Source organism: Ahaetulla prasina, chromosome 1 (assembly GCF_028640845.1).
Source record: "Ahaetulla prasina isolate Xishuangbanna chromosome 1, ASM2864084v1, whole genome shotgun sequence".
Lineage (NCBI taxonomy): Eukaryota > Metazoa > Chordata > Lepidosauria > Squamata > Colubridae > Ahaetulla > Ahaetulla prasina.
The window spans coordinates 11,742,293-11,814,381 of record NC_080539.1 but is presented as its reverse complement, the minus strand read 5'-3'; the positions used below and the strand labels follow the sequence as shown (position 1 = coordinate 11,814,381).

General features: G+C 44.6%; 1 protein-coding gene across 1 annotated transcript; it reads left to right on the top strand.

Moving 5' to 3' along the window:
• The first annotated feature begins 43,515 nt into the window (after nucleotides 1-43,515).
• On the top strand, nucleotides 43,516-66,580 carry DYNLL2 (dynein light chain LC8-type 2). The gene is made up of 3 exons (XM_058164201.1): nucleotides 43,516-43,941; nucleotides 55,526-55,664; nucleotides 64,776-66,580. Exons 2-3 carry the CDS (start codon nucleotides 55,533-55,535, stop codon nucleotides 64,911-64,913), a joined length of 270 nt encoding a protein of 89 aa, XP_058020184.1. The 5' UTR covers nucleotides 43,516-43,941; nucleotides 55,526-55,532; the 3' UTR covers nucleotides 64,914-66,580.
• The last annotated feature ends 5,509 nt before the right edge of the window (nucleotides 66,581-72,089 follow it).

The following is a 72,089-nucleotide window of genomic DNA, read 5'->3' as shown; positions in this document are numbered from 1 at the left end:
AACATACCTAATTGTACTTCATCCTTCTATTGTCCTCACAACAGCTGTGAAAGGAGTTGGGCTGAGAGAGAACGACTGGCCCAAAGTCCACCAGCTGGCTTTCATGCCTGAAGTAGGACTAGAACTCACAGTCTCCTGATAATTGGCCCAAAGTTATCCAGCTGCTCAAGGCAGGACTAGAATTCATGGTCTCCTGTTGGTTGACCAAAAGTCATGCCGCCTTTCCGTACCTAAGGCAGAACTAGAACACAGTCTCCTGGTTTCTAGGCCGGCATCGTAATCAGGGGTGGTATTCACATACTTTCCGTACCGGTTTGCAAATGTGAGCACACCATCCATGCATGTGCTCAGCCTCTCGCGCATGTGTTTTGCTGGTATGCACCCCTTCCGCGCATGTGCCCGGCCTCAAAAATGTGCCTAAATAGGATGGCATAGAGCTGGGGAGGGTGGGCATAGAGCTGGGGAGGCTCACACCACCCCACACCACAATTTCTGCTATCAGTTCAGCTGAACCGGTCCAAATTTGGCTGAATGCCACCTCTGACTGTAACCACTATACCAAATTGCCTCTCTTATCCAATTGGAAGGTCATAATAACTGAAAGGGGGGGGGGTGTCAGCATAAGAGCAAGCCAACTCATATTGTGAATTTTGTAGTCAAAAGGGGGTCTTGAAACCAGATTAGACTTCTCCACCTTAAGAGTGCTCTTCCATCCTCAGTCATGCTTCACAGCCTCTCATCAGCTAAGTAGCAGAAACGTATCTGGGGAATCGATTTCCTGAGAGTTCAAGAGACTGACTCCCAATAGCCTTGCCAATGTCCCTGTTCTTTGTTTATACCGGTGTTTCTCCACCTGGGCAGCTTGAAGGTGCGTGGACTTCAAGTCCCCAGAATTCCCCAGCCAGTATATTACTTGAGATAGAGTAGCTAGTTTTACAGCTGCCCGGCGTTATCTTGCTCTGTTTTCCTGATGTAGAGTTATCCCATCTCAATGTTTCTCAACCTTGGCAACTCTAAATGATGTGGACTTCAACTCCCAGAATTCCCCAGCCACCATTTTAGGGTTGCTGAAGATGAGAAACACTGTCCTGATAGAAAACCCCATCTCCACAATCATATTTGCAGCCCAGATATGGCAATGAAGGGACGTGATGGCTTAGTGGGTAAGATGCTGAGCTTGTCAATTGAAAGGTCAACAGTTCAGCGGTTCGAATCCCTAGTGCTGCATAACTGGGTGAGCTCCCGTTACTTGTCCCAGCTTCTGCCAACCTAGCAGTTCGAAAGCAGGTAAAAAATGCAAGTTGAAAAATAGGGACCACTTTTGGTGGGAAGGTAACAGAGTTCCGTGCACCTTTGGCATTGAGTCATGCCGGCCACATGACCGCGGAGACGTCTTCAGACAGTGGTGGCTTTTCAGCTTTGAAATGGAGATGAGCACAGCCCCCTAGAGTCGGGAATGACTAGCACATACATGCGAGGGGAACCTTTACCTTTTATGGCAATGCAGCAGGGATGAAATGCTCCCGGTTCGGACCGGATCGGTCAATCCAGTAGCAATGGCGGCATGTGGTTTGGAGAACCAGTAGCAAAAATCCCTTCCCCTACACCCACGCCCACCCACTCGCCCTGTCACCCGCTTACCAGTTCTTTTAGAAAATGCTTTTAAAAGCTAAAAAAAAAGAGGCTCTGATGATCACAGCTGAGCTGCACGATCGTTAGAGCCTTTTTTTTAACTTTTAAAAGCATTTTTTTTACAACCTATTCGGCCGAAAAAATGTTTTTTAAAGTAAAAAAAAAAGATCGTGTGCCACAGCTGATCAACTCCCACCCCCACCCCCCGGCACGCTATTCTACTTACCCCATGCCTCCTTTTGGCTTGCATTGCGTGTGCACACACACCTCCCATTTGGTGTGTGGTGCGCACTGCGTGTGCTCATGTGCAGCGTGCATGCGCAGCCAACGAACCGGTAGTAAACCGTGTTTTTTTTAATTATTATTTGAATTTATATCCCGCCCTTCTCCGAAGACTCAGGGCGGCTTACAATGTGTTAAGCAATAGTCTTCATCCATTTGTATATTATATACAAAGTCAACTTATTGCCCCCAACAATCTGGGTCCTCATTTTACCTACCTTATAAAGGATGGAAGGCTGAGTCAACCTTGGGCCTGGTGGGATTGAACTTGCAGTAATTGCAAGCAGCTGTGTTAATAACAGACAGACTTAGTCTGCTGAGCCACCAGAGGTTCAGATTTCACCACTGCAATGCAGTCTTTCTTTTTTTTATTATTATTTGCATTTATATCCCGCCCTTCTCTGAAGACTCAGGGCGGCTTACACTATGTTAAGCAATAGTCTTCATCCATTTGTATATTATACAAAGTCAACTTATTGCCCCCAACAATCTGGGTCCTCGTTTTACCTACCTTATAAAGGATGGAAGGCTGAGTCAACCTTGGGCCTAGTGGGACTTGAACCTGCAGTAATTGCAAGCAGCTGTGATTAATAACAGACTGTCTTACCAGCCTGAGCCACCAGAGGCCCAGGGGACTAATAGCTGTTTATCTATACAATAAACCATGAATTTGGGTTTGGCCAGTTCCAGGCAAGCCTCAAGTCCAAATTGTGCTCTTCACCTTACTGTAAATGCACGCTGTGATCACAAATGAACACAATACATATATATAATATGTATTATATATATCACAATATGTATCATAAAACATCACAATACAATACATATATCACAATACACAATACAATATCACAATACATATCACAAATACATATCCCCCATATGTATCTTGAGACAAACTTGAAGGACTCATATTTTTAGAGACATGCAATTAAGATACGTTCCCAGTAGGCCTTAATTATTAATTTGTTTGGCTGTTTTAACCATTGTTATTTTTGTATCCCTGCTAGAACAGCATAGGACAGGGGTGTCCAAACTACGGCCCGCGGGCCAACTGCGGCCCGCGGGTCAGTTTTTATTGGCCCGCAGCAAATTCTGGAAGTATAATTTAATATGGCCCTTTTCGCGCTGCGAGGCTCACGGCTCCTCCCCATGGGCGGGGAATAATGAAGGGAGGGGGCAGAGGAGACGGCGAGCGGGAAAGAGGCTGCTGGCCGTGCCTGCCCCCAGCAGTTCTACCCTCGCCTTCCTCGGGCCGCCTGGCGAGGCTCCTCGCGCCTCCCTATGTCGGACACGCGTGGCGGCAGTGACAGCCATCGAGAAACAGGCGAGGAGGCGGCAAGCGCGAAAGAGGCTGCTGGCCGTGCCCGGCCCAGCAGTTCTATCCTCGCCTTCCTCGGGCAGGGAATAACAAAGGGAGGGGGGGAGGAGGCGGCGGCAAGCGTGAAAGAGGCTGCTGGCCGTGCCCGGCCCAGCAGTTCTATCCTCGCCTTCCTCGGGCAGGGAATAACGAAGGAGGGGAGGAGGCGGCGCAAGCGCGAAGAGGCTGCTGGCCGTGCCCGGCCCAGCAGTTCTATCCTCGCCTTCCTCGGGCAGGGAATAACGAAGGAGGGGAGGAGGCGCGGCAAGCGCGAAGAGGCTGCTGGCGTGCCCGGCCCAGCAGTTCTATCCTCGCCTTCCTCGGGCAGGGAATAACGAAGGAGGGGAGGAGGCGGTGGCAAGCGTGAAAGAGGCTGCTGGCCGTACCCGGCCCAGCAGTTCTATCCTCGCCTTCCTCGGGCAGGAATAACGGCGAGGGGAGGAGGCGGCAAGCGCGAAACAGGCTGCTGGCGTGCCCGGCCCAGCAGTTCTATCCTCGCCTTCCTCGGGCAGGGAATAACGAAGGGAGGGGAGGCGGCGGCAAGCGCGAAAGAGGCTGCTGGCCGTGCCCGGCCCAGCAGTTCTATCCTCGCCTTCCTCGGGCAGGGAATAACGAAGGGAGGGGGGGAGGAGGCGGCGGCAAGCGTGAAAGAGGCTGCTGGCCATGCCCGGCCCAGCAGTTCTATCCTCGCCTTCCTCGGGCCACCTGGTGAGGCTCCTCGCGCCTCCACCCCTTGGGCAGGGAATAACGAAGGGAGTTTCAAGTTCATACCAAATACAAAACAAAAGCCAAGATCAGGGGTGTCCAAACTTGGTCTCTTTAAGACTTGTGGACTTCAGTTCCCAGAGTTCCTCAGCCAGCTTTGCTGGCTGAGGGACTCTGGGAGTTGAAGTCCACAAGTCTTAAGGGACCAAGTTTGGACACCCCTGGCCAAGATGAATGAATATGAAACATTTTCCCCCCTTAAATGAAGATGATATCCACATATTGTTGCTTTTTAGTAGACTGACTGTATCCATCTGTATTGTAATGTCCCAGGTTTTCAGGCCTCTAATATAGTCCTAAATATTTACCACGAGTCATCAGAAATGGCAGCACCGAAGAAACGCAAGATAGCAAGTGAGTGTAGAAGATTTCAAACACGGTGGGAAAATGAATATTTCTTTAAAGAAATCAACGGAAAGTGTGTCTGTTTGATTTGCAATGAAGATGTTGCCGTGATGAAAGAGTATAATGTCCGTCGGCACTATGAGACCAAGCATCAGAGCTACGATCGTACACAGGTGCCAAACGAGCACAGAAATTCAAGCAAATGGCAGCTAGCCTGCAAGCTCAACAACAGTTTTATTTCGTGCTAACAAAATACAGGAAAACGCCACAGCAGCAAGCTATGAAGTCGCAAAACTTATTGCCCAGCATGGCAAACCGTTCTCAGACGGTGATTTCATAAAGCAGTGCCTCATCAAAGTCACAGAAGTAATGTGCCCGGAAAAAGTGCAGGATTTCAACAATGTGACCTTATCCAGAAATACAGTGGTGCGGAGAATCGAGGACTTGTCAGCTAACCTGAAACTTCAGCTGAGAGAGAAAGCTTGTGCTTTTGATTTTTACTCGATAGCATGCGATGAGAGCACAGACGCCACAGACACCGCACAGCTTTTAATTTTTTGCGGGGAGTCGATGATAATTTTTGCTGTACGGAGGAGCTGCTTGATATGATGAGCCTAAAAGGCACAACGACAGGTGGAAATATTTTTGACGCTGTGTCAGAGGCAGTTGAAAAGATGGGGCTTAAATGGGACAAGCTCTGTGGAGTAACAACGGATGGAGCTCCGCCATGACGGGTGAGCGCAAAGGAATGGCATCCATGGTGTGCGTCAAGGTAAAAGAGAGCGGAGGTGAGGCTGTTAGGATGCACTGTATAATCCACCAAGAAGCACTGTGTGCCAAGACTGTGCAGCTGGGCAATGTGATGAACACTGTTGTAAAAACTGTCAACATAATTCGAGCTAGAGGACTGTACCACAGGGAATTTCAAGCTTTCTTATCTGACGTGGATGCTGAATACGGGGATGTACTCTACCACTCTGATGTGCGCTGGCTCAGCCGTGGCTCTGTGCTGCAGCGGTTTTATTCGCTGAGATCAGAAATCGACAATTTTTTGAAAGAGAAGGACCGACCTCTTCATGAACTGAATGACCCTCTGTGGCTGGCAGACCTGGCATTTTTAGTTGATCTTACTCATCAACTGAATACACTGAACAAGAACCTACAAGGCAAAGAACAGCTGGTATCACACCTGTATGCGCAGATGAAAGCCTTCTGTGTAAAGCTCCGCCTGTTTGAGACACAACTACGAAGCTTTAATGCTGTACACTTCCCTGCGCTGTCTGAAATCAAGTCTGCTTTTCCAAAGGCAGACCTTTCTGCTAAAAAGGAGAAATATGTTTCTGTAATTACATCTCTCGTGACAGAATTCAACCAGCGTTTTCAAGATTTTTCTGTCATTGAAAAACAAATCAAGCTGTTCTCGACCCCCTTCCTGGTGGATGCAGAAGAAGTGGAGGAGAGTCTGCAGTTAGAACTGATTGAAATGCAATGTGATGATTCTCTGAAGAGTCAACATCAGCTTCTCTCCTTCCCTGACTTCTATCAGAATTTGGATCATGCCAAGTTTCCTCTGATGAGACGCCATGCAAAGAATGATGAGCCTGTTCGGCTCAACATACATATGTGAACAAACATTTTCTCTGTTAAATCAGAACAAAAGCAGACTGAGATCCAGAATGACTGATAGCCATCTCTGTGAAGTCCTTCGTGTCTCAACCACCAAACTTTCTCCTGACATCCCAGCCATCCTTCAATCCAAAGGACAGCATCATTGCTCCCACTGAGAGCAATGTTCTTCACATTATAGGCGAGTTAGAAATACACACAGTAATCATGTGTCAATATGTCACCTCTTGTGTGTGGCCCGGGCCACACATGAATTTACTAGGCTTATATACTGTTTGTTGTCCAGCCGCATGCCTTTCTGAATAATTATATTTAAAAATATTACATTAAAAATCAACATAACACAAACACACACGTACACAAACATAGAGATACACATGCACATATATAACTCACACACATATAGTATACTTAAGCCTAAACTGTGCATAGGGACTACCCAGACGGCTGAAAAAAGTGATTTCTGACAGGTTCTCACACTTTTGACTGGTCCTCACACGTACAACTATCTTTACATTTTGCACCCTATCTTGTAACCGTGGTGAAGAGAAGCAGTTGTGAAATGAGTGATATGGTTGTTAAAAATGCTGCAATGGGCATAAATGTGAGGATGGTCATAAGTGTGAGGACTGGTCAAAAATTACTTTTTTTAGCCCTCTGAGTAGTTTCTTTCTTTTTTTTTTTTTATGTAAAAAGTTTTATTTTCATTTTCCAACAACCTATTCAATATACAGACTCTTATTCAACATTAATCATTAACTTTCATTTGTTACTTATTCGGACCTGCCCAGCTACCACTTCCTTCCTTAACAAACCTTCCTCCTCCCTTCTCTACTTTCTTCTACTTTCTTCATCCTTCCTCTCCTTCGCTTTTCTACGTCCTCTCCTCTTTCCCTACTCTTCTCTTCCACCCTTTCTAACCCTCTCTCTTTCCCCTTTCTTCTTCCTCTCCTTTCCCTTTTCTACCTCTCTCTTTCCTACCTGCTTTCTTCCTTCACTCCCTCCTCTCCCTTTCCATTCCCTTCTGAAATGGCAGCTGAGCAGCCCCGCTTTCATTTCAAATTATTTCTATTTCTTAATTACATATCTTCAATCATTCCTTTACATTGATCCTTCATCTCCCCTCCCCTCCCCTCCCACCCCGAGACTTCCCAGAACAAAGTACAGGGTATAAAATTAACAATCATAAATTAAAATACAACATAAGTCAAGACCTTAACTCCCTTCCAAAACAAAAAACATTCTTCTTCCAGTCCATTATATATCAGTCCATTCCACTCCTAAAATCTTCAGAATCTTCCAATTAAGTTAGTATTTTCAGTTCATCAATAAAATATCTTCATCAATTAAGACCAAATATATATCCAATTTTCATCGATCAAGACCAAAACGATATTCCATCTTCCAGTATTCATCAAAAATTCTTCTATAATATACCTTTCTTCCTTAACAGTGTCCCAAACATAATTCATATTTCCAGCTTAAATTCTTAAATTTTTATCCAATCTGAGTAGTTTCTATGCCCATAGCCACATCCACTCAGTCACATGAGCAGTTAGCCACACCCACCAGTCACATGACCACCAAGCCACACCCCAAAATAAGCCACGCCCATCCCCCCATCCCCCCCCCCCCGTGGCCCGGGCCTTTGTTTATTTTTCTGTATTTGGCCCTCACTCAAAAAAGTTTGGACACCCCTGGCATAGGACGAATAGCGCAATAAAAATTCTGTCAGAGATAAAAAGGATACATATTTTTTTTTCCTATGGTTAATTAATTAAAGAGTTCAGGATTTGCAATTCCCTGCCTGAGCTGCTTGTATCCTGGGGTTAATGTTCCCAATCAAATTCTGGTGGTCTTTTAAACGTGTTTGTGAAAAATCTTTTCACCATTTCCCAGCTCAGAGGGTATGTATAAAGATGTCTTAAGCAATACACATTTTGAGGGAAAAGTATGTTTAGAAACTGGAGTTAAAATTGGTTGAGAAACATGTGCTTCTCTTCTTTGAAAATATTGTTATTTCAGAGAGCTTTAGCACATTTTAAAATGAATAATACAGTCTCTCTAATGTGGGATGCACTTCAAAATAGCACAGTTGTGAAATTAAAGGATCAGCATGAAGAAAACAAAGCAGAATAAACAGCCGTAGGAAAAAGACATAATAGAGACTTGGTTGGTTGCATCAAGAAACTTGATTATAGGCATTGAAGAAATATGCTCATCCCAATCAGTAAATTAAAGAACCTGGTTTCTGAATCTGGTTTCTTCTCTTTCTGAATAGAACCAGAGTTTCTTTAAATTGGCTGTGGTTGGATCTGGTCTGATATGGATATGTCCAATAGAACAGGGGTCTCCAACCTTGGTCCCTTTAAGACTTGTGGACTTCAACTCCCAGAGTCCCTCAGCCAGCAAAGCTGGTTGAGGAACTCTGGGAGTTGAAGTCCACAAGTCTTAAAGGGATCAAGATTGGAGACCCCTGCAATAGAAGATAATATTTGAAGCTCAGGGTTGAAGTGTGGTGCTCTCTGAGCTTGGTTGCATTCTTGCCCAACCCTTGGTTGCATTTCATGACCCAACTAGGTAACATCATCAATGCTAGAAGGAGGTGGGGTATGCAGGCTGCTGATGGTAGTAGAGGAGGAGGAGGAGCAGGACTAGGACTGTGGGGTCCTTGGTGTTTTCTGCGCTTGCTTGTTTTCTTGCAGACATTTCATGACCCAACTAGGTAACATCATCAATGCTAGAAGGAGGTGGGGTGTGCAGGCTGCTGGTGATGGTAGAGGAGGAGGAGCAGGAAGAGGAGCAGGACCAGGACTGTGGAGTCCTTGGTGTTTTCTGAGTTGCTTGTTTTCTTGCAGACATTTCATGACCCAACTAGGTAACATCAGCAGTGCTACAGGGGAGGGAGGTTTGCATGTCGATTTTGATGGGAGTGTTCTTGATGGTTTGCGGATTGGGCTGCTATTTACTGTTAGCTTGTTTGTCTCAGTTAGTAGTTTCACCTCTCGGTGGTCGTTCCTTGTCTGTTCTGATGTAGACATTTCATTACCAAACTGGATAACATCATCAGTGCTAGTAAGGGAGTAAAATTTGTTCTCATTTTCCGTACAAATGGCTCATCCTGTCAGTTGTGGTGTGGGAGTGAACTTGATGATTCCTTGAGTGGGCTGCGGTTTACTTTAGCTTGTTTCTCTCATTCGGTAGTTTCATGACAAGTCTGGTTACCTAATTACGCAGGAGGCCTATCTCATACCTGGCCAAAACACCTGTGAAATGAAATGACAGGAGAGGGAGTCGAAAGACACCTGTGCGATCCTTTCACTCCCTTAATTTATTCAGGGGATTAAATGAAAAGTGAAACAACAAATCCCCGATGACTGAGTAATGCCAAGCAAAGACGCTACACCTCTCTGAAGACTTAACGCTTCCAAACTTGCTAAAAGAAAATACATCCATCATACGCAAAAGGTTTCTAGCCAGCTTTTGCTCAGATGCCTCTGGCTCTTTACTCTCACTTCAGATGTTCAACACCAGCCATGGGTGTGAATGCTTTCCCTGGAAGGCAACTCTATCACGCTGTAACTTGAACCTGGTGAACTGCAGGAATTCTGGGAGGAGAAGCATGATTGAGAATGCAGTTGCGTTAAAATAAAATAAAAAGTATATGTATGTATTTGACAGACGGACAGATGGATGGATTGATTTCTATAGCCACCTATCTCAGCAAACCACTTTATAATGCCTTGGTGCCACTTTATAATGCCTTGGTAAGGCCACACTTGGAATATTGCATCCAGTTTTGGTCGCCACGATGTAAAAAAGATGTTGAGACTCTAGAAAGAGTGCAGAGAAGAACAACAAAGATGATTAAGGGACTGGAGACTAAAACATATGAAGAACGGTTGCAGGAACTGGGTAGGTCTAGATCAGGGGTGTCCAAACTACGGCCCGCGGGCCAACTGCGGCCCGCGGGTCAGCTTTTATTGGCCCGCAGCAAATTCTGAAAATATAATTGAATATGGCCCTTTTCGGCCGCCTCCCGGTGCTTGCCCGGTGGTTCGCTGCGAGGCTCGCGGCTCCTCCCCATGGGCGGGGAATAATGAAGGGAGGGGGCGGAGGAAGCGGCGAGCGGGAAAGAGGCTGCTGGCCGTGCCTGACCCCAGCAGTTCTACCCTCGCCTTCCTCGGGCTGCCTGGCGAGGCTCCTCGCGCCTCCACCCCATGGGCAGGGAATAATGAAGGGAGGGGGCGGAGGAAGCGGCGAGCGGGAAAGAGGCTGCTGGCTGTGCCTGACCCCAGCAGTTCTACCCTCGCCTTCCTCGGGCCGCCTGGCGAGGCTCCTCGTGCCTCCACCCCATGGGCAGGGAATAATGAAGGGAGGGGGCGGACACGCGTGTCGGCAGTGACAGCCATCGAGAAACAGGTGAGGGCGGCGAGGGGCCGAACAGCGTTGGTGGGGGCAAGTGTGCAGAATGTCTCCAGACAAAAACTATATCGCAAACATAGTTTCAAGTTCATACCAAATACAAAACAAAAGCCAAGATCAGGGGTGTCCAAACTTGGTCTCTTTAAGACTTGTGGACTTCAACTCCCAGAGTTCCTCATCCAGCTTTGCTGACTGAGGGACTCTGGGAGTTGAAGTCCACAAGTCTTAAAGGGACCAAGTTTGGACACCCCTGGCCAAGATGAATGAATATGAAACATTTCCCCCCCTTAAATGAAGATGATATCCACATATTGTTGCTTTTTAGTAGACTGACTGTATCCATCTGTATTGTAATGTCCCAGCAGTTAGCCACGCCCACCAGTCACATGACCACCAAGCCACACCCCAAAATAAGCCATGCCCACAGAACTGGTACGAAAAAAATTTAGCGCCCCCCCCCCATTCAATGGTATGGCCCGGGCCTTTGCTTATTTTTCTGTATTTGGCCCTCACCAAAAAAACTTTGGACACCCCTGGTCTAGATTAATGAAAAGAAGGACTAGGGGAGACATGATAGCAGTGTTCCAATATCTCAGGGGTTGCCACAAAGAAGAGGGAGTCGGGCTGTTCTCCAAAGCACCTGAAGGCAGGACAAGAAGCAATGGGTGGAAACTGATCAAAGAAAGAAGCAACTTAGAACTAAGGAGAAATTTCCTGACAGTTAGAACGATTAATAAGTGGAACGACTTGCCTGCAGAAGTTGCTCCAACACTGGAAATTTTTAAGAAAATGTTGGATAACCATCTGACTGAGATGGTGTAGGGTTTCCTGCCTGGGCAGGTGGTTGGACTAGAAGGCCTCCAAGGTCCCTTCCAACTCTGTTGTTATGTTATGTTATGTTATACACCAGCCCAGGTGGCTGCAAATGGGTGGCTACCATTTATAGGTAGTTCTTGCTTCATCATCATAATCTTTTAATGGCCCCATAATCCCTTGCCGGGGTGGTTGAGTCTGGGCAACTGAATGGAGCAAGCAGAATGTTTTAATGGCCGGATGCCCTTCCTATGGCCAGTGTGGAGTTTTGTTCAGCAGATATATTCTCATCGCGCCCAGAGAGAGAAATATCTGCCTCTATTTGGCTCAAATTCGCAGCCTCCTGATTGTGAGGCAAGAGCTCCAAATTCTGTGATTAGCAAAGCAGTTGTTAAAAGAGTTGCACACAACGTTACAACCGTTTTTGCCATGGTTGTTAACGGAATCACACCATTCATGTGACCGCATTTTACGAAGGTTTTGCAGGAAAACGACATTTAATTCTGGTTTTTAGCAAAAGGGGCTCATAGCAAACCATTGGTTTATTTTTTTTTAAATGACTGTGACATTTGCTTAACAACCACTGCAAAAATGGTCATAAAACTGGATGACCTGTTTTATAACTCACGAATTATGATCATAATGGGCAAGCTCCATTACGGTCATAATTCAAGCACTACCTCTAAGTGTGAAGACTGGGTTATAAAGTGGCTTTTTCAATGTTGTTGTAATTTGGAATGGTTTCTAAACAGGGCAGTTGTTAAGTGAGGATTTATCTGTGGAAGAAAGCAACCACATGAGTCTGAAAGGATGAGATACACAGGTATCAGACAGAAGTAGTCAGTAACAGGACTTGAATTCAAAGCAGGGGTGAAATCCAGCTGGTTCTGACAGTTTCTAGAGAACTGGTAGCGGAAAATTTGAGTAGTTTGGAGAACCGGCAAATACCACCTCTGGCTGGCACCAGAGTGGGGTGGGAATGGAGATTTTGCAATATCCTTCCCCAAGGAATAGGGAGGGAATGGGGATTTTCCAGTATCCTTCCCCTGCCACTCCCACCAAGCCACGCCCACCAAGCCACACCACGCCCACCAAGCCACACCCACAGAACCGGTAGTAAAAAAATTTGAATTTCACCATTGATTCAAAGCGCTTCAAGGTTATTATATGCTACCTATAACATATAATATGGACTCCAAGATCACTGCAGATGGGTACCGCAGCCAAGAAATTAAAAGACGCTTGCTCTTGGGGAGGAAAGCTATGCCAAATCTAGACAGCATACTAAAAAGCAGAGACATCACCCTGCCAACAAAAGTGTGTATAGTCAAAGCTATGGTTTTCCCAGTTGTAATGTATGGCTGTGAAAACTGGACCGTAAGAAAGGCTGAGCGCCAAAGAATTGAGGCCTTTGAACTATGGTGCTGGACTGCAAGGCGAACAAACAAGTCAGTCCTAGAGAAGATCAACCCTGACTGCTCTTTAGAAGGCCAGATCCTGAAGATGAAACTGAAATACTTTGGCCACCTAATGAGAAGGAAGGACTCCCTGGAGAAGAGCCTAATGCTGGGAAAGATTGAGGGCAAAAGAAGAAGGGAACAGCAGAGAACGAGGTGGCTGGATAGAATCACTGAAGCAGTAGGCATGAGCTTAAATGGACTCCAGAGGATGGTAGAGGACAGCGAGGCCTGGAGGAACATTGTCCATGGGGTCGCGATGGGTTGGACACAATTTCGCAACTAACAACAACAAATAGACAAGAATCTGATCTACTAACAGTAAAGCCAAATTGGCACTAGATAAAAACCAATGGAATTCGTGTGTGTGTGTGTGTGTGTGTGTGTGCGCGCGCACGCTGGACTTAGGTCTCTAATGGAAGCATAGCAACTCTAAACTGATAACACATTTCACCCAGCCCTTGGTCTGGTTATCTCCTACACAGGAGGATGAGATTGAATGAAATACAGATAAACTTCAACATATGGCCACAATTGAGACCAAAATGTCTGCTGCTAAGCAAGATAGCTGTTAAATAAGTTTTGCCCCATTTTACAACCTTTCTTGACACTGTTGTTAAGTGAATCACTGCAGTTGTCAAGCTAGTAAAATGGCTGTTAAATGAACCATGATTCCACTTTGACTTTGTTTGTCGGAAGGTTGCAAAAGGTGAATCTATGACTCCATGACACTGCAACCGTCACATATGTGAGCCAAATATGAATGGTTATCCAACATCTTCTTAAAAACTTCCAGTGTTGGAGCATTCACAACTTCTAGAGGCAAGTTGTTCCACTGATTAATTGTTCTAACTGTCAGGAAATTTCTCCTTAGTTCTAAGTTGCTTCTTTCCTGGATCAGTTTCCACCCGTTGCTTCTTGTTCTACCCTCAGGTGCTTTGGAGAACAGCCTGACTCCCTCTTCTTTGGGGCAACCCCTGAGATATTGGAACACTGCTATCATGTCTCCCTAGTCCTTCTTTTCATTAAACTAGACATACCCAGTTCCTGCAACCGTTCTTCATATGTTTTAGCCTCCAGTCCCCTCATCATCTTTGTTGCTCTGCATTCTTTCTAAATCTTTTCTCCACATCTTTTTTTCCATCGTGGTGACCAAAATGGATGCAGTATTCGAAGTGTGGCCTTAGTACCAAGGCATTATAAAATGGTATTAACCCTTCACGAGATCTTGATTCTATCCCTCTACCTGCATTCAGGGCACATTTTCGTATGACATTAAGGATGTAGCATCCTTAACTAAGGCAACTCCCCCTTCCCTTTTAAAACTTTTTAATGAAATTCCAAGGTTGGGGGAGACGACAGGCTTAAAACACAGCCAGAGGTCTTCCAAGTTTTAGCTGTGTCAGCCTCCCTTGTTCCTTCGGAGCGGTTATGACACAGCTTCTAAGACTCCCAACCGTTCCGTTCCCTGATCAAGGTCTCCATCCTGCTTTAAAAGAAAGCTTTGCTTGGAGCTGAGGAGAATCCTAATGACAAATCGCCTCATCAGCCTCAGTCATGTAATTCCCTCACCGACAGCAGCACTTTGACCCAGGATGCCACTGCTTCTATTTTAGACTTTTGGCTGCTTATTTTGGAAAAAAGGCTTCAATCGGAAATTCAGGACATCACCTGTATACAGGTAGTCCTTGACTTACGACCACAACTGAGCCCAAAATTTCTATGGCTAAGCGAAACATTTAAGTGAATTTTGCCCCACTGTACGACCTACCTTGCCACAGTTGTTTAAGTGAAGCAGTTATTAAATTAGTAAAACGGTTGTTAAATAATAATAATAATAACAACAGAGTTGGAAGGGACCTTGGAGGCCTTCTAGTCCAACCCCCTGCCCAGGCAAGAAACCCTACACCATCTCAGACAGATGGTTATCCAACATCTTCTTAAAAACGTCCAGTGTTGGAGCTTTCACAACTTCTGCAGGCAAGTCGTTCCACTTATTAATTGTTCTAACTGTCAGGAAATTTCTCCTTAGTTCTAAGTTGCTTCTTTCCTGGATCAGTTTCCACCCATTGCTTCTTGTTTTACCCTCAGATGCTTTGGAGAATAGCTTGACTCCCTCTTCTTTGTGGCAGCTGCAGAGATATCGGAACACTGCTATCATGTCCCCTAGTCCTTCTTTTTATTAAACTAGACATACCCAGTTCCTGCAATTGTTCTTCATATGTTTTAGCCTCCAGTCCCGTAATCATCTTTGTTGCTCTTCTCTGCATTCTTTCTAGAGTCCCAGCATCTTTTTTACATCGCGGCAACCAAAACTGAATGCACTATGAATCTGATTTTCCCATTGACTTTCCTTCTTAGAAGGTTGCAAAAAGGTGATCACAACCATTATAAATATGAACCAGTTGCCAAGCATCTGGATTTTGATCAGGTGACCACAGGGGATGCTGTAACGGTCATAAATGTGAAAATGTCACATTTTACAGTGCCGTTGTAACTTTGAAGCAACAATCACTAGAATGGAATGGAATAGAATAGAATAGAATAGAATAGAATAGAATAGAATAGAATAGAATAGAATAGAATAGAATAGAATTTTTTATTGGCCAAGTGACACACAAAGAATTTGTCTTGGTGCATATGCTCTCAGTGTACATAAAAGAAAAGATATGTTTGAAGCAACAATCACTAAACTAATTGTTGTAAGTTGAGGACTACCTGTATTTGAAAAAGAGAAGATAGAACTTCCCAAATTGGAACACATAAAACCATCTGCCAAAAAAAAAAGGGTGGGGGGGAAAGGAAGTTAAAACAACAGAGAAGGGGATGGAAAAGAACATGGGACAGATAGTCCTTGACTTACAATTGGGACCAGAAGTTTTGTTTGCTGGGCAAGACCACAGTTGCCATATCAGGGAAACGGGCAGCATCAACATTTTTTAAAAAATAAACAAGATAGTTGTTAACCTATTGGAGAATAGGTTGAAACTCCCCCCACCCTCTTCTTTGTGGCAGCCCCTCAAATATTTGAACACTGCTGTCGTGTCACCCCTGGTCTTTCTTTTCAGTACAGTAGACATACCCAATTCCTGCAACCCACCATATTTCTACAATACAGCTGATCTGGCCGGCTCCAGTCAACTGATTCACCTCTGTGCATCGTCAGCACATGGGATGAAATGACCGATCGGCCATGCGTCAGCCATTTCTCTCAATCCCCTCGGAAGCTTTTTCCCAGAACCTCTTAAGACAAAGGAGAGCTGAGCCACGCAAGGCTGCCGAAGGGAAAACGAAGGTCTCACACTCCATCCCCAGTCACTGCCTTCCCTTGTTAATCATGCCATTTGTGCTCGCGCTGTATTCAAGAATTAAAGAGCTGTTTCTGCCCTGAATGCATTCTTGGGAAATGTGAAGACTGAAATGACAGCTAAAGAGCTACTTCTGTCTTACCCTCGCCGCCTTTTATTTTTTATTTTTTTTATTTTTATTCAATTTTTATACCGCCCTTCTCCCGAAGGACTCAGGGCGGTGTACAGCCATGTAAAAGTCACAATATAAACATTAAAAGAAATTAAAACAAGCATATTATAAGGTGGCCGAATTTAAAACATTTAAAACATTAAAATATAAATAACCCCACTAAAATTTTAAGCCAGTCCCGCTTGAACAAATAGGTGCGTTTTCAGCTCACGGCGAAAGGTCCGAAGATCAGGCACTTGACGTAACCCAGGGGGAAGCTCGTTCCAGAGCGTAGGAGCTCCCACAGAGAAGGCCCTACCTCTGGGGGCCGCCAGCCGACATTGTTTGGCGGACGGCACCCTGAGAAGGCCCTCTCTGTGAGAGCGTACGGGTCGGTGGGAGGCAAAAGGTAACAGCAGGCGGTCCCGTAAGTACCCGGGTCCTAAGCCATGGAGCGCTTTAAAGGTGGTAACCAGAATCTTAAAGCGCACCCGGAAAACCACAGGAAGCCAGTGCAGACTGCGCAGGATTGGTGTTACATGGGAGCAACGAGTTGCTCCCACTATTACCCGCGCAGCTGCATTCTGGACTAACTGCAGCCTCCGGGTGCACTTCAAGGGCAGCCCCATGTAGAGAGCATTGCAATAATCCAAGCGGGAAGTGACGAGGGCATGAGTGACCGTGCATAAGGCATCCCGGTCAAGGAAGGGGCGCAACTGGCGCACCAAGCGTACTTGGTGGAAGGCCCTCTTGGAGACGGCCGCCAAATGATCGTCAAACGACAGCCGCCCATCCAAGAGGACACCCAGGTTGCGCACCCTCTCCGTCGGGGCTAATAACTCACCCCCCACAGCCAGCTGCGGCTGCAGCTGACTGAACCGGGGTGCCGGCATCCACAGCCACTCCGTCTTGGAGGGATTGAGCTTGAGTCTGTTTCTCCCCATCCAGACCCATATGGCTTCCAGACACCGGGACAGCACTTCGACAGCTTCGTTGGGGTGGTCCGGGGTGGAAAAGTACAGCTGCGTATCATCAGCGTACAGATGATAACTCACCCCGAAACCACTGATGACCTCACCCAGCGGCTTCATGTAGATGTTGAACAGGAGGGACGATAGAATCGACCCGTGAGGTACCCCACAAGTGAGGCGCCTCGCGGTCGACCTATGCCCCCCTGTCAACACCGTCTGCGACCGGTCGGAGAGATAGGAGGAGAACCACCGATACACGGTGCCTCCCACTCCCAGTCCCTCCAACCGGTGCAGCAGGATACCATGGTCGATGGTATCAAACGCCGCTGAGAGATCTAATAGGACCAGGGCAGAGGAACAGCCCCTGTCCCTGGCCCTCCAGAGGTCATCCACCAACGCGACCAAAGCTGTCTCCGTACTGTGACCGGACCGGAAGCCGGACTGGAACGGGTCTAGATAGACAGCTTCATCCATGTACTGGGGAAGCTGCCATGCCACCACACTCTCTACAACCTTCGCCACAAAGCGAAGGTTGGAGACTGGACGATAATTACCCAAAATAGCTGGGTCCAGGGAAGGCTTCTTGAGGAGGGGTCTCACCACCGCCTCTTTCAAGGCGGCGGGGAAAACCCCTTCCAACAACGAAGCATTTATAATTCCCTGGAGCCAGCCTCGTGTCACTTCCTGAGTAGCCAGCACCAGCCAGGAAGGACACGGGTCCAGTAAACATGTGGTTGCATGTAACCTTCCCAGCAACCTGTCTACGTCCTCGAGAGTCACAGACTCAAACTCATCCCAAACAACCTCAACAAGACTTATGTCCTCTTTAGGGGACTGGAGGCTAAAACATATGAAGAACAATTGCAGGAATTCGGTATGTCTAGTCTGATGAAAAGAAGGACCAGGGGAGACATGATAGCAGTCTTCCAGTATCTCAGGGGCTGCCACAAAAAAGAGGGAGTCAAGCTATTCTCCAAAGCACCTGAGGGTAGAACAAGAAGCAATGGGTGGAAACTGATCAAGGAAAGAAGCAATTTAGAACTAAGGAGAAATTTCCTGACAGTTAGAACGATTAATCAGTGAAACGACTTGCCTGCAGAAGTTATGAATGCTCCAACACTGGAAATTTTTAAGAAGATGTTGGATAACCATTTGTCTGAAGTGGTGTAGGGTTTCCTGCCTAAGCAAGAGGTTGGGCTAGAAGGTCCCTTCCAACTCTGTTTATTCTGTTCTGTTCTGTTCTGTTCTGTTCTGTTCTGTTCTGTTCTGTTCTGTTCTGTTCTGTTCTGTTCTGTTCTGTTCTGTTCTACTCTACTCTACTCTACTCTACTCTACTCTACTCCAGTGGTGGGTTTCAACATTTTTTACTACTGGTTTTGTGGGTGTGGCTTGGTGGCCGTGACATGGCTTGGTGGGCGTGGCAGGGGAAAGATACTGTAAAATCTCAATTCCCTCCCCACTCCAGGGGAAGGATACTGTACAATCTCCATTTCCTCCTGATCAACTGGGATTTAGGAGGCAGAGAATAGATGGGGGTGGAGCCAGTCAGAATTTTTACTACCGATTCTCCAAACTAATCAAAATTTCGGCTACCAGTTCTCCAAAACTGGTCAGAACCTGCTGAAACCCACCTCTGCTCTGCTGTACTCTACTCTCTCCCTCCAACTTGGGAATTTGCTGCCACATCTGTCAGGACTAGCAAAAGAAAGGAGAAAGGGGAGGTTTGGGGCTCAGAGAGCCGGCTCTGATTCTCCCACAGCCTTAATAAGGGACCAAAGGGGAGAGCATGCCCCAAACAGGCTCAAGTGACCAATTGGGTAAGACAGGCCTTTGGATCCTTGCCTTATGTTAATACTAGGTGCCATAGATGGGCTACACAGGTATGGCTTGTACCAGAAGCAGCAGGTAAATACCACATTAAAAGAGCCAGTTTGGTTTATAGTGGCTTCCAGGCTACAAACTGGGAGACGGTGAATTCGAGTATAACGTTGTCTGGATGACTTTGGGCCAATCATCAAAAAACTGTGAGTTCTAGTTCTACTTTAGGTGTAAAAGCTCTCTGGGTGGCCTTTAGGCAGTCACCAGGAGACTGTGAGTTCTAGTCCCAACAAGCAACAAAGCCAGCTAGGTGACTTTGGCACAATCACCAGGAGACCCTGAGTTCTAGTTCCTTCTTAGCCATAAAAGTTGGCTGCGTGACCTTTGGCCAGTCACCAGGAGACTGTGACTTCTAGTCCCACCTTAAGCATGAAAGCCAGCTGGGTGATTTTCAGCCAATCCCTCCCTTTCAGTCCAACCCACCTAACACACACACCCCTTTTGGGGGGGGAAAAGAAGATGGCAGGAGTAATATTAGCTATGTTTACCGCCTTGAATTATTCATATGAGTTATAAATAAATACAAGAAACAAATAAAATGATAGGGATTTATAAAGACACATTGAATTGATGAGGTCGCTCCTATTTACTCCCGTCTATCCCAATTTAATTTGCCTTCCCTTTTTCAGGCAGATAGGCACCCTTCCAACCAGGCCTGGACTTCAGATACCTTCATTCCGTCTGTCCCCCGGAAATATATATATATATATATATATATATATATGTATGTATGTATGTATGTATACACACACACACACACACACACACACACACACACACATATATATATATTTGTTTTCTGAGGTTTTCACGGGTGTTTGTATGTAGGTCTTTGGTTGTTCGGGTTTTCTCCCGTGTAAAATTGGAAGTGTCTTGGCGACGTTTCAACGAAGTCTCATTCGTCATCTTCAGGCTTCGGCTTCGTGCTTCTGAGAAGCATGAAGCTGAAGCCTGCAGATGACGAATGAGACTTCATTTGCTCCTAGAAGCACGAAGCTGATAACACCGGCCTGAAGATGACGAATGAGACTTCGTCGAAACGTCGCCAAGACACTTCCAATTTTACACGGGAGAAAACCCGAACAACCAAAGACCTACATACAAACACCCGCAAAAACCTCAGAAAACAAATATATATCTATATATATACACCAGGGTTGTCCCTGTGAATTCCAGAGGCATTCTTGGAAATAAAGACCATGTTTGATCCTAGTGCTTTTTTTTTGCCTTCTGACCTGCCAGCTTCCCTCTTGGTAAAATTAAAATAATCTAATAAAAAAGGTCAGGTGGGCAGAGAGCCTGACAGGAGGTATCTGTAGGAGCCATTTCATCTATTTCTATTTTAGATTGTGGGTGAGCTTGGCCCCAAAATGAGGTGAGCACTGCAGGCAGAGGAAATATCACTTTGGAAAGCTGCCTTTTGCATAATCAAGTCAAAGAAACACCAATCTTTCTGCAAGTAAGCATAAAACACTGGAAAATCCAGGAGGAAATGTTCTCTCGATCTGCCCAGCTGATCTTTTTATTTTATTTTATTTTTTTACTTTTCCTTGCAGGTAGCTTCTCCATTAGGAGAACATTTCCAAATAGCGTTTGAGGTCCACCATGAGAACCATTCTCTGACCTCAGACGTTCATTGCTGCGTTTTGAATCAGATGCAGATCCTGGCGTAGGAATCTGCGAAGATCAGAATCTGCAAGGTGGTAGATTGCCCTGTGTGGATGTTGCATAAGTCTGTGTTTCTCAGCCTTGGCAACCTGATGAGGGGTGGACTTCAACTCCCAGAATTCCCTAGTCAGTCATGCTGGCTGGGGAATTCTGGGAGTTGAAAGTCCATCCCTCTTCGTGTGGCCACAGTTGAGAAACCCTGGCATAAATACAGGGATCGGATTAAATTTTTTTAGCAACCGGTTCTCTACCAGGTTGCTGGATGGGCGTGACCATGGTGGGTGTGGCCTACTCAGCCTCCTCCACCACGGTGTGGAGGGGGCATTTTCACCCTCCCCAGGCTCCGGAGGCTTTCCTCAAGCCGTTTCTGGATTTCTGGAACTTCCGGGAGACCCATTTTTTGCCCTCCCCAGGCTCCGTATTCTTTCCTCAAGCCGTTTCCGGACTTCTAGAACTTCCGGGAAACCTGTTTTTTGCCCTCCTCAGGCTCCGGAGGCTTTCCTCGAGCCTCTGGGAGGGCAAAAATGGCCTCCCCTGGGCTCCAGAGGCCCTCCAGAGGCAGGAAACGGGCCTGTTTCCAGACTTCTGGGGGGCCCGTTTTTCACTCTCCCAGAGCCTCTGCGCAGGCCCTGCACTTACCTGGCATCCAAAATGGGCTGCGTGGAGACTCTGGGGAGGGGAGGGGCAGGGTGGGCGGGGCCAGCCAGTCCTTGCAACTATCAGTTCGGCAAACCAGATGTAAAATTAGCATCCGATTCCCCCGAACTGGTCCGAACCAGTCGAATCCCACCCCTGCATAGATATTTCAAAAGGGGCTTTCGTTTTCACGCTTTCTCTGCCATCTTGCCAGTTTTGACCCTCTTGGGGACATCTATGCCAAGATTGTCCGGAAGGTTAAAAAGCTTAAAAGGTCATGAGCCTGTAATTCAAGGCAAGATATTTTGCCCAGACAAGGCATATATTTAAAAAGGAGAGCTTTAATCACATGGTTGTGGCTGCCATTTTGAATTTTTACTCCCCAGAAGAGAAAGTCAGGGGAAGGCCCGGACGAGGGCTCTGCATCGGATGCAGAGATGGGGCCAGGGCCATCTGGGAGCGATGCGTGGACTCTAGAGCCTCCAGAGGCTGACAGCAGAGAGGCAGAGGAACAGGAGGATCCTGTTCCTAGTGCACCCATGCGAAGAACTGCCAGAAGGCAAGAGCAGCTGAAGCAAAAAGGACAACTCGGGAGTAAAGCCAGAAGATGATTGGCCACTCCCGTAAGGCTTAAAAGAGCAGCAACGAGCCGTTGTGTTCTTTGTAGGAAAGCAACGTTGATTTCCGTGCTTCTTGTCAGCGTCTCTTGAACTTTGTGGGGTTTTTGCCAAGAAAAGCCTTTGGCAGGTGGCCAAAGAGATCAAAGGTTGGTGATAAGGCCAAAGGACAGGTTATTAAGAATTTTGTTTTGGACGAAGCTGAGAATGAATTAATTCTCAGATGTTTTAATAAAATAAGTTTGTTGAGGACTGAATTGTGTTTAGCAATCACTACTTGGGCCTTGATCACAACATCACGTCTCCTCCGGTCATTTTCTCTTTGTTCGACTAGACATACCCAACATCGGCAGTAAATTAAATGGAGGAATTACCCATTTCCAGCTGAATCGTAGGCTTTCCAGAGAACCAATTAACTGATGGGCAGTCTGGATCTGGGGATTGCCATAGCCCTGATTTACTGCGGAAAACTCAGGAATGCCATCCAAATGAGGCTTCCCCACTTGGGCCATTTGGACCCAAAAAGGCAACATCTCTGTGAGGTAATCCATTGCAGAAAAGCTGGATTTTCTTCTTCTTCTTCTTTTTCTTTCTTTTCTAAATAAAAGGATGAGTGTGCAATTTCATCGTCCAACACGTGCCAGATGAATTCAAGAAAAAAACCCAACCTATTCTCTACAACAGGGGTCTCCAACCTTGGCAACTTGTGGACTTCACTTCCCAGAACTCTGGGAGTTGAAGTCCACAAGTCTTAAAGTTGTTAAGTTTGGAGACCCCTGCTCTACAGAGAATGTGGTAGAACCCAAAAATCCGGCTTTGGAAAAGTCAGCTTTTGAACCCAAGCAGCGTCTTTTTGGTCTGGCCCAGGGACTGAGAAACCTTTGAGAAGTTCAGCACAGAAGAGACCCTGATTAATAATCCTTATTAGCAATATGGTGGAAACGGAATTACTGCAAGCTGAACTTGGTAACAATTATAAATAAAAGCAACCTCTATCGCATTCTACTCAGAGGTGAGTTTTAGCAGGTTCTGACCAGTTCTGGAGAACCGGTAGTGGAAATTGTGAGTAGTTCGGAGAACCGGTAGTAAAAATTCTGACTGGCTCCGCCCCCATCTATTCTCTGCCTCCCGAGACTCAGCTGATCGGGAAGAAATGGGGATTTTGCAGTATCCTTTCCCTGGAGTGGGGTGGGAATGGAGATTTTATGGTATCCTTCCCCTGCCACTCTCACCAAGCCATGCCACACCCACCAAGCCACACCCACAGAACCAATAGTAAAAAAATCTGAAACCCACCACTGATTCCACTGTAGAAAGTTAGCACCTCCTACCTATAAGACTCTGTCTTATATTTTTTTGAACCCTGAAATAAGTGCTTGACCTTATTGCCATGCGCTCAAAAGCCCGATTGGGCTTATTATCAGGGGATGTCTTATTTTACGGGAAACAGGGTAGAAGAATGAAATATTTTGAGAAATACTAAAAAAGGCAGGCTAAAATATTTCCCCTTAAAAGAGAAATAATAATCTTAAGGGAGACTGAAACTCGGAGCCCTAGCTCCCTGCCCACAGCAGATATTTCGTGCCCATTAAAAAAGACTGGGCCATCCTATCTACCAAACAAAAGACCGTCAGCTCCAGGATGATGGGATTAAGACATGACCCTTCAGGACATAATAGGATTAGCCCACTACCACCAGCAGCAGAGCTCGCTACATTGTACAACCTCCTAAGGACATTGCATCACCCTCTAAACTTCAACCAAACTTAGCTCAGACAACCTATAGAGCAGTGATGGCTAGCCTTTTTTTTCTCATGTGCCGAAAGCACATGTGCACACGAGACAGCATGCATGCACCTGCCCACACCCATAATGCAATGCCTCCATGGACCCCACCCCCTGCAAATGCAAGCGTGATAGCCCGCACACCTCCCGCCCTTCCGCACATGTGCATGTGCCCCCCCGTGCCCCGTTTTGGGCCTAGCAGGCCTCCCTGAAGCCTCCTAGGGGGATGGGACATGGGGAGGATGCGCCACTCCCCCTGTGCTTCCGCGCATAACCCCCCCATGCATGCGCACATGTCTCCCGCATGCGTGGTACAGACCCGAAAATCAGCTGGCCAGCGGGAGGCACACGCGCATGTGCGGTGGAGCTGACGTAGGGCAACGGCTCACGTGCCGACAGAGATGGCTCCGCGTGCCATCTGTGGCACACATGCCATAGGGTTCACCATCACAGCTATAGAGCCAGCTATGAGCCCTACAACAGCGAATAGAATACATGCTTTTGCACAGGAACAGGAAGTTGAAATGCAAAGCCCAAGAGAAGGTATAAAAAAACCCCACTTCATCATTAAACCATCATTCTAATCAGCCTCCAGCCTCCATTTTGTCTTCAGTGCCTTTCTCCCAGCTTGGAACTGGACCTGGATATTTCTTCCAACACCACAGAAGAACTCTTTTAATAGAGATGTGAGGGAAGAAAAAGCCGGTCTGGTTCCAAGCCAGGAGATAGGCGCTGGAAATAAAATGGAGGCTGATTGGAAAGGAGGACTCTGTTTAGATCCAACAACAGCATGTAGTTCTGGGACAGCTGACAAATTAGCCTGATGAATGCAAGGCTTTTTATACAGTTTACAGTATGTTGTAATTCTGAGGTTTGCTTTGTGTGCTTTTATTATTTGATTGGTGGTGGGTTAATCCTATTATGTCCTAAAAGTCCTGTCCTTAATCCCATCAACTGGAGCTGAAGGTGTTTTGTTTGTGAATAGATTGGCCCAGATTTCTTAATAAATATCTGCCTCTAAAGGCTTCAGGTATTTGCTGGATGCTGTTGGGGCTGCTTTCTGCCTTCGTTAAGATTATTCTCCATTTCTCCTTTGGGGAAATATAATATTCTGTCTCTTTTAATATTCCCCAAAACATTTCATTCTTCTAGGAAGGGTGAGGGGCTTCCCACAGATGTGTAATACTGTGCTCCCTCCAGCTCAAGGCTTTTAAAAACTTTGCTTGTGGATTCAACGTTTGCAGAAATGATGTACAGGTAGTTCTCGCCTTATAACCATTTGGTCAGTGACTGTTCAAAGGTATAATGGCACTGAAAAAAATTAAGCTCCATCCATGACGACACACACACACGAAAGCACAAGCTTTGGTTGCACTGCACAATTGGCTGGCATTTTCGACTCTTGAACTATGCCCTACAGACATCCCCAGTGCCTACAAAGAATCTGAACTACAAATCCCATCAATCCTAGCTGAAACAAGCAATGGTGAAGGATGTGGGGAATTATAGTTCTGCAATATCTGGTTCTCAAACGAAAGCCCTCCTCCAGGGTAATTGACAAAGACATCTAATTTTCAGACTGGACCTTGAGGTAGAAACCACATTTTAAGAAGGCCAAGTTAACGGCAGGTGATCTTTAACTGACGACCATAATTGAGCCCAAAATTTCTGTTGCTAAGGCGGTTGTTAAGCGAATCGTGCCCCATTTTACAACCATTTTGCATTGGTTGTTAAGCGAATCGGTGAAGCTGTGAAGCTGAATCATTAAGCGAATCTGGCTTCCCTCATTGACTTTGCTTGCCAGAAACTCACTCTTTCTTTCTTTCTTTCTTTCTTTCTTTCTTTCTTTCTTTCTTTCTTTCTTTCTTTCTTTCTTTCTTTCTTCTCTTTCTTTCTTTCCTTCTTTCTTTTTCTTTCTTTCCTTCCTTCTTTCTTTCTTTCTTTTAGTTTCTTTGTTACTTTCTTTCCTTCCTTCTTTCCTTTCTCATCAATTTATTTATGAGCGAAAGGAAGGAAGGAAGGAAGGAAGGAAGGAAGGAATTTGTTTGCTGGTTACCCGGCACCTGGTGCTGCAATGGTCATAAGTGTGAAAATTGATCATAAATCAATTTGTTCAGTGCTGTTCTTAACTTTGAACAGTCTTTAAACAAATGACTGCTGGTCAAGGACTATCTGTACTGGTGGTCCTTGACGTACCACTGCAATTGAGCCCAAAATTGATGCTGTTAAGTGAGACATTTGTTAAGTGAATTTCCTCCCATTTTACAAAATTGCCATATTTGTTAAGTGAATCACTGCAGTTGTTAAATTAGTAACATGGTTGTTAATTGAATCTAACCTCCCCATTGACTTTGCTTGTCGGAAGGTTGCAAAAGGCAATTTACAAGACCCCAGCAACCGTCATAAATATGAACCAGTTGCCAAGCATCTGAATTTTGATCACCTGACCGTGGGGCTGCTGCAACGGTCGTAGGTGTGAAAAATGGTCACGAGTCACATTTTTTCAATGCTTTAATGACTGCGAACAGTCACTGAATGAAACTGCTGTAAGTCGAGGAGTAGGTCTTAATAAGAGATTGGCGAGAAGCAAATTTAGCCTCCTGATTTTCCATCACAGGCAGAGAACAGAAAACAGGAATTGCTGTAATAATTAACATTTGAATCAGCCAAAGAGAAATTGCTGTGACAGCAGAGTTTATGACACATAGTGACAAGCCAGCCATTCACCAACAGCCCTCGATGTTGGCTGACAGAACCCTGAAAGATTCCTTGTTTTAACAGCCTGCCAATGACTGTCAAAGGAAAAATGTTACAAGACTGCGAGTTTTTCCCAATCTACCAGGCTATTGATGAACTGGGACTTCAATTCCCAGAATTCCCAAAAGACCTAGTGATCCGTCAAGTCTGACCTTTGAGGTTTTTTGTTTTTAATTTGGATAATGATGGGCATGGGTTTATTATCATCCCAGGCATGTTTAAATTCAGTTTCTGATAATTGACCCACTACCTCTGCTGGAAGTTGATTCCAAGCTCCCGCTACTCTTTCTGTGAAGTCGTTTTTTCTAACATGACTTTTGAACTTCCCACCCGTCGCTTTGAGGTTATGCTCCCGTGTTCTTGATTTTTGCTTAATATTGAAAATACTGCCTTCTAGAACAGCGGTCACCAACTGGTGGTCCATGGACCACTGGTGGTCCGCGAGAAAATTTTGGTGGTCCGCAGAAAAAATATTTGCATTTTTTATCTTGCACTAAATCAGGGGTCCTCAAACTAAGGCCCCTGGGCTGGATACGTGCAATGAACATTTGTGTTGCTGCAGAGAGTCTCCCCCTTCTGGGTCTTTTTGTGTGGGTTGGAGGGGGGCAGAAATTCCAACTTGGGATCTGCTTCAGCCTCCTGGTGCAAGGCTTTGGGCGAAGGCTAGAGGCTGGAGGGAAGTGCTGCTGGTGGCGAAGAGCTGGAGGGCCTTGTTCCAGTGGGACTGCATCATGGCCTGGAACTGGCTGATCATTTCAGCCCTCTGAGCCTCCAGATACCTGACCTTGCACTCCCGCAGGTCTTCCCTCTGCTTGGAAAGCCTATGCTCGTAGTCCTCAGTGAAGTGCTTCTGCTGAGCCTCCATCTCGGTCAGATCCAATTTGAACTGAGCTGTTTTGCCAACTCTTTCTCATGGTCAGCTGCTTAGCTCGAACAACCGCTTCCTTTTGGGGCCCTAAGGAGCCCGGGTGGGGAAGCATGGAGTGGCTGGCAAGGCGCCCCTCAATGTGAGTGACATCGAGTTGGCCACACCCACCCAGTCACATGACCACCTAGCCATGCCCACCCAGCTGGTCATTACGCAGATCTTATTAGTGGTCCATGGGATTTAAAATTATTAATTTAGTGGTCCCTGAGGTCTGAAAGGTTGGTGACCCCTGTTCTAGAACTTATAGGTAACAATAAAGGTATCCCCTGCCCAGTTGTGTCCGACTCTAGGGTGTGCTGCACATCTCTGTTTCTTAGCCAATGGAGCCAGCACTGTCCAAAGACATTTTCGTGGTCATGTGTCCAGCATGATTATAAGCCAAAGGCGCATGGAGCACTGTTACCTTCCCATCAAAGTGGTACCTATTCATCTACTCACATTTGCATGCTTTCCAACTGCTAGGTGATCAAGAGCTGCAACAAATGACAGGAGCTCACCCCATTGCGCAGTCTCAAACCTGAGCTCTCAGATTTCCAACTGACAAGCTCAGCATCTTTAATACATTTAAAGGTTCCACTCATGTCACCCCTTTTCCTTCTGCCCTCCAGGTTGTACATATTCTGTTCCTCCAATCCCTCCTGATATGTTTTGTCCATCAAACTTTGAACTATTTTTTGTTGACCGTCTCTGGACTCACTCAGTCTTATCCATACCTTTGTTTTAAGTGACCATTCCAAAACCTTTTTTCTAAGTGAGGTCACATCAGGATTTGTGCTAGTGAATGCCACGGATTCACTTAACAGCTGCAGTGATTCACTTAACAACATGGCAAACAAGATCATAAAATTGGGCAGGACTCATCTAACAACCACTAGCCATGGAAATTTTGGGCCCAGTTCTGGTCATAAATTGAGGAATACCTGTAGATATAAACCCAGGATGTGCCCTAAAATACCCTTGTGGTTGGTAGCACAAGAAACATTTTACAGATGAGAAATAATAAGTACACCCAAATGGCTAGCCGATCGTGATAGATGAGCATTTTGCCAAGGAAAATACAAAATAATTTTGTCAAGGGCAATGTAAAATAAAAGAAGAGAAGATCTGGTGACAGAAAGATAAGTTTGCCAATGGTTTATATATAACTAATAGAAAGCTTTAAAGTAGACCAAAGAATCTTTGGCTTTGAACAGAACAGAACAGAACAGAACAGAACAGAACAGAACAGAACAGAACAGAATAGAATAGAATTTTTTTATTGGCCAAGTGTGATTGGACACACAAGGAATTTGTCTTGGTGCATATGCTCAGTGTTAAGACTGACATTGAAACAGAGCTGTGTAATAGATAGCCCTTGACTTACACCATTATTGAGGCCAAAATTTCTGTTGCTAAGCGAGACAGTTGTTAAATGAACTTTGCCCCTGTTATGTTCGGGAAGTAACGAGGCTGGAGACCAGGGTAGTGACAACAGCTCTTTAATATAGGGTGAACCCAGCAACAGGCTGGGCGAAAACCCTCTCCTTTTATATAGTTCTGTTGGAGGTTTTGACCAATCAGCAACGTGCTGATTTCCCGCTCAAATATTTAAAGGTACAGCATTAATACATAACACTCCTCCCCTCCCAGAAAACACTTTGCCTCTATTTACATAAATATTTACATGTTATTTTTCGACGTAGTCACGCAAATAACCTGGGCGTCTCCTAGTCCTTTCTGACCTGCGCGGTTCAGTTCTGGGTGGTGTTTTGAGCTGGTCGGAGGGGCTGTTTTCTCCTCCCAGCACTTTCTCTGGGCCAACGGGCTCCGGATTATTGGCCGACTCTTTTTCTTGGCCATCGGGCCTTGGATTACTTTTTTCAATTTCCCTGCCGCTTCCCTCGGGAACCTGATGGCGTCGCTGGAACTCAGGGACCTCAGCTAAGTCTTGCGCCTCCCCCGGGTCATTGTTGGCTGTGGAATCAAATTGGTATTGATCATGATATGTTTCATTTGGCTCAGTTTGGTCGGTTACTCGTTTCCTTAACTGATCTATGTGGCGCCTCCACACTCTGTTGTCGGGTAGTTCTACCACGTATGATTTTGGGCCAGTTACTTTAATTATTTGTCCTGTGAGCCAACTAGGGCCGTCCCCATAGTTTCGGGCCCACACCTGGTCGCCTATGCTCATTTCCCTGGTCTTTTCTAATTTTCCTTTATAACCCTCTGGTGTGTAATGGGGATTCAAACGGTCCAGTGGGCACCGGAGTTTCCGTCCCATTAGCAATTCGGCTGGGCTTTTCCCGGTGGCCGTGCTTGGGGTTCTGTGCTGGATTGCTAGGAAAAAGTCTATTTTTGTTTGCCAGTCACCTGGCTTTAGCCTGGACAATGCCTCCTTAGCGCTCCGGACGGAACGCTCTGCAAGGCCATTCGGCGCAGGGTGGAAAGGCGCAGAGGGCATGTCGGATGCCTTCCTCTGCCAGGTATTCTTCAAACTGGGCTGCCGTGAATTGAGGCCCATTGTCGGACACCAGAGTGTCCGGCAATCCGTGAGTTGCGAATAGGTGGCGCAGGGTTGCGATTACTGCTTCGGCCGTAGTGGATTTCATGAGTATGACCTCCAACCATTTTGAAAATGCATCCACAACTATTAGGAATGTTTGGCCGTGAAAAGGGCCGGCAAAATCAATGTGGATTCTTGACCAGGGCCCTTGGGGCTTTTCCCATTCTCTGACTGGGGCCGTTGGGGGTAGAGGTCTGGATTCTTGGCAAGCCTGACATTTCCCTACCCTTTCAGCAATCTCTGCGTCCATGAGTGGCCACCATACATAGCTTCTGGCTAACCCCTTCATCCTTACGATCCCTGGGTGACCCTCGTGGAGGAGGTCCAATACCTTTCCCCTTAACTTTTCAGGAATTATTACACGATCACCCCATAACAGACACCCCCCTTGAGCTGAGAGCTCATCTCGTTTTTTGACAAATTCTTTGAACCTTTCGCCCGGCGCAGCGGGCCACCCTCTCTGTACCCAACCGAGTACAGTCCTTAACACAATGTCCCGGTATGATGCCCGAGCCACTTCCTTAGATGTGACTGGGCCAGAGTCCAAGGAGTCAATAAGTAGGATGGGTGTCCCTGGAGTGGGGTCTTCGGTTGCCCCAGGTAATGGGCATCGGCTTAACGCGTCTGCATGCCCCACTTCTTTTCCTGGTCGATGTTGCAGCTTGTACGAATAAGCGGCTAAGAATATAGTCCATCGGGTCAATCGCGGCGAAAGTGCCACAGGCGTTGGGCGGTCGCCAGCCAGTATTCCTAGTAGCGGTCTGTGGTCAGTCACGATTTCGAAATTCCGCCCAAATACATACTCGTGGAATTTCTTGACCCCTGATACAATGGCTAGTGCTTCTTTGTCTAACTGGCTGTAGTTCCTCTCTGGGGAGGACATCGTTCTCGAATAGAACGCTATAGGGGCTTCTGTACCGTTTGGAAGTCTATGGCTGAGTACAGCCCCCACCCCATAAGGGGAGGCGTCGCAAACTAACACTAGGGGTAATGAATCGTGATATTGGATGAGCAGGCTATCACTTGAGAGCAGGTTCTTTACTGCTTCAAAAGCCCTATTTTCCGACTTTCCCCAAGACCAAACAGTATTTTTCCCTAAGAGCTTATGCAGCGGTTCCGCAACGGTTGCTTTGTTCTTTAAAAGACCGCGTAAAATTAACCAATCCAGGAATGCCTGCAGCTCTGCTTTGTTTTTGGGCGCTGGAGCCTTCTAATTGCCTTAACCTTGCTCTCAGTAGGGTGAATTCCTTTCTTGTCTATCCGGTAGCCCAAGAAATCGACGGATTCGACCCGATCTGGCATTTGTTTGTCTTGACTTTTAACCCGGCTGTCCGGAAAATGCTCAAGACCTTTCTTAACCGCTCCCCAGTTCCTCCATGTTTTCCCTGAAATTAGGACATCATCAAGTAAGGAACTACCCTGGGAGCCCTGCAGTAGTCGTTCCATCAGGTTTTGGAACAGCCCTGGTGCCACACTGACCCCGAATTGTAATCGGGTGCACTTGAAGGCACCCCTGTGCGTCTGTCGTTTGGGCTTCGGCTGTGCGGGCGTCTACTGGCAGTTGTTGGTAGGCTTGGGCCAAGTCTAACTTTGCAAAGACTTGCCCTTGCCCCAAAGAGTGCAATAAGTGTTGCACTACGGGAACCGGGTAAGCGCTTTTCTGTAAGGCTTTGTTAAGCGTCGCCTTGTAGTCAGCGCAAATTCTAATTGACCCGTCCGGTTTTATGGGGGTGACGATTGGCGTCTCCCACCTTGCGTGATCGACTGGCACCAAGATCCCTTGATTAATGAGCTTATCCAGCTCCTTATCAATTTTTGGTTTTAGGGCAAAAGGGACTCTCCTCGCCTTAAGCCTAATGGGGGCTACCTGGGGGTCTAAGTTGAAGGAAATAGGGGTCCCTTTGTACTTGCCCAGGCAGTCCTTGAAGACATCTTCGAACTCGTTAAAGAGAATGTCTTTCAGGTTACAGTCACTTCGGTAGATGCCAGTCACTCCCATGCCCAGGGCACGAAACCAGTCTAGTCCCAACAGACTGGGCAGAGTTCCTTCGACGATCGTGATGGGCAGGGTCTTTTTATGTGGACCATACTCGACTCGGACGGAGGTGGTCCCTCGAACAGGGATGCGATTCCCCTGGTAGTCGTGCACTCGTAGCCGTTGTGCTTGCAGGTGGCGCTTATGACGGACGGCAGCGACCGCCAGAGTGTCCCAGGACATGATGGTGATCGCTGATCCCGTGTCCACTTCAAGCCTGCACCGTACTCCCTCGATCTTGGGCTTTGTGAAAATCTTCTTTTCCACTTTGGTTGAGGCGCGGCCTATAATGACAGTCGTTTGGTTAGACTTCGCGCCTTTCTTGTTTGAACCAATCGCGGGCCGCCTTTCCGGTTCCGCGTTTTGATTGGCCGATTTGAATTTTCGGCGGGAAGGTTGGGCCGCTCTGCAGACCTGAGCTAAGTGCCCTTTCTTCCCACACCGCCGGCATGTTGCGTCTTTAAACCTGCAGCGTTGGCGCTGATGCTGCCCTCCGCAGCTTCCGCACTCGTCACGGTCCTCAAAGTCGCGTTTCTCAGTCCGGCAGACCCCTTCCTCCTCCTCGCCCTCACCGTCGGATTCGGACTGAATCTCCTCCTGGTGTACTGGCGTTGGCTTTGAGCTCGCCTTGGATTGAAGAGGCTTTTGCAGGGTCTCTGCTGCTTTAGTAGACATTTCGTGTGCTCTGGCTTCGCCAGAGCGTTGGCTAGTGTCAGGTTGCTCTTGGCTAGCAGCCGTCGCCAGACGGATGTCCTTGACCTCGGACGAGTTGTTCGAGTAGCACCTCGCCCAGGTCTCGGTATCCGCAGTCCTTGGACGCTCTTCTTAAAGCGGCCATATAGTCACCGGCGGACTCGCCCATCTGTCTACGTTCTCAATTCAAACCGCTGCACGTATTTGGACGGCGTCGGCGCGAAATGGTTCTTCAGCAAAGTCTGCAGAGTCGGCCACGATACCGATTGTATCGGCGTTGGCTCTGCCAGGGCTTCCGCAATCTCGATGACCTCCGGCCCACAATGGCTTAAGGAGTAAGCCCGTTTGCGGTTATCCGGGATCCCCTGTAGTTCGTTGGCTTCTAGAAAGCTTTCGAAACGGGTCATATACGTTCCCCATTTCTCCTTGACCGGGTTGTACGGTGCGGGTGGCGTGTTTGCCATTTCCGCGTTTCTGCCCTGAGTTTGCTGGGTTCGGAACTATCGTGCTTCAGCTCGGTTCTGGTTCTCCTTAGCCTCGACATCCCACCTTCGTCGCCAATGTTATGTTCGGGAAGTAACGAGGCTGGAGACCAGGGTAGTGACAACAGCTCTTTAATATAGGGTGAACCCAGCAACAGGCTGGGCGAAAACCCTCTCCTTTTATATAGTTCTGTTGGAGGTTTTGACCAATCAGCAACGTGCTGATTTCCCGCTCAAATATTTAAAGGTACAGCATTAATACATAACAGCCCCATTTTACGACCTTTTGTGGTTGAGTGAATCGCTGCAGTTGTTAAGTGAATCTGGCTTTCCCATTGACTTTGCTTGTCAGAAGGTCACAAAAGGGGATCACGTGATCCCGGGACACTGCAACCATCATAAAAATGAATCAATTGTCAAGCATCCAATTGGAAATCCCACGACCATGAGGATGCTGCAACGGTTGTTAAGTGTGAAAAATGGTCATGTCACTTTTTTTTCAGTGCTGTTGTAACTTTCAACGGTCACTAAATGAACTGTTATAAGTCGAGGACTGCTTGTACAAATGGTGAACATATTATTGCTAAAAGGCATTTTTATTTTCAATCCCTTTCCTGCCTATGGAAATTTTCTTTTTTCTCTGCTGCTACATGCCAAGTCAATCTCATTACTGGATTGGTCCATTGTGACAACCAATATCTGATGCGTTTCAGACAGCTCAAATCCTATCAGCGTGTATATGAAGGCAGTATTTCTTGTACCAACACACACCGCTATATCTCTACTTAGAGGGAATTGCATTTTATTTATTTATGTTATTTCTGCGGCTGCACATAACTCACAAAGGCGACGCTGGTTGGCTTTCAATTGGCTAGAAATATAAAAAGAGGGCTGTGAAAATATTTACAGGCCCCTCGCAACCTGGACATAAACTGTTTCAACTCCTACCCTCAAAACAACGCTATAGAGCACTGCACACCAGAACAACTAGACACAAGGACAGTTTCTTCCCGAACACCGTCACTCTGCTAAACAAATAATTCCATCAACACTGTCAGACTATTTACTATGTCTGCACTACTATTAATCTTCTCATGGTTCCCATCACCCATCTCCTTCCACTTATGACTGCATGACTGTAACCTTGTTGCTTGTATCCTTACAATTTATATTGATATTGTTTCCTGATTGCTGATTGCTTATTTGTACCTAAGTGTTGTACCTTATGATTCTTGACGAACGTATCTTTTCTTTTGTGTACATTGAGAGCATATGCACCCAAATTCCTTGTGTGTTCAATCACACACTTGGCCAATAAAAAATTCTATTCTATTCTATTCTATTCTATTCTATTCTATTCTATTCTATTCTATTCTATTCTATTCTATTCTATTCTATTCTATTCTATTCTAAACATAAAAAGAATTAGAAAATCAAACAACAACAAACGTCCAGAAGAGAAAAGTAGATTAAGTGAGGCCCACTATCGCATTCTAGAGCTTTCATTTTTGGAGGGGCTCATCAGAGGTGGGTTTCAGCAGGTTCTGACCGGTTCTGGAGAACTGGTAGCGGAAATTTTGAATAGTTCGGAGAACCGGTAAATACCACCTCTGACTGGCCCTGCCCCCATCTATCCTCTGCCTCCCGAGTCCCAGCTGATCGGGAGGAAATGGGGATTTTGCAGTATCCTTTTCCTGCCATGCCCACCAAGCCATGCCCACAGACCCGGTAGTAAAAAAAAATTGAATCCCATCACTGGGGCTCATCCCATGTTCTGGCTGAAGGGCTGGGTGAAGAACCAGGTTTTCAGCCTCTTTATTGAAAAAGTTTTACAATAAAAATTTTTCCCATTACATCCCACCCCCTTCCCCCCACCCACCATCACCCCCTCCCCCCACCCCCACCCCCACCCCGGACTTCCCAGAGCAGAATACAAGGTATAAGATCTGACAATCATAAGCTAAAATACCCTAATTATCCATAAATTCCCATCCCTCCCCTAAAACCTCAACTCTCCTTCTCCATAAAAAGAAACAAAAAAGAAGGAAATGTTCGTTCATAAAATATTTGATGTTTCTTCATCCAATAATTGTTCTAAATATAGTCAGTCCATCTTCCTCATTCCGGTATATTTTCTTGTGGATTTTCAATCTGGTACATTACAAGTTCAATATTTTTAACCTCTAGTCTTTGATAACAAACATATAATCCATCTTCCAATATTACACTAATATCATCACAATAAATTGCAAATATTTTATAACCATTTTAACATTTTAACCTTAAGCAACTCCCTTTCTGTTTTAATTTTTATTTTAATTCCCCCCCCAACACTTTAAACCCAACATCAATTTTTATCCAAAGTAACTAAATCCACCATTAATAAAATAATGTCAATAAAATATATCTCCCACATTTTACTTGCAAATTAAAACAAATAAACCCCAACTTAATTTCCAAATATCATCTATAAAACATTTTATATAAAAAAAGGATTTAAACTATCCTTTCTTAAGGGTTAGGGTTAGGTTTTCAGCCTCTTAAGGATGGCCATTATGATTGGGACCAATAGGACTAAGCACCAAGGTTATCATTGTATTTGCTTTTTTTAGCACCTGCATCACAGTGCTGGCTCTAGTTTAAGATTTAGTTTAGAGCCTTTTATAAGGAGTCCTCAACTTAAGACCATAATAGGGACCAGAAAATTCATCATTAAGTGGTACACTTGTGTGCGTTTTAAAAAGTTTTTATTTTTTCACAACAACAAAAAAAAGATACTCTCATCTAACAATTACAATGTGCTGAAGGGGTGTTTACATATCTTCTTGTGCAATCTCAAAATAAACATCTCTTTCATATGTATATCTTATACTGTCTTTTCTAACATAGCTTTCCTTCTAACCAATGGTAAAATAAATCCCATATTTTATAATATTGCTTATCTTCTTGATCTCTAATTTCAAATGTCAATTTGCTCATCTCTGCACATTCCATCATCTTCCTAATTATTTCATCTTGCAAAGGTAGTTTCTCATTTTTCCAATTTTTAGCAAACACAATCCTGGCTGCTGTAATAATATTCACAATCAAATATTTTACATCTCTAGTATATATCTCAGGAATAATTCCCAACAGAAAGACTTCTGGCTTAAAATCTATGAGTTTTTTAATCATTTTCTCCAACCACGTATGTATTTTAGTCCAATATCTTTTCGCTTCAACGCATGTCCACCACATATGGTAATATAATCCAGGTATCTGGTGGCACTTCCAGCATTTTTCAGATTTGTCCTTGAACATTCTAGCAATTCTTGTTGGGGGTAGGGGCCACCTAAGTGGTACACTTGTTAAGTGACGCATCATGCAAGCGTACCGAATTTTATCGACCTTTTTTTTGTTTTTACCACCGTTGTTGAAAACAAATCACTGTGGTCATTTGTGATAAGCCATTGCGTGACTTGCAAGATTTCCCGCTGGCTTCCCCACTGATATTTTGGTTATCGGGAATCAGCTGGGAAGGTCACAAATGATCACATGAATGTAGAATGCTGCAACTGTCATAAATGTCCAATGGCTCTCAAACACTCGAATCACAATCGTAGTGTCAGGCCTGGAAACCACACTAGACTTTAGGGTTCCAGACGCTGCCACATTTTTCCCCTGAGGGGAAGAAGGGGGTTGAGGGGTACGGTAACATTCTTCAAGCGGTCAAGGTCGGATGGTGTTCACATCTGCCGGAGGAGTGGCGGGAAGATATTCAAATGAACTGGGAGAACGTGGGACCATGTGACCATCAAAGGGGTCAGGGGGGTGGGACTCTTGGGGTTTGTATAACTGGGAAAAGAATCCGGAAATTCAGTTTTGGAATTTCACTCATCGTGTGCCAGTTTCCTCATGCTAGTAAAGAACTCTGAAAAACAATGGCTTCTGAGTTTTTTTATGCAGAAGAGGTTTTTCTGGAACCTTGACATTATTCCAAAACTGAACTTCCGGATTCTTTTCCCAGATATACAAACCCCAAGAGTCCCACCCCCCTGACCCCTTTGATGGTCACATGGCCCCACGTTCTCCCAGTTCATTCGAATATCTTCTCGCCACTCTTCCTGCAGATGTGAACACCATCCGACCTTGACCGCTTGAAGAATGTTACCATACCCTTCAGCCCCCCTTCTTCCCCTCAGGGGAAAAATGTGGCAGCGTCTGGAACCCTAAAGTCTAGTATGGTTTCCAGGCCTGACACATAGGGCTCTTGGGATACTACGGTGGTTGTTAAGTGATGGTTGATATGATGGTTGTTAAGTGCAAGGACCAGTCATCAGTAACACTTTTCAGTGCCACCGAACTTGAAATGGTCGCTAAAGGGTCATTAAGCGAGGACTACCAATATCTGTGCTACGAACGTACGACCACAATTACGCCCATAATTTATGTTATTAAGTGAGAAATTTGTTAGGTGAGTTTTGCCCCATTTTACAACTTTTCTTGCCACTTTTGTTAAGTGAATCACTGCATTGCTAATATCCATGTTATTAAATACAGTTTTTAAGTGAATCTGGTTTCCTCATTGACTTTGGTTTGTCAGAAGCTCTATCCACCCAAACTTTTGAAGCGGTTCCGGATTAGGGCATGGGACTGAAGTAATTCTAATATTTAAAGGCAGCCTAGGAGATAGGAATAGAGTATGAAAGAGACAGATGTTAGATTTACTACACATTTCTATAAATACGTTTACATGGCACCTGACTCATTCACTAGAACAGCATCCGAATATCTAAGGTTCTTTTCCAAGACAATAGGAAGCTGGAAATATACGTGCACAAAATAATTTTTCTTTATTAAGTGGTGGGGGAGGAGGAAAATATGATAATGGAAAATAATCAAAATGTGAAACTGAGTTCCGATTAGTGCCCTTGTTCAAGCATGCAAACTGAGGCAAACATGGAGCTAAAAATTGGCTTGCAAGTTTTCTGATCCCTGTTTTGCAGCAGCTGTAGAAGAACATGAGCAACAAACATCACTTTATTTAAGACAAATATTTATTTGTGCCTTCCCCCATCACAGGGCTCCAATCCTTGGGATGGGAAATCAGTTTTATCCATGATTTGCATGAGAGAGACACGGAGAGGCCAATCAAATTTGCAGATGACACCAAGTTGGAGTGGCAATTTTAGAAGAGAAAGAGAAGATTCAAAAAGATCTTAATCTCATGGGGAAAAATGTAAGGAGCAAGTATAGGAAGGGGAATACAGGTACTCCTTGACTTACAACAGTTCATTTAGTGACCGTTCAAAGTTCACTTTGAACGGGCCGTGGTGGCTCAAGCTATAAGAAGCCTGTTATTAAAACACAGCAGCCTGCAATTACTGCAGGTTCAAGCCCCACCAGGCCCAAGGTTGACTCAGCCTTCCATCCTTTATAAGGTAGGTAAAATGAGGACCCAGATTGTTGGGGGGGCAATAAGTTGACTTTGTATATAATATACAAATGGATGAAGACTATTGCTTGACATAGTGTAAGCCGCCCTGAGTTTTCGGAGAAGGGCGGGATATAAATGTAAATAAAAAAAAAAAAGTTACATCATCACTGAAAAAAATGACATGACTGTTTTTCACACTTAAAACTCCATGGTCACATGATTCACATTTGAATGCTTCACATTTATGACAGTTGCAGTGCCCAGGAGTTATGTAATCACCTTTTGTGATCTTCTGACAAGCAAAGTCAATGGGGAAGCCAGATTCACTTAACAACCAAATTTAATAACATGGTTATTAGCAACTGCAGTGATTCACTTAACAAATGTGGTCGTAAGTTCGTAGTACACATATAGGTAGTTATATAGATAGAGCTTCTTCAAAAGATGCCATACATTTTAATGCTATTTTTTTTTCTCCTTCTCTCCCATTAAAATACAAAGAGGTTATTTATGTGGCCTGCATTTAATCAATGTCATAAAAGTTTAATCACATCTAAAGTCTGTTTCTCCTCTAGATCCGTAGTCATTTTTTAAACATATTTCATATTTAGACAATATGAACCTTGAGCAAAAAAAAATCGTTTTTTTCTTTCCTCTAAATGTTTAAATAGAATAGAATAGAATAGAATAGAATAGAATAGAATAGAATAGAATTTTTTATTGGCCAAGTGTGATTGGACACACAAGGAATTTGTCTTGGTGCATATGCTCTCAGTGTACATAAAAGAAAAGATACGTTCATCAAGGTACAACATTTACAACACAATTGATGATCAATATATCAATATAAATCATAAGGATTGCCAGCAACAAGTTATAGTCATACAGTCATAAGTGGAAAGAGATTGGTGATAGGAACTATGAAACGATTAATAGTAGTGCAGATTCAGTAAATAGTTTGACAGTGTTGAGGGAATTATTTGTTTAGCAGAGTGATGGCCTTCGGGAAAAAACTGTTCTTGTGTCTAGTTGTTCTGGTGTGCAGTGCTCTATAGCGTCGTTTTGAGGGTAGGAGTTGAAACAGTTTATGTCCAGGATGCAAGGGATCTGCAAATATTTTCACGGCCCTCTTCTTGATTCGTGCAGTATACAGGTCCTCAATGGAAGGCAGGTTGGTAGCAATTATTTTTTCTGCAGTTCTAATTATCCTCTGAAGTCTGTGTTTTTCTTGTAAATTTGATGCAGTTTTAAACAGGCCTGGCCCATCTCCCTTCCTTTTCTTCATGGGGTTCTGGAAATTGGTAAAAAGTTAAACCTTTCATATTAGCAAGATACTCAAGAAATACATTCTGTCGTTTGTGAGACAGGCAGCTATATAAATTTGACAAATAACCAATTTTATGGTTATGTGGATTTTTACAGTGAACTTTTTTTAAAAAAAGAGCTACCACAGTTACTTTCTGCTAATGAAAATGAAATTCAATAGTGAAAAAAGTATGGTTCTACATTTAGGCCAAAAAAACAAAATGCACAGGTACCGTATTTTATTTATTTATTTATTTATTTTATTCAATTTTTATACCGCCCTTCTCCCGAAGGACTCAGGGCGGTGTACAGCCAAGTAAAAAATCACAATATCAATATTAAAAGAAATTAAAACAAGCATATTATAAAATGGCCAGATTTAAAACGAATTAAAATATTAAAATATAAATAACCCAATAAAATTTTAACCCAATAAAATTTTAGGCCAGTCCCGCTTGAATAAATAAGTGCGTTTTCAGCTCACGGCGAAAGGTCCGAAGATCAGGTACTTGACGTAAACCAGGGGGAAGCTCATTCCAGAGCGTGGTATATGTGGTACCTTGCTCAATAGTAGTACCTGTGAGAGGGATCTTGGAATCCTAGTGGACAACCATTTAGATATGAGCCAGCAGTGTGGAGCAGCTGCCAAAAAAGCCAACACAGTTCTGGGCTGCATAAACAGAGGGACAGAATCAAGATAACATGAAGTGTTAATACCACTTTATAATACCTTGGTAAGGCCACACTTTTTTCTAAGCTTTATAGTTCTTGTTTTCTCTTATTTGTTGCTTGTAAACTCTTTCGGAAATTCAGCTTGAAAATCAATTTGGTAAACTGTTGCACTCTTTTCCTTTCTCCCTCTGCTAGAAGTATCCCAAGGACAGATAGCAATCACTTTATTTATTTAAGTTTTATTGAATTTTAACAATTAAACGATTTTCATTCAACTCTTGTGCATGACTGTGACCATTTACATATCATCCCATTAGTGTTCTCCTATACTTTATATAATTTTACTAAATTATATTAAAAAGGTAAAGGTTCCCCTTGCACATACATGCTAGTCGTTCCCGATTCTAGGGGGTGGTGCTCATCTCCATTTCAAAGCCGAAGGGTCAGTGCTGTCCAAAGACGTCTCCATGGTCATGTGGCCGGCATGACTCAATGCCAAAGGTGCACGAAACGCTGTTACCTTCCCACCAAAGGTGGTCTCTATTTTTCTACTTGCATTGTTTACGTGCTTTCAAAACTACTAGGTTTGCAGAAGCTGGGATAAGTCACGGGAGCTCACCCCATTACATGGCAGCACTAGGGATTCGAACCGCTGAGCTGCCGACCTTTCGATCAACAAGCTCAACATCCTAGCCCCTGAGCCACCGCATCCCATACATTAATTATAATAAATTAATAAATTTATTAACTTATTATAATTAATATTATTTTATTTTATTATAATATTATATTAATACTAATAATATAATTAGTAATAAATTATATTACTAATTCTAATTAGAATTACTAATTCTTACTAATTCTACTATCTGTTATTTCCCCTTTTTTTCCTATTTTCGACCCAATCAGGGGTGAAATGGTCCCGGTTCGGACCGGATCGGACGATCTGGTAGCGATGGGGGCGGGGAGTTCGGAAAACCAATAGCAAAAATTCCTCCCCCACCACCTATGCTCACCCAATCGCCCGCTCCCCACTTGCCTACTTTCTGCTGCTTTCGGGCTGGCTAAGCCTTGCTTCAGCTGCGGCAATCAATTGCATCAGCAAGCAACTGAATCTGCCTGCCTGCAATCCATCTCATAGGTGAGCAACTAAATCTGCCTGCCTTCAATTGGGTAAGTAACTGGGGGGGGGGGGGCTTTAAAAAAATAGTTAATTGGCGTTTTTTTTAAGGAGGTTTTTTTAGACAGCAATTTAAAGTTAAGAAAGTTTTAAATTTATCTGCTTTTATCTAAAAATATAAATAAAATAAAATAATAAAATATTTGTACAGCTTTCTGAGATTTGGTGTGTTTCTGTAGTGTTTCACTCTAACTACACAAACAGGCAAAATCTCACAAAGCTGTATGTGGCATTTTCTGTGTGTGTGTGAATCAGTTGTGTTGTGTGTGTGTAAAGTGTGAAAGTTGGTTTTTGAGCTTTTTGTGGCTGTGTGAGGTTCCTGCTTGTTGCAGGGGCCATTTTGGGTGAAATGCAGCTGCTTTTACATTATGTGTGTGTGTTAGTTGTGTTGTGTTGTGTTTTGTGTGTGTAAAGTGTGAAAGTTGGTTTTTGGTACCTCTTATTGTTTTGTGTACTTTATTATTTTTATTATCTATTGTTTTGGCCTCGCCCACTGAGTCACCTGACCACCAAGCCACACCCACCAATTAAGCCACACCCACAGAACCGGTAGGGAATATTTTTAGATTTCACCCCTGGACCCAATTATACCATTTATTGAAAGCGATCACTTTTATTTAACTTTAAAAAATGATCCCAGTAAACTACTAATAATTTCCCAATACATTCATAATGATGGGGGAAAGCGCACTTTTCTTCAATGCAGAAAAAGAAAGCTGCACAAACGCCTTTTCAATCCGTTCTCTCACGTTCCCACCTCTTTACAAAGTCGCCTAACTTTATCCCTCATCCAAATCATGGCTTGTTATTTCCCCACCACCACCTACGAATCTCAGTCAACCTGTAGGTTCGAATCCCAGCACTTTTAATTCCCATGCTGGGCTTGCTCCTAAATAAAATATAGGCGTTAAAAGATTTCACACCCTACGTCCGGTCATCATCAAAATTACGCCGCTTTACAGGAGCCTTAGCTTTTGATTTTTATATTCTATTCTATTCTATTTTATTTTTTTTGCAATCTCCGTCTCCTGATGGGGGCTCTTGTAACTGCCGATCGAAACCCCACCAATGCAACAGGTCCTCCCCCTTTTTTATTTTTTTTTATTTTAACCCTCTCCGGCGATGCAACCGGGGCTGCTGCTGCGGCTAGTGGCCGTGGTGGAAAGCAAGCTCTACCTGTTGCAATCCTGCCTGTGTCTCCCTCTGTTTGTGTGGGGGGGGGAATGCACATGCAGCGGTTCATTTAAAGGATCAGAGAGGAGATCACTCCCCGCACTCCAAAGATGATTTAAAAGGTGATCCCGTTTGATTTTGCAAAAAAAAATAATTTTTTTTTTTGCAAAATGTGATTTTGCCGAAAAAAAATGGTTTTTTTTGCAAAATTTGATTTTGCAAAAAATATTTTTTGCAAAATTGACCCGGCCGCCCAGTTTCCTTGGCTGGCAAAAAAAAAGAAAAAGAAAAAGAAAAGCGCACCCGGCTTTTGCGCACACAGCGCGCAAGGCAACCCACCCGGCTTGCACGCTCCAAACCCCACCCCTCCCTTTTCCACTCCCCCCCCCACCTCCCTCTCTCTCTCTCTCTACTCTCTCTCTCTTCTCCTCCCCAATCGCTTCTGCAATTTCCTCGTGGCATTATGGGAGGAAACAAGATGTAGGCCGAGAAGAGCGAGAGGAGAACGCTGCGCCGCCGTGGGACGAGGCTTTGCGGCAACCAATGGGAGCGCGGCGTGGCTGAGCCACTGCAAGGGGTGGGACGGCTATTTCAGCGCTGGTGGGGCGGGGGGGGGTGGAGGAGGGAGAGGGCAGCTCGCCAGAGGAGGCTTGCTGGGGAAAAGGAGCGGAGGGCGTTGCTGCTCCTGCCGCTACTCTGCTGTGCTGCGAGGCCGCCGCCTCCCCCCACTTTACTTTCTCCCACCGCCAGCGCGCTGTTGCAAGCGGAGAGAGACGCCACGCTCCAAGAAGTCCAGACGCCTCCTTGGCTCGGCTGGCCGGCCGCTCGCTCGCTCGCTTGCTCGCTGCTTCGCTCCCCGTTTTGGCACCCCGGGCCAGGAGAGAAGCCGGTGGGAGGTGGTGGAGAGAGGCGCTGGGGCGGCCGCGGGGCGCCTTGCAAACCTTGCTGCCGTTGCAGGGACGGACGGGCGGACGGACGCCGGCCAGGGGCTGCCGTCGTCGTTGACGCGGGTTTCCGAAGGCGAACCACTGTTTTAAAGGTAAGCGGGGCGGGCGGGCAGCGCGCGCGTGTGTGTGGGTGCGCAACACGGGGGACTCCCCCTGGGCGTCTTTGCATGCATGCATGCATGGCGTTTTCTTTTTGCAACCAGGGTTGAGAGGAAGAGGAGGAGGAGGAGGAAGGAATTTAGCCCTGGGTTGGGTGGGTGAGTTTCCAAAGCGATGCTCTGAGCCTAGAGATGCAGCCGGGCTATAGGAGATGCCGGCAGGGTTTTGTGTGTGTGTGTGTGTGTGTGTGTGTGTGTGTGTGTGTGTGTTTTTAACTGCGCTCCCTCTGCTTTTTGCGCGCGTTTTGTTTTGGTCCACGCCCCTCGCTTGCTTTGCCCCCCACTCCCCAAAAGCCCCCCCTCCCGATAACTTGGTTGCTGGGAAATGGAGCTTCCCTCCCCCCCCCCAGTAAAGGAGGCATCTCTCTCTCTCTTTCCCGGGGGGGGGGCAGCCGACGCCCGCCTCCCTCCGAGGGTTGGGGTCTTTCAAAGCTGCCCCTCTCCATCCGCTTGGGCTTCTTTGGGGAGTGGGGGTGGTTGCGCTTTGGGAGGGGTGTTCTCTGCAGGGTTGGGGTAAGTTAGAAGGCTCTGCTTTGGGGGGGGGGGGGGGGGGGAGGAAGCCCGCAAGTCCTGCTACACAAGACCCCCCCCCCCACCCGCCTCGCAACTCTCCTGGCTTTGATGCTTTGGACTGCACACCTGTCGTTTTTAATATGCCTCTAGTCTTAATCTGTCAATTGGACCCACCTTGGCCGAAGTCTGACTTTCTTAGATGGATGTTATGGGGAAGACTTGGTCCCTTCCTGACTTTTCTGACCCCCCCCCAACACCCGCCTTTTCCACTGCATGGGGTGCCTCTGGATGGATAGATGGATGGATGGGTACCACTGATCTGAAGTCTGTCCATTCTGATCTGCATTCTCCTGGGCTTCCTCCAACCTTCCCGGGTGTCCTGTTAGAGAAATCTTAGCCTCCCCCCCCCTCTCCTTTTTCCATCTTTTTTTGGGGTGGGTGGTAGACAGTTTTAACTCAATCAGCTTTGGGACTTTTTTGGGGGGGCTGTGGAGAAATCTAGTGGGGGGGCATTCCCCTTGCAAGGAGGAAGGTTGGATTCGACTGTCTTGCCTTTGTAATATCAAAGGGCAGATTAAAAAGAGAGAGAGAAAAAAATCCATAGAGGTGGTCTCAGAAAATTGCCTTGTCATGTGGGGAAAAGGTAGAGTAACATGACCTGAAACGATGGTGTGTGGGGCTGAGGGATGGTGGCAGTTCTCGGTTTGCCGGCTTTTAACCTTGCTTCTCCTTTGCAATCCAATGCCTTTATCCCCGTGGACACTTGAGTGAGGAAGCCAAGCAAGCGACTGGATTCTTCTAGAGTCAGTAGCTTTGAAATGGGAGGGGGTGGCTTTTCTTTTTTCTCTCCCTTTTTTTTTTTTTGGTCCAAGGTTTTATCATCAGCCAGAACCGTCTTCTCCTAGCCTGCAGGTGGAGTTTCTCTTGGACTGGATCCAAAAAAAGAAGGGGGGGGAGGGCATTGGAACATTCAAATATGCCCCCCTCCCCCCCAAAAAGCTGCAAGTGAGGAAACTTCCTTTGTGCAGCCCCATAAGTGTCTGGGTTGTGTAAAAGGGTGAGAAAAGTTGTCCCGTCTCTTCCCCCTCCCCCCCACTGCAACCTGCACCAGGATACATGGATAATAGTATAATGTACTTCTCCAAGTAACTTGGGGGGGGGGTCTTTTCCTTATAGGATACATCATCTTTTAAATAGCGCTTGTGGTTATACTTAGGACTATAATGGAGAAAGGTTTCTCTTCTAGGGTGTGAAGGGGATCCTGATTAATAGCTCATACCTGTTATTGGGGAGGGGGGGTTCAAAAGAACAGACAATCTTATTTTCACCCTCTTTTTGGTGGTGGGAGTTCGAAATGACCCTGGTTGTCTCCTTCCTCTTTCTTTCTTTCTTCTTTTTTTGTTGTTGCACAAATGGCAGTGACTGCACATATTATTGTGCTGTGTCAGCTTTCTCCAATCTTGGGGCGCTTCAGGTATTGGATGCTTCAGCAGCTGCCATCCCTTCCAGCGGTGGCTGCTTGGGTGTGGATCCTGGGAACTGAAATTCACATGCTGCAATAAGCACGTCCACATGGAAGATTTACCTGCTAATAATCCTCATTGTGATATGGGCATCTCGTCCGATTTTGGTGGTGTAATCTTGGCAGGAAGCGGATGAAAATGCCCCCACCCCCCAAAAAATATTAAAATTTCTCTCCTGATCCAGTTTTTGATCACAGAGGAGCTGAGATGGGTCACTTGATCTTGCTTTAAAGTCATAGTGGCTATAACGCTGGTGGACAGATTTATGTGGGTATCTCAGAAGAGGGAACTGCTTGTCCAACCTGGTTTTCAGCTGGAATAAGCCAACACTCAAGGGTCCTTGAGTGGCTCAGACTGCTAAGACAGTCTGTTATTAACAGCAGCTGCTTGCAATTACTGCAGGTTCAAGCCCCACCAGGCCCAAGGTTGACTCAGCCTTCCATCCTTTATAAGGTAGGTAAAATGAGGACCCAGATTTTTGGGGGCAATAAATTGACTTTGTATATAATGTACAAATGGATGAAGACTATTGCTTGACATAGTGTAAGCCGCCCTGAGTCTTCGGAGAAGGGCGGGATATAAATGCAAATTAAAAACAAACAAACATAATGCTGATTTCCCCCCCAAAGAGTAACAGCTGAAGTTTAGAGGTAGAATGTATGCTGGAATGTACCAGGTGATGGATAATTATTCCCCATTTATAACCTGTCTGGCACGGAAGGACACCTGCTACCTTCAGATTTGCTTGCTGAACCAGCCAATGAGAGCCTGAGGATTTACAGTAAATCCTCAACTTACTACCACCATTGGGACCAAAATTTCTGTTGCTGTGTGAGGTGATTGTTAAGTGAGTCATGATGGATTATATATATTTTTTTGACTTGTCACGGTTTTTAAAGGAACCTTTAGTTTAAAGGAACCTTCATCATGCATCCATCATTGACTTGGCTTGTTGGAAGCCGGCTAGGCAGTAAAGAAGGTTCAAATGGTGATCACATGACCCTGGGATACTTTAACCCATTGTTATAACTACATGCAGGTTGCAAAGCACCTGTCCAGGGTGATGAGATGGTCGTAAGTGTAAGGACTTGGCTATAAATTAATGTCAGTGCTGTTGGGACTTCAGCTGCTGAACAAATGGTTGTAAGTGAAGGACTGCCTCTTCTATTGAAATACTGTAGTATATTGGGAAATTCCCATTACATGGTTAAGGGGTGCTCATTTATGGAGTGTTTTTACACTCCATAAATGAGTGTAAACCTTTCCTGTGGGAAGGCCCTCTGTTGAGCCTACTGGGTAAAATAGCTGAAAAATGAGGCCAAACAACATCTACTGAAAAAAATAGCTTTAAAAAAAAAAACTCATGAAAATGCCAGTCAGAGGAAGGCTTGCAGTAAATGTAGCATCTCCTGATGCTTGCATACTTTTGGCTTATTTTATGATGTGCAAATGCAAAAAATTCAACCTTGATATCAAATCGCAATCAACATTTTGGAGAATTAGAACCTTGCCGTGGCTATTAATGTGATGGGCCCCCTCTCCCTCCTCTTGAATAGCTCTATTTCATGGCTTCGGATCCTTTTTGGGGGTCCCTGCCAAAATGTGAAATTTGCCTTGAATTTGCTGTGTCTTCCACAAAGGGCCTCTCATTCTAGCTTCCATTGCCCAACAAAAAGAACTGGGTATTTAGCCTTGGGTGGGTGGTAAAAATAATCCATTCCTGGATAGTTCCAGAGTGCCAAGTGACTTTCTAATGGGATTAAAAGGCTAGTGAGACTTGCTTTCAAGGGACGACAACGCGCTCTGCGTTAAACAGAACGGGGAAGTGCTAATGTGCGCTCCCGATAGAAACACTGCCACTCTTTACTTGACAATTCATTTTGCATATTTGTAGTTTGGGAAAATTGCAGTCCAGAACATGGATCCTCTTAGCCAGTTAGATTCTGTTCTTTAACAGAAAACATATATTTTTAGGGCTGAGTAACTTTGCACTAAGCCATAATTGGCAATCCAGTGGGAATTTTTTTTCCAGGAAAAAAAATAGTCTTTTCCTTTATTTACTACAAGGGAGTGGCAGATACTTTTAGCTGCTTTGCAAATTAGCATGGTGTGTGTTTTTTTTTTTTAAAATAAGCCAGTTCCATTAAACCTATTGAAAACCTTACTCAGTTGTACTATATTGATCATTAAGGGGGAGAGAAAACATGCTTTATTAATGAACAGCTGCCAAAATTCAGCAGTTGATCTTCAGGGACTGCAAAAAGGACATTTGTTTTGTCCACTGCTGACACAAATTGGTATCATCCGTAATGGTTGTGTTAAGATATGGCAGAACTGAATCACATACCTAGAGGACAAATAACAGACAATTATCTCTTCATATTAAAGGTAATCTCATAGAAAATTGAATGGGTAACAAGGGCAGAATGCTTTTTGGAGACCCCCTAGTCCCATTTCCATCCTTTAAAGGCCACTCAAACTGTGCCACTGAAATTTTTGATGGCTGAATTTTTGATGTGGACTTACCTCCCACTCACTCCCTTCTTGATTTTTGAGTGGGACTAAAATCACACTGCTGAAAACAGACTTAAATTGTTTTTATCTTGCCTTTTAGTACTTTTATAAACTACTCAAGGTAGCAAACCTATCTAATAGTCCTATTTTTCCCACAACAACCTCTTGAGGTGGTTAAGGCTGAGAATAACTAGCCCAAAGTCACCCAGCCGGCTTTCATGCCTAAGGTGGGACTAGAATTCACTGTCTCCTGGTGATTGGCCCAAAGATACCTAGCTGGTTTTCATGCCTAAAATGGAACTAGAACTCACATTCTCCTGTGATTGGCCCAAAGTCACCAGGTCATCTTTCATGCCTAAAGTGAAACTCAAACTCAAAGCTGGTTTCTAACCTGGTGACTTAACGCTTAACCCCAAGATCAAACTGGCTGCATATTTTAACTGTGGCACTTTGATAGTATGGCTGCAAGAAGAAAGAAAGAAAAAAAGTTTAGCTGTTGTATCTTAATACTATAAAATGGCCTTGAGAGAGACATGTGCCCTAGCATCTTCTCTAGAAATGCTATTCTCCAGCTGTGATGGGACGATAAGTGCCCACACATCTGGAAAAGACCAGTAATCTACATGAGAGGGTGTCGGAATTTGTGGTATTTTTTAATACTTTAGAGTATTTTTCTTTGGTTAGAAAACCAGGGTGTTACTTCTGTGGCTTTTGCTTTACTTACCCATTGACTATGTGATTTACATCAGGGCTCTCCAACCTTGGCAACTTGAAGACTTGAGGACTTTCAACTCCCAGAATTCCTCAGCCAGCAAAGCAAAGCTGGCTGAGGAATTCTGGGAGTTGAAGTCCACAAGTCTTCAAGTTGCCAAGGTTGGAGACCCCTGGCCTAGAGGACACAGCGTGTGCCATAACTGGCAGAGAATATTGATAGTTGTGTGGACCGGTAATTTATTTACAAATCTTTTGCTTAACTCCTGCTTCCTTCTTTGACGGGAATTTCTTCATCTGTCCTTGTGTTGAGAATACCGTAAGTAGGAAACATTCCTCATGAAGCTACCATCTCGTTCACGGTCTTGAGGCTTGGCAACTTTTAAGACTTGGTGGGTTTCAACTCCCAGAATCCTTCATTCAAGCCATGCTGGCTGAGGAATTCTGGGAGTCGAAGTCCACAAGTCTTCATCTTGCCAAGTTTGAAGACCCCGAATCTAGTTTCTGTGGATCTGCTTTTAAAAGCTGTAATATCAATGTGTTGGATAGGGGAGAAAATACCAGTTCCATGGATCAAATCCTTCCCCATGTCTGCTGCTTAGGCAGCTGAGTAGAAAGCCACTATTTTAGTCAGTGTAGATACATAACTATTGATGTCTCTTAACAGCTAGTCGGGAACAAATTTTGTGCACTACCAAGTCATTTCAATAGGCAAATAGCTAGGCAACTTAAGCCTTTGGAACTCTAGCTTTTTAGTAAATGCTGGTGAAATTTCCACACACAACATGCCTCACTATCCTTGTAAACAGCTGAACATCAAGTTAGTTTTACGCAATGTATTAGCACTTTGCTTTATCCATTGAAAGGTAAGAGGTAGGAAGATCTCTGCCCCAAGCAGCTTTTTATTCGTAGTTTGTGCTGCAGAGGGAAATAGAAATAACAGTAAATGGGAAGAATATTTGTCTCTCGTTGGAACATTTTTTAAGCTCGGATTTGATGAAGGATATAAATTCATGGCCTGGAGGTTTGAAGCAAAGTGCTGGCATTACATAGAAGCTTGTTGACTTAAGCCATATATATATATGCGTGTGTGTGTGTGACCAACATGATTCAGCGCCAAAGGCGCACGAAACGTTGTTCCCTTCCCACCAAAGGTGGTCTCTATTTTTCTACTTGCTTTTTTTACGTGCTTTGGAACTGCTAGGTTGGCAGAAGCTGGGACAAGTAACGGGAGCTCACCCTGTTATGCGGCGCTAGGGATTCGAACCGCTGAACTGCCGAACTTTTGATTGACAAGCTCAGCGGCTTACCCACTAAGCCACCGCGTCCCACAATCATATGTATCCTGCCTGTAATTCTGGATTCAGGACTTCCTACATAGTACTCTCCCTCCTGTTTTCCCATATCCACTAGGGAATGAGCATAGCCATTGTGCTGTTTCAACAATATCTTAATAAAGAATATCTCAAATCTGGTCTAATGATTAAGGCACCAGGGTAGAAAGCAGGACATTGTGAGTTCTCTCACACTCACATTCAGCCCAACTAAAGAGTTGTGGTGGTGGGGAAAACAGGAGGAAAACATGTTGGATGTGTTCCCCACTTTGAGTTATTCATAAAAGTAATAACGGCAGGAAAATAAACGAACAACCCACTAAATGGAATTGCATGAGGGGTGATCTGTTAAAAGGAGGTGAGCATAAAAGGAAAACGTTGGAGTAGAAAGGGTTTCTGGATTTTGAACTAGATAAGAATTTAGGTGAAAGGGTTGATAGAGAAACATCATCTTAAAAAGCATTTGCAAACTAGAAAGAGGCGAAAAAATTGATTCTTAAAACAATACATCACCTTTGGAGAAAATTGGGTTCAGCTGTGCAGAACGAAGTTTTGCGGTTCAGTTCATAAGCTGCATTTATCGCAAGATGATAAATGACTAGAGATCACAGTGGCTGGATTTGGATAGTGTTCTGAAACCATGGTAAATCATGGTTAGCAATCTTTTCAGCCTCAGGAGTAGTCCTTGCTGTCCCTTATTTTATTTATTTTATTTATTTATTTGCATTTATATCCCGCCCTTCTCCGAAGACTCAGGGCGGCTTACACTATGTCAAGCAATAGTCTTCATCCATTTGTCTATTATACAAATGCAGACTGCATTAGTCTGTTGAGCCACCAGAGGCCCACCCCTTGGGGGTGATTCACTAGCATTCTAATGTTTTGGTCCAATAATATATTTGCTACTTTATGGTCAATGTTATTTTACAGAACATAGGGTAAAGTGAGAATTTCTAGTCTTACCTGTCTGGATTTTGAGGGTTTAAGATTGAGATGTATTATGTGCTTAGATGTAATGCTGGTCTTACAACCATTGAAGTTACAACATTGAAAACAGTTACAGCCGATTCTCGGGTGGTCATGTGATCAAAATTCAGGTCACTGTCTATTTATGATGGTTGCAGCATTCCAGGTTGCCATGTACAACCCTTCCCAGCTGACTTCGGACAAGCAAAGTCCATGGAGGAAGCCGGATTTGCTTAAATTATTTGCATGATTCGCTAAACAACCAATAAGGGAGAATATTTGTAGCTCAGGGTTCAAATGAGAGGTCCCTGAAGCGGTCTGAGCTTGGTTGTTTTCTTGCAGACTTTTCATTACCCAAACTGATGATGTTACCTAGTTGGGTAATGAAACGTCTGCAAGAAAACAACCAAGCTTAGAGAGTACCAAGGAGCCCTCACTTAACAGCTACAGTGATTCTTTTAACAGCTGCCTTGTTTAGCAACGGAAATTCCAACCCTAATTAAGTAGAGGACTGGCTATAATTACTAATATGTGACTAGATTCGAGGATTGGGGGGGGGGGCTTAACTAGTGCTTGTAGGTCAACTTGAACACAGAATAATAGAATGAGAAGGGTCCTTGGAAGACATCTAGTCCAACCCCCTGATCAAGCAGGAGACCCAATACTAGTTTGGACAATTGATAGTCTTAGTCTTTGCATATAACAATCTGACTTGCTTCAGATATTAATAGCTCTGGCTCACATTTTTTTACTACGGGTTCTGTGGGCGTGGCTTGGTGGGCGTGGTGTGGCTTAGTGGGTGTGGCAAGGGAAGGATACTGCAAAATCCCCATTCCCTCCCTATTCCTGGGGGAAGGGTATTGCAAAATCTCCATTCCCACCCCACTCTGGGGCCAGCCAGAGGTGGTATTTGCCGGTTCTCTGAACTACTCAAATTTTCCGCTACCAGTTCTTCAGAACTTGCTGGATTTCACCCCTGCTCTGGCTGGAAGATAGAATTGATAAAAGGGCGGCATAGCCTGTGTATATGTGTGTGTGTCTCCCAGGCAGTGCAGCAAACTTTTATTTCTATTGCAACATTTCCTGGCCTTCCTTCTAACATGAGAGCCACCATAGTTACTTGCAAGGGAAGTTAAAGCCAACACGTGCCACCATGTAAATGGGCACAGCTTGCATCAGATGTGCCTCGTGTTAACATTTGCATAGAGATGTTACGATGCATGTCTTATTTGATACTGCTTATTTCGGATACTTACATAAATAAGCATTGCATGGATTTCAGGCTGAGTATCTGCTTGGTTTTCTTGACGAACTTTTTGTGCGCTTTGAATCTCTGTCTTCCTACAAATCATCTGATAGGTCCCAAAAGGCTAGCCGTGGGGGTCAAATTGGAGATTTCTCTCCGCAGCGAAATTTTAGTTTGTTTCAACCATTGTTCCTGGAATAAGGCATAGTGCTGAGTTGGCACATTGGATTAAGCCTACTCTAGGTTTACAGCCACAATGACTCAGTTTATGTACATGCTAAGCCAAAACCCTATTACTGGTTAATGCAGTGAGAAGCCCCCCTCACTGAGAATTACCAATAAATTAGTCTGAATCAATATTCCTATGAATTAATTGTGGTTTGTTCATCCATAACGAACTGGTTCACACATCATGGCATAATGTAATGAGGTTTTAATATGGTAGATATGAACAATATCACCATTCAGGTGAGTTCCCAGAATTCCTAGATAGACATAAAGGTGAGAATTTCAACAGGAGGACTCGCCGCAGTTATAGGTAGTCTTCAGTTTACAACCGGAATAGGGAGTAGGAATTTCTTTACTGAGCATGGGCATTAAGTAACAGTAACAGCGCTGGAAGGGGCCTTCAGGGTCATCTAGCCCAACCCCCTGCTCACGCAGGAGGCCTGTACTAGGGATTCGAACTGCCAAACTGCCTACCTTTCTGATCAATAAAGTCAGTGTCTTAGCCACTTAGGCTAGTCAGGCACAGTGAATAATCATGTGACCACACCCTATTTTATAAACTTTTGCAGGGGTCTCCAACCTTGGCAACTTTAAAACTGGAGGACTTCAACTCCCAGAATTCCCCAGCCAGCAAAGCTTGGTTGGAGTCCTCCAGGCTTAAAGTTGCCAAGGTCGGAGACCCCTGAGAGTCTCAGCCATCCAGGTCATGGTTGTCCCAAAGTTGCTTTTTTCGAGGGGCACCTCGACTTTCTTGGTTTTTCTTTGAAGACGTTTCGCTTCTCATCCAAGAAGCTTTTTTTTTTTTTTTTAATTTGAATTTATATCTCGCCCTTCTCCGAAGACTCAGGGCGGCTTACATTGTGTTAAGCAATAGTCTTCATCCATTCTTCAGCTCTGACTGGATGGTGGGGAATGGAAGGTTTATATTCCTTGCAGACAGCTGGTCATTTGGTTGAACAAACCCATTAGGACAAGATTCAGCAATCCATCTGCATTTAAAAGACAAAGGCCAGTCTTTTGAGGACAGCAAAGTCCACATTTTGGACAGAGAAGACCACTGGTTTTAAAGAGGGGTCAAAGAGGCCATCTGTGTCAGCCCTCTCTCAGCAGAGGGGGAGAAACGGGTGAAATCCAGCAGGTTCTGACCGGTTCTGGAGAACCGGTAGCAGAAATTTTGAGCAGTTTGGAGAACCAGCAGCGGAAATTTTGAGTAGTTTGGAGAACCAGCAGCAGAAATTTTGAGTAGTTTGGAGAACCAGCAAATACCACCTATGGCTGACCCCAGAGTAGGATGGGAATGGAGATTTTGCAATATCCTTCCCCCAGAAGTGGGGAGGGAATAAGGATTTTGCAGTATCCTTCCCCTGGAGTGGGGGGGGAATGGAGATTTTGCAGTATCCTTCCCCTGCCACGTCCACAGAACCGGTAGTAAACATTTGGATTTCACTCCTGGGGAGAGCGATGACATCATCTATCTCCAGTCTACAACACTGTCCTTTCAGCAGTTCCAAGAAGGCTCCTCACCTATTTGTACCACTCAGGTGACCCTGAAGACCCAGATAAACCTCCAGGGGGTCTTAATGACTCACTAAAAGAATGCGAATGACCAGCTGTCTGGTCCACCTTTGGGACTTCTTTGCTGTACTCATTGCCATAGTCATTGAGACAGGTGATTATGACTTGTGGCCTTCCTTGCTCATTTCCCCATTGACATTGACTGAAGCAGGCTGGGAAGACCACACATTGCAATCACGTGACAGCAAGATGCTGCAACCACTCTACCAGTTTTGGTACAGTGCAAGGACCACTTGCTAGTCACATTATTCAGCACCACCATGACTTCACCGAGTTGCTAAGCACCTGGATGTTGAGTTGAGGACTACCTCCAGGGTGCATTCTAGGTGGATTCTTAAATTTGTGAAGGCGCCTGTGCGCTGGTGAGAAATACCTCCTGTGTTTAGTGTTGTTTTTTTTGTTTTTTGTTTTTTGCATTTATATCCCGCCCTTCTCCGAAGACTCAGGGCGGCTTACACTATGTCAAGCAATAGTCTTCATCCATTTGTATATTATATACAACGTCAACTTATTGCCCCCAACAATCTGGGTCCTCATTTTACATACCTTATAAAGGATGGAAGGCTGAGTCAACCTTGGGCCTGGTGGGACTTGAACCTGCAGTAATTGCAAACAGCTGCTGTTAATAACAGACTGTCTTAGCAGTCTGAGCCACGCAGAGCTGTTGAATTCCCCAGTAACGTCGAAGAATAATGGATATTCTTTCAGAGACATGGAATTTCCTGCTTCCTCTGTAGAATGTAATGTAATGACCGGTGTAATTTCCTGCCTCCTCTTACCTGTAGTTATCCATCGTCACCTTCAACAGATAATAAAAGCAAGGCTGCAGGTTTTGGGTGCTTTCTTGAAATGGCACCTGGGATAGATATCATTCTGACTTGGCCTTCCTCTCCTGTGTCTTCCCACAGGTCCATCATGTCTGACAGAAAGGCTGTGATCAAAAATGCTGACATGTCTGAGGACATGCAGCAGGATGCGGTCGATTGTGCTACGCAGGCCATGGAGAAGTACAACATAGAGAAGGATATTGCAGCATACATCAAGAAGGTATGTTCCTGTTTGCAGGTTTCTGTGGGCTGGGGGTGGGATTGTATAGCCCTACATGTAGTCCTTGACTTGTGACCCTAATAGAGCCTGCCTATTAATGGTTGTAAGTTGTGACAGTTGTAAAGTGAATCATCCACACGACTGACCCAATTTTACAATGTGCTTTTTGGCAGTTGCATTAATAGCTTTGGCTATTAACCATATATTAACCATCATATATTAACATCATTTGTGTTGTAAATGTTGTACCTTGATGAACGTATCTGTGCACTGAGAGCATATGCACCAAGACTAATTCCTTGTGTGTCCAATCACACTTGGCCAATAAAAAATTCTATTCTATTCTATTCTATTCTATTCAACAAGTTCATTGTTCGCAATGGGACAGTTTTGCTGAAAACTCAACCATCCAGGCCAAAGGTACCCTGTTTCCCCCAAAATAAGACATCCCCTGATAATAAGCTCAATCGGGCTTTTGAGAACACGGCAATAAGGCCAAGCGCTTATTTCAGGGTTCAAAAAATATATAAGACAGGGTCTTATTTTCAGGGAAACACAGTATCTTAAAGGTTTAAACAATGCAGTTAAAAAGTGAACAGCGGTAGATGCAAGCATTTCGTATCGACTAGTCCAGCGATGGCTAACCTTTTTGCCTTCGCGTGCCAAAAGTGGGGAGAGGGCGGGGGCGTCGCCCACACCGATAATTCAATGTGCCCCACCCCCCTACGCATGCACGACCATCTGCAGTCCCCCCCTTTTATTTATTTATTTATTTATTTATTTATTTATTATTTAAATTTGTATACCGCCCTTCTCCCGAAGGACTCAGGGCGGTTCACAGCCAAGTAAAAATACAATACTATAAATACAAATTAAAATACAGTTAAAAAACTTATTAAAATTGGCCAGAATTAAAATTTAGAACTAAAACCCATTAAAACCCATTAAAACCCTAACCCAGTCCAGCGCAGATGAATAAGTAGGTTTTAAGCTCGCGGCGAAAGGTTCGGAGGTCCGGAAGTTGACGAAGTCCTGGGGGGAGTTCGTTCCAGAGGGCGGGAGCCCCCACAGAGAAGGCCCTTCCCCTGGGTGTCGCCAGACGACACTGTCGCGCCGATGGCACCCTGAGGAGCCCCTCTCTGTGAGAGCGCACGGGTCGGTGAGAGGTATTCGGTAGCAGCAGGGGGTCCCGTAAGTATCCCGGCCCTATGCCATGGAGCGCTTGATAGGCCCATTTTTTTGCCCTCTAGAGGCTTTCTTGGAGCCTGGGGAGGGTGAAAAAGGCCTTCTGCCCCGATCCCCCAGCCCTCCAGAGACTGGAAATGTCCCGTTTGCCAACTTCTGGTGGCATGGGAAGTCACGAAAATCAGAAAGCTGGCTCCGGAGCTGAGCTAGGGCAACACTCACGTGCCCACTGATATGGCGCCACGTGCCACCTGTGGCACGCGTACCGTAGGTTCGCCATCATGGGACTAGTCAGTATCAAACTTACAATGACATGGTTAAAAGCAACATAGAAAGCATTAGTTAAACATGTGATGTATGCGGAAAACCAGCCCATGACAAACCCTTATACCCATGGAAGGCGTAGATGACATGAGTATAAGGTTTGTCATGGGCTGGTTTTCCGCATACGTCACATGTTTTACCTAATGCTCTTGCTAGACGCTATGTTCAATGTTGCTTTTAACCATATTGTTTTGTAAGTTTGGTACTGACTAGTCAATAGCAAATGCTTGCATCTACTGCAATTGTTTAAATTGTTAAAGGGGACTAACTGTTTTGTATCTTAAAAGGTTGCATTCATGGCAACTGGACCAAAATTTATTAATCTGAGACCTTTTGTTGCTCATCCAAACAACTTCATCAGCCAAAATAAAAATAAAAAAATTAGGCAGAGAGTTGTTGGAATGTACCAACTCTTGCTATAATTTCAGGGGTTTCTCCCCAAAATGTATTGCAATAGGTCAATATGAAGTAAATGCCAGTTTTCTGCAGAAAATAATTCTGGTCATGTGACAATGGGATGGTGCAAATGGCCTTAAATGCTGGATAGTTGCCAAGTATCAGAAATGTGGGCACATCAGTGCAAGGGGAGCGACATTGGAACATCAAATCAGGGTTTTGTAATCAACTTTGGGGAAAGTGTATTGTAATTTCAAAGAGTCCCCAAGTGACCAGTTGTAAGTCAAGGGCTACTTATCCTGGCTTATCTGACCCAATGCCCACTGGATATTTCCGGAAAAACCTCAAGCGAATTTTAAAAGCAGTTACAGCTTTTCTGTAGCTGCTGTATTTGGTTTAGAAGATTCTGTCTGATGATTATAGAAGGGAAGTTTGCCCATCACAGACTGATTTCCTTAAGCAAGGAATCATAGTCAACCAGCATTTTTGCTGGCTGGGGAATTCTGGGAGTTGAAATCCAAGTATCTCAATAGTTGCCAAGTTTGAAAAACAGTCGTAAACCACAATGAGTATCTTAATGCAAAATAATTAAACCAACACTGAAGAAAACTTAACTGCAATTTGGCGGTAATGACACTACCGAAACAAGGCAGTATAATTGGCCTGTCTAAATTCTGTGTGCAGGATTTCAAAGAAAGATTTCTCCTGGTCTGTCACTTAGGGACAGAACATAAATGTTACGTCTTGAGTAACTCTCTCTGAATTGGAAGGCTTAATATTGTGTTCTGCTTTCAATTAGTAGTATTATTTTTAAATTCAAAGCTATTAGGCAAAATAAACATTAAGTGGGGATTTGTTTAAAGTGATACTTTCTACTGGAACCAGATCCAAGCTGATTTGCAAGAGTTGTTAACAATAAAAAACTTTTCGGAAGAGTTGAGCGCGCTAATGCAGGGGTCTCCAACCTTGGCAACTTTAACACTTGTGGACTTCAACTCCCAGAATCCCTCAGCCAGCTTTGCTGGGAGTTGAAGTCCACAAGTCTTAAAGTTGCCAAGGTTGGAGACCCCTGCGCTAATGGATTGGGGAAACAGAGTTAGGGTTAGGTGCAGTTAACTGAGCTTGCCTATCTCTGAAGGTTCAGAATCTCAGGATGATTTAAGTTGATTTAATTTACTAAAATTATTATAAATTAATAATTTATAACAGTCTATAAACTAATACATTTTATAAATTAAAATGATAAATTAAGTAGATTAAGAAGATTTGGGTTTCAGGATGTGAGGGAAAAATAACTGGCAATGCGAAGCTGCCAAAAAAGCCAATACGGTTCTAGGCTGCATGAACAGGGATAGAATCAAAATCAGTGAAGTGTTAATACCACTTTATAATACTTTATAATATAATATAAGGCCACACTTGGAATATTGCATTCAGTTTTGGTTGCCACAATGTAAAAAAAGATGTGGAGACTCTAGAAAGAGTGCAGAGAAGAGCAGCAAAGATGATTAAGGGACTGAAGGCTAAAACATACCCAGTTCCTGCAACTGTTCTTTGTATGTCTAGAAGGGTATCTCAGGGGCTGCCACAAAGAAGAGGGAGTCAAACTATTCTCCAAAGCACCTGAAGGCAGGACAAGAAGCAGTGAGTAGAAACTAATCAAGGAGAGAAGCAACTTAGTTCTAAGGAGGAATTTCCTGACAGTGAGAACAATCAATAAGTGGAACAAGAAGTTATGAATGCTCCAACACTGGAAGTTTTTAAGAAGATGTTGGGTAACCATTTGTCTGAAATGGTGTAGGGTTTCCTGCCTAAACTGGGGGCTGGACTAGAAGACCTCCAAGGTCCCTTCTGACTCTGTTATTCTATTCTGTTCTAAATGTGGAAAAGCCAGGTATTAGTAAATACAGGTGATCCTTGACTTAAGACCATTCATTTAGTCACCATTTGAAGTTACAGTGGCAATGAAAAAAGTAACATATAACCAATCCTTGCATTTAACAACCATCACATCATTCCTCACAGTCCCATGATCAAAATTAGGGTGCTTGGCAACCAGCATATATTTATGATAGTTGCACACAGAACTGAGTCACTGTGCTTAACATTTATTTTCCCCAAAAATAAAACATCCCCTGATAATAAGCCCAATCGGGCTTTTGAGTGCATGACAATTTTTTTTAAATTTGCATTTATATCCCGCCCTTCTCCGAAGACTCAGGGCGGCTTACATTGTGTTAAGCAATAGTCTCATCCATTTGTATATTATATACAAAGTCAACTTTTATTGCCCCCAACAATCTGGGTCCTCATTTTACCTACCTTATAAAGGATGGAAGGCTGAGTCAATAAGGCCAAGCGCTTATTTCAGGGCTCAAAAAAGTATAAGATGGGCTCTTATTTTCGGGACATTAAACCAAAAATCATCACAGTGGGATCCCAGCTGCTCTCTGAGCTTGGTTGCTTTCTTGCAGATCTTTCATTACCAAACTAGGTTGTCATCAGCACTGATGATGTTACCCAGTGTGGTACTGAAAGGTCTGCAAGAAAACAACCAAACTCCCGAGTGCACCAAGGGCCACCCCCACAGTTCAACCTTGAGCGACATATAAGCTCTTATAAATCACAGCTTTTGTGTTCAGGCAACATGTCAAATTGAAACCAGTCACACACTTATAAACCCATGGTGCCTATGTATTTTTTTTTTCAGTGAGCACAATGCCTTATTAAAAGGAAGAGGCCCCACTCTTATTTATGTGGGTTTATCTATTTTATAACACTTTTATATGTAACAATTTTCCCATGCATTGGAAAATTGTGCCTAAATAAAAGATGTTTATGACTCCTGATTCAAAATGTAAAGTGTCAGATGTTTTGCTCTGTCATTGCCAAAATGTCAGCTGTTTGCTACAAAGAGAATTTAGGTCTTTGTATGAATTTGAGGCCTTCTCTGTGAATGTTTAAATCCTTAAAGCTGCCAGTCTCTCTGCCTTTATACAGCAGAAACAGTATGCTGGAAGGGTTCTCTCAGTAGAGTCCGTATAAATAATAATTGCTTACCTGTATTATAGCATAGATCTGTTTATACATCAGACTAATTTTCGCCCTTTGAAAAGTGAAACTGTACCTTTAAATTTCAATACATCAAGGAGATGTATCTAGCTTCACCTCTCCTTATTAGAGGGATAGAGAATGTACCTTACTTAGATCACATTTTTGCAGCCCCCGGATTGCTAAACAAATTGGCACTGTACTTTTTTGCACAGGAGGGGTTGTTTTCTTTTGGTTTTTTTTTTTTCCCCCAAATAAATTTTAGGATTCGGTTGTTATTGGGTCAGGGAAGATTCTTGTCAGTGTCCTGTTGAATTAGCATTGCTACCCCGCTCTGTGAGGGGTGAAATGCTCCCGGTTCGGACTGGATCGCCCGATGCGATAGCGATGGCGGCAGGTGGTTCAGAGAACCGGTAGCAAAAATCCCTGCCCCCCCCCCAAAAAAGCCCAACTGAGCCCTGCGATCATCAGAAGTTTGTTTGTTTGTTTTTACTTTTAAAAGCATTTTTTCTTTGGCCAGAAACCGGAAGACCAGGTGGCCGGTGTGCATGGAAACTAGAACATCATCTCCCCGGTGCACAAATGCGCACTGGGTAGCTGCTCTTCCGGTTTCCAGCACGCGCACGCCCATTTCAGCACTCAGTATCAAAAAGGTTTGCCAACAACTGGTATAGAGTCTCCTGTTTGAGCAGGGGTTTGGACTCCAAGGTACCTTCCAACTCTCTTACACTGTTTCTGTTATTCTGATTTTCAGCAAGGTTTTTGCCAGTTTTCAGTATTTTTTGGTTTCCGGCAAAATGCACCTATTAGATAAAATGGAATGGAAGGAAATTAAGCAGTAGCCTGATCAAATCACAGTGCAACAAGGAATTTGGTTTGGGAGGGTGGGGTATTCATTTATATTATTTCAAGGAGAAGCGGAAGTAGAAGTACTATTTAAAATTGTGGGCAGTAGTAAAAGAATCACTTTTGACCTTCTTCAACACAGTTACAGGGTGGCTCAGTTGGCTAAGACACTGAGCTTGTTGATTGAAAGGTCGACAGTTCAGCGGTTCGAATCCCTAGCGCCGCATAACGGGGTGAGCTCCCATTACTTGTCCCAGCTTCTGCCAATCTAGCAGTTTGAAAGCACGTAAAAAATGCAAGTAGAAAAAATAGGGACCACCTTTAGTGGGAAGGGAACAGCGTTCCAGGCATCTTTGGCGTTGAGTCATGCCGGCCACATGACCACAGAGACGTCTTCGGACAGCGCTGGTTCTTCGGCTTTGAAATGGAGATGTGCACCGCCCTCTAGAGTCGGGAACGACAAGCACATATATCTGAGGGGAATCTTTACCTTTACCTTAACACAGTTACAAATAAACATTAACCTTTTTGCTCCAAAATTCAACAGTACACAGTACTTCTGTAGTTCTAAACTTGTTAATCATCACATCCCAACATTAAAAATTTCATTTCAGTTTCGAGCAAAAAGTCCCAAAGTAACCTCCATGTAAAAACAAAGATAGACAGCATCTTTTCTTTAATTAAAATAGTTTCACCATCTAGGATGGTTCCATTAACTTCACCAACCGTTCTTCCATTGTGGAAATCTGTAGATTGGAAAACACTGATGCGTTAAATGGGTGTAAATTTCCTGAGAAAATGTGGTAGATGCCAGTTCAGAAAGGAGGAGGGATATCTTATTACCTAGAACTGAAAAGAGCGGTTAACTTAACTTGCAATGGAGCTTGCAACCTTCTGCGGTCGTTAAGTGAACTAATTGTTTCATATAGGCTAGATTTGCTTAAAACTGGAAGTAAAAGCTTGTTTTTAGCACACACACACAAATAAATTGCAAAATGTTGATATTATCACGGGACACTGCAAAGAGTGGGGCAGTTGCTGAGTGCCCAAAATGCAGTCATATGACCATGGGGGGGCGCATTGGAACTTAGAAACCAGGTCATTTATACCCCTTGAGAGGCCCATTGTAATTTCAAATGGTCACAAGTCAAGGACTGTCTAAAAAATACATGTTCACGGCTAATAGGTGTGCTTCGCTTCATGTATGATGCAGTTTACAGGCCATGGAGTGTGAGATTTTATTTTGAAAAATCATTGAAATGATCAGAGGCAGACAGCTGGATATTAAATCTTTGAGGTTCCCAATTTCTCTTTGCTTACCCCATACAAGTAGTCTTTGACTTACCACCACTATTGAGCCCAAAATTTATATGAGGCATCTGTTAAATGAGTTTTGTGATCTTTTCTTGCCACTTAGCTGCAGTGTTAAGTAAATCATTACAGTTGTTAAGTTAATAACATGGTTAGAATTAGAATTAGAATTTTATTCGCCAAGTGTGATTGGACACACAAGGAATTTGTCTTGGTGCATATGCTCTCAGTGTACATAAAAGAAAAGATACGTTCATCAAGGTTAAGTGAATCTGGCTTTCCCATTGACTTGCTTGTCAGAAGGGCGCAAAAGCGACCATGTTATCCTGGGATACTGCAACCGTCATAAATGTGAACCAGTTGCCAAGCTTGCGAATTTTGATCATATGGCCATGGTATGCTGTAACGGTGGTAAGCGTCATAAGTCACTTTTTTCAGTGCCCTAGTGACTTCAAACAGTCACTAAATGAACCTGTTGTAAGATGGACTACCTGTATTCCCAGGGCAACGAATTGTGGTAGTTGTAGCCAAGAATATTTGAAGCATTGTCCAAAGTCAAGAGAAGATGTAGTCTGTATGTAGATGTTCTCGTGAGAGAAACGCTCAAGTCCATTTTGTCAAAGGAAAAATAGACTTGGCACAATCCCGCCATACATTTTTAATACTGTCCTTGGGTCACACTAAAAAGTGTCATTTGGTTGACTTTAGAGGTGGTTCCCCAAGGCCTTTAAAACCGAGATGGGCTGGGAGAATGCGATCAAAACTCCCGGGAGTATATGCCAAAAGTATGGTGTGTAGGTCATTCTAGTTGCCTAGTTAAAGCACGTAGGCTTTAAATTTGAATTTAAATTTAAATTTGAATTTGAGCAGCAATAATATAGTAGAACGGGGTGTCCAATTTTGGCACCTTTAAGAGTTGGAGACTTCAACTCCCTCCTCGGCCAGACATGCTGGCAGGGGAATTCTGGGAGTTAAAGTCCCCAAGTCTTAAAAGTTGCCAAGGTTGGAGACCCCTGATATAGAGCATTGTTTCTCAAACTGGTCTGAGAGATTTAGGGAGCATGCTGGCTGGGGAATCCTGGGGATTGAAGTCCACACAGTTTAAAGCTGACAAAATTGTAAAACACTCCTGTGGTGGAAGATGCCAGAGGCTGATGATCACTTTAGCAAAAGGATCAATTCAGCCTACAGAAGGTCCACAGCATTACATGTCCACCCCCCCTTGTATTTTTACCAAGAAAACCACAGGGATAGAAAATTGAAAGCAATTGGCAATGTTTGGAGACCATCTACTGTACTGTAACTGAGTTTTTGGCAAGAGTCTGATAGCTCAATGAATGGGGTAGTTTCCCTCCCGCAGCTGCCATTTTGACTTTTTTGACCCCCCTCCCCCAGTTCCTCAGGGCTGGTCCAGCAATTCAAGATGGTGGCCTCCACCATGCAGTCAAAAGCCATGGCCCTTTTCTACAATACACGGCAGGCCTCCACAACTCCAGTGTCAGTTTTGGAAGGCAATTTTCTTATTTGCTTCTTAACCGCCACATATTTTAGCTGGGGAATTTGGGAAGGGGTTGTTGTTGGAGCGGTAGAAAGTTAGTCATAGCAACATTCCGTATTCAAGGACATCCTGCGTCTGATGGAGACTGCCTGAAGATTGTATCCAATTGAGTGTGAAGAGTTGATTGGACAATGGGATGAACTTGTGGGTGTGGGGCAGGGCTGTGAACTGTCAACTGGGTGTGGAAAACCTGGAAGCTCTCAGTTTCGAGTTTTCCCAGCCGTGCCAACATGACATCTCTAATAAATTGGAACTTTGACGAACTTCAAGCCTCAGAGCTTTATTTCGTTGGGGGTGTTCCTTGGAACCCTGACATCCAGATGCTCTTGTCACCTTCTTTCTCCCTTTACAAGCCCGAGACTTGAGTGCATGCTTGAAAAAGCTCTGTGAACAAATCACTGATTTTCACCTTTCCTTTCCTGCTTTTGCTTCTTCCCCAGGAATTTGACAAGAAATACAACCCCACCTGGCACTGCATCGTGGGCAGGAACTTCGGTAGCTACGTAACGCATGAGACGAAGCACTTCATTTACTTCTACTTGGGCCAAGTGGCGATTCTCCTCTTCAAATCCGGCTAGGGGTTCAGGCCAGCGCCTGTGGGGGTCACGGCTGGTGAGGAACATGGACTGTAGCACTAAAGACAGGCTCCAGCTCTTTAACCATGGCTGCGCCACTGCATGGACTCGATACTATATTTAATGTGTATATGTTGCCGTAAAAAATACCTACAATTCTCATTTCTTTCTCTGTTTTGGGGGGATTGCCTAGGAGAAGAAAGGCAGCGTATTATCCCCTCTTCCTCCTCTTCTTTTATCTTCTTTTTTTTTTTCCCCTTTTATGTTCCTGCTTCTTATTTTTTCTGTTCTTTTGCACTAGGAGAACTGTAAAATGCTTCAACAATGGCCTTTAAAGTGAGAAAAAAGAAATGAAATGAAATAATAAAATAAGAAACTTCAATTCCACGAACACAAAAATCTTCGGGTTTAACTTTCTTGCAGAAGGCTGGAGGTCTAACCCTAGCAGAGGAAAAAATTAAAAAAAAAAAACTCTGTTAGGTGTAGAATCTTGTCTAAAATTTAACTAAATTATTTTTAAATTCCTGTCAAAGCTTCCTTTTCCCGAAATGGCACTATTGTCCCGTGAAGTCGCCTTAGCTCTAAACAAAGTGATCGGAGGCAGCCCTGGGTGTGCGCGTGGTATCTGTGTGTTGTCTTGGCCCAATTTTCTTTGCTTCTCTTTGACTTGCCCGTGCTGCCTCCAACACAGATTGAGCAAACAAAGCTGATACGGATCTGCAAAATGTGTGGTATCCTCTTTGAGGAGATGCCCCCCCCCCCAATCGGCTGGCCTGGTCTGTATCGGCTTTTCCAAAGCATTTTTCAAAGGAAAGATGTCTACTCTGTGTGTCCAAGATTCTGTCGTGATGCCCAATGGATGTGATCAGGATTTTCTATGCCCCTGTTTTTTGAGTCCGTACGGTATTGCCTTATTGTAGCTCACGTCCTCTCGTTGTGCAGGGAAGATCCTGTCCGAATTCAGTGGCTTAAATGTTGCTGTGCTTTAAATGTCTCCAGTAAAGATGGATAGACCAGCTTCATCTATTAGAGGCTGAACCCCCAGTCCTCTCTTCTGTTGGCTTTCTATTCTGGTCCCCTTTTGACCCAACAAAAGGAGGAGCAGCTCTGTACCCTAACCAGCTCCTGAACGTGCAAGAAAAGGTCGTCTCTGGGCTTTCTTAGCTTCCTTAGTCTATGGTTGTACAGGAATACTTCTAAGTTCTGTTGCAACAATAAAAATAAAATAAAATGGGATTGGTTTTTTTTTTTTTTTCCTTTTTGCAATGGTGACGTACGAAATGCAGTGATACCTTTAATATCTCTGGTTGCTTTTCGCAGTTCAAAGAGCCTAGAAATTCTACTTTGGTTTGGGGTGGGGATGGAGATGGAGATGGAAAAACGAAAGGGAAGCGAAGAAGCAAGACTTTTATTGAAGGAGCACTTTAATTCATGGAGATTCTCGGTCATCCAGGCCCTGGTTGTCCCAAAGTTGCTTTTTCCAAAGGCAACTGGACTTTTTTGATTCTTTTTCTTTTTTCTTTTAGTCGCTTTGAAAACTTTTCCCTTTTCATCCAAGAACTTGAAGAAGCTTCTTGGATGAGAAGCGAAACATCTTCAAGGGAGAAAAAAAAACCAAAGTCCAATTAATTGCCTTTTGGAGAGAGAAAAAAAGGCTCAAAATGTGAGAATACAGCTCCCTTGTCTTTCCATTCGATACCCAAAGTCCCGGGTTAGAGAAATAGGGCCGTCGCCCCTCATTTATCGGGAAGGAGGCTGCGTCTGAAAGAACAAGACGGGATCCAAATCAAACGAAAAACCTGCGCTGTGTGCCGAATCCAACACAAACCAAAAAACCACAGGCTCGCTGTAGAAACTTGTTTCATGAAACAAAACAAAATGTTAAAAATTTGGAACGGCTGTTATGTTCAATGTTTGCCGATACTTCCCTCCCCCCCCCCCCATCCAAGAGGCAGGGAGGCAGTGGCCAAGTTAAGTGCCTCGGGTTCAAAGGGCACCGTCCTACAGCAAGCACCGCCCCTTCATTGGAAATAAAAATGGGAAGACTTTGTCTTGTTTCTTTAATTCTGTGCATGAGTCTAACTGTGAATAAGCTCAACTTCGTGGAGGGCGAGAGACGTAATCCTTTCCATCCTAACCGCAGTTGCTCAGACTAACCCTTTTTATTTTTCAAAAACATTAAAATTGAATTGACACATTTAAGAACGTTGTTGAGTGTTTTTTGGGGGGGTATGCGGGGGAATTGGGGTGGAATATGTACACCAATGTACACAAATATGTACACAATCATCACCGATCTCTTTCCACTTATGACTATGACTAACTTTTTGTTGCTATCATTAAGGGTTAAATTGCAACCTATGACCATCATTTGTGTTGTAAATGTTGTACCTTTGATGAAGGTATTTTTTTTCTTTTCTTTTTATGTACATTGAGAGCATATGCACCAAAACAAATTCCTTGTGTGACCAATCAAATTCTATTCAATTTGGCGCATTGTTGGGGAGGCGCAAAGTTAAAGGTAATCCTTGGCTTACAACAGTTCATTTTGGGACTTCAAAATTAAAATGGCACTGATAAAGTGCCATGCTCGTTTTTCACACTTGTGACTTGCAGCATCCCCGTGGTCACCTGATCAAAATCCAGACACTGCAACTGACTCATATTTATGACAGACACACAATGTCCTGGGGTGATGTGACCACCTTTAGTGACCTGACAAAGTTAGTGGGGAAGCCAGATTCGTTTAACGACCATGTTACTTAACTGCAGTGATCCATTTAAGTATGGCATATATTTTTTTATTTGCATTTATATCCCGCCCTTCTCTGAAGACTCAGGGCAGCTTACACTATGTCAAGCAATAGTCTTCATCCATTTGTATATTATATACAAAGTCAACTTATTGCCCCCAACAATCTGGGTCCTCATTTTACCTACCTTATAAAGGATGGAAGGCTGAGTCAACCTTGGGCCTGGTGGGGCTTGAACCTGCAGTAATTGCAAGCAGCTGCTGTTAATAACAGACTGTCTTACCAGTCTGAGCCACGGAGGCCCTTTTATGAGATCGTAAAATGAGGCAAAATTCATGTGATAACTCACTTGGCGATAGAAAGTTTGGGCTCAATTGTCATAAGATGAGGATTATCTGTACACCTTTAGGTCATCTTTATGACATATTTAAATGCCACCCATCTGGCTGTTATGGCAACTCTGGGTGGCTCACAACATAATACAAAAATGATTAAAGATTAAATACTAAAGAGTAGGGGGTGGGGATCTTCTCTCTAACCCAGGGATCTCCAACCTTGGCAACTTTTAAGACGTGGACTTCAACTCCCAGAATTCCTCAGCCAGCAAAGCTGGCTGAGAAATTCTGGGAGTTGCAGTCCACAAGTCTTAAAAGTTGCCAAGGTTGGAGACCCCTGCTCTAAATCCATCAGCCACTTCCAGCATAGAGCCTCCCTATCTGGGGCCCTAGGCCAGCCAACAAAGATTCCCAGGAGACCCAAGAATATGGGAATCCAGCCCCACTTCAATGGAAGAATATTCCAAAGGCTGGAGGCCACCGCAGAAAAGACTCCTAGGCCCCACCAGCCAAAATTCTTCAGCAGGTGGGATCCAGAGTAGGCCTCTTCTGCTGGAGCGAGTGAGATGGGCCAATCCTATTAAGACAAGATGGTTCCTCAGATATCCTGGCCCCACGCCATAGCAACATGCACAAAACATAAGCCCTAATCATCATGGCGGTAGCGATCGTGCTGGAAATATTTGCTCTGCAAACTTGGGAAAGGTCACAGCATCCTGGTTCTTGGCCCAAGAACATGGTCACCTGTTTAAGAAAAAGAATAGAAAGACGATGATGGCCTGTTGATAAGGAAATCTATTGTTAGTTGCAGTCATGTCTGACCCATCGCAGCCCCATGGACAATGTTCCTCCACTACTATTGGTTCTGTGGGCGTGGCGGGGGAAGGATATTGCAAAATCCCCATTCCCACTCCACTCGGGCCAGCCAGAGGTGGTATTTGCCGGTTCTCCGAACTACTCAAAATTTCCGCTACCGGTTCCCCAGAACCTGCTGGATTTTATCCCTGGGGTGGGGTCATGGCAAGCTCGATGTCCGTCCTTGTTGGGGATGCATGGGAGTGGCCCAAGTGCTCTGCCAGCAAAAACGGACTCCCGAGTTCTGTTTCTGGCTGCGACGGCCTCCTGCCAATGAAAACGCGGCCCTCGCAAGCTCTGTTTTTGCTGGCAGAGACACCGTGGGCTGTTTCCAGGGCAGCCCCATGGGCCAGATCTAAGCACCCCGTGAGCTGGATCCAGCCTGCAGGCCTTCAGTTTGACACCGGTTCTGACCTAGACTTCCCTAGCAGCACAAAGCCGAGTCCTCGTCCAGATAAACCACCTTTTATTTAATTTACAGTGAATTCCTCTCCAGCAAAGTCTTTCCTCTCCCACAGTCTTTCAAGATAGTTCACAATTACCGACCTTTATCAGGCTTGGAAAGTGGCCAGGCCGATATCTTTTCAGACACTTCAATTCTTGGCAAGAATGAACTAATTGTCTCCTGCAAACACTCCTCCTTTTTCGCTCCTCTTTCATTCCCTCTGGGAAGGGCCCTTCATCGTCCACCTGTGGCCTTACTCCCAAGTCGACCCTTGTTCCTTAGCTGTTCCCTTCATCTGGCAACTCTGCAGTTGTTCACACTGGGAACAGGCTCCAGTTGTTCGTCTGCCTTACTGATGTTTGACCCCGAAGGCAGCTGATACCTGTCATATGGCCCTGGCTCCTTCTCTGCCTCCTACGCAGAGCCCTCATCAGAGCCTTCCCCAGACTCCAGGACTGGCCCAAGTTCCTCCCCAACCTCCTCAGTATCTGAATCTGCCGCCAGCAGCTGGCCGTTGGCTGTTGTGACCCAGACCCAAGTAGGTAGTAATAAACGTAGTCCGTGGAAAAATAAACTTTATTCAAACAGCTGGGAATTACTTTATTCCCAGCCTCTTTCAACTCAAAGTAAAACAACTGCCTCCCAAACATAAATTCTTCAGTTATCTCACAAACCTTAGTCCAATTAGGCAAACTGCTAAAGGCCCTTCTTGACAAATGTCCAGAAACCACAAAAACAAAAGACATACACTGCACTGACACAGACTGCACTGGCTGCCTGTGGCCTTCCGGGTGCACTTTAAGGTGTTGGTTATGACCTTTAAAGCTCTCCATGGCTTAGGACCTGGGTACTTACGGGACCGCCTGCAGTTACCACACGCCTCCCACAGACCCGTACGCTCCCATAGAGAGGGACTTCTCAGGGTGCCGTCCGCCAAACAATGTCGGCTGGCGGCCCCCAGGGGAAGGGCCTTCTCTGTGGGGGCTCCCACACTCTGGAACGAGCTTCCCCCGGGTTTACGCCAAATACCTGACCTTCGGACATTTCGTCGCGAACTCAAGACTCATCTTTTTATCCGCGCGGGGCTGGCTTAAATTGGGATTTTAATGTTAAATTTATTAATTTTAAACGGGGTTTTTTAGTATGGTAAATTTTAATCACTGGGCTAATTTAAATAAGTTTTTTAAATCGTATTTTAAACTTGTATATTGTATTGTCGGTTTTATTATGCCTGTACACCGCCCTGAGTCCTTCGGGAGAAGGGCGGTATAAAAATCAAATAAAATAATAAATAATAAATAATACACAAAGCAGAGGACGCAGCTACAACGTTGTTTTCCGGCAAGCTGAAACACCTGTGCTGGTCTGTTTTAAGCCTTATGGGAGGGACAATAATCTCTTGGCCCTACTCCCGAGTTGTCCTCTCTGCCTGAGCTGCTCTTGCCTTTTGGCAGCTCTTCTCATGTGTGCATTAGGAACAGACTCCTCCTGTTCCTCTGCCTCACTACTATCAGCCTCTGGAGGCTCTGGAGTCCATACCTCACTTCCCGATGGCTCTGGCTCCACCTCAGCCTCATCGCTGTCTGACTCCGTTGCCAACTCCGTAAGCTGCTGACAGACCACAACACTGGCAGGCCACAACACCCCAGTCCTAAATGGCAATTCAGTCCAGTTGGAGAGAAAGGGTTTCAAAGCATTCAGAGATGCTCAATGAACTCACTAGAAAAAAGGCAAGAATTTCCTTTGCCATTTCCAAGACTCTGCCTTTGCCCCACAGCTTCACAAGTATAGAAATCATGGAACAGAATGTGCACGGGTACAAGATCCAGAGAGACACACTGAACTAATGGGGCTATATGGTGGCTACTGCTCTTTGCAATTGTGTTGACTTGCAAACAACAATATATATATATATATACCTGTCATTTGTGCCCCGATCAGTGCACACTTGAAGACTTCACGGCAGTATGATGGAACGCAATTCATGTTTGCTAGTGTCTGGGCAAGATTTGTTTAATTTGGACCTGTTTTAACCTTGTATTTGATATTTTAAATTTTACGTCATATATAGTATGCCTTATTTTAATTGTGATTAACAGAGTTGGAAGGGACCAATCTAGGTCATCTAGTCCAGCAACAACAACACCCGCCCAAGCAGGAGACCCTACACCATTTCTGACAGATGGCAGTCCAGTCTCTTCTTGAAAGCTTCCAGTGTTGAAGCTCCCACAACTTCCGAAGGCAACTTCTGTTCCATGGGTGGATTGTTCTCACTGTCAGAAAATTCCTCCTTATTTCTAGGTTGAATCTCTCCTTGTTCAATTTCCATCCATTATTCCTTGACTGGTCTTCAGGTGCTTTGGAAAAATAGCTTGACCCCTTCCTCCTCTTTGTGGCAGCCCCTCAAATATTGGAAGACTGCTATCATGTCTCCCCTGGTCCTTCTTTTCACTAGACTAGCCATGCCCAGTTTCTGCAACATTCATCGTATGTTTTAGCCTCCAGTCCCCTTGTTAGATACTGACAGCCTGAAAGGCTTCAGTCAGGTCTGGGGTTTGAATGGGAAAAATACTCAAATGCGCTTTGGTTGAAACCCCTGACAGCTCCCTATAAAAGGGCAAGCTGTCAGAGAGGCAAGCTGCTGGATTGCAGATAGTTGTCAGATAAAGAGCTGTTGTCTGAAGCCTGTTTCCAGCCTCACTCGCCCAACATAACACCCCTAATCGCTTTTTCTTTTTTGCTTTTCTCTGCACTCTTTCTAGAGTCTCAACATCTTTTTGGCAGTGTGATG

Coding starts and splice junctions, on each gene's coding strand:
- DYNLL2 (XM_058164201.1), top strand. CDS start 55,533: ATGTCTGACAGAAAGGCTGTGATCAAAAATGCTGACATGTCTGAGGAC. Junction 55,665..64,775: donor TTGCAGCATACATCAAGAAG/GTATGTTCCTGT, acceptor CTTCTTCCCCAG/GAATTTGACAAGAAATACAA.